We start from the raw sequence: 63,357 nt of genomic DNA, 5'->3' as shown, positions 1-63,357 counted from the left end.
GTCAGTGTTACAGTTCCCGGACCATGTAATACACCTTAAGGTAATTTCATTCATCAAAAAGTTTATCCAAGGAAATAAAATAGCAAGCTCCTCATAACATGTCTGAAAGACTGGTACTGATTCACTTAAATGATTGAGAGCGAGAGGACAGGAGACCAGTTTATTTTAACTTGCCTTGGGTCTCGTTCAGAAACTCTTCGTTAAGTTTCACTGGTGAGTATTTTGACACTTCTTTCATATAAAATATGTCAAAATTTTCTCTTTCGATAACGAATTTTTAGTTCTTGAACGAGCTCTTGGGGTACTTGTCAAAATATCTTCTTCTTTTTCATCATAACACTCTATACAGCAATGAGAGTGATAACAAAATATATATGTCATCCGGGCCGACGGCCTACATTAGACCAAATCTGTTTTATACTTCATTAAGTTTCCAAGTGTGAGTGTGTGTGTGTTTAAGTGTGAGTAACATTGTGAACTAATTTCTATTCATGGATGCTATAAAATGCAATTATCCACGTCAAATATTTACTAATACTCACTATCATATTGAAAGGGTAACAACAAGTACTTCTGAAAACAAAGTTGGTACTAACTTAGTACTTCTAAGCACTATCTCCATGAACACATTGCAGAATAATACGCATGCTGGAACTTTAGACACCCTGGAAAGTAGTAAAGGAGTCGAGGGTTACCTCCAAATAAAATTTTAAAATCTAAAATTTAATTTTTGGAGGATATTTCTCGTACCTTTACCTTTCCATGGTGCCTAAGTCGACAAGTCACAGTAAACTGGCAAAGTGTTAATACAATATTTCAAAATTATACAAATAAATATTTTAGAGCGATTATGAACATGTACAAATGATATATTAACCGTGTTGTAAGAAGAATAATATTTGGATACATTAATTCATAATTTTTAATTAATGGTATATATATAGGAACCCAGTTTTTACAAACGCTTTCATGCCCGAAAGTTGGAGACTATAAATGTAGAAAGCACTAATATTCATATTCAAGAAGAACTATAACCTAGGAGATCTAAGCAATAGGCGAGATATTGTGAATTATATTGCATAGTCACTCGAAGTTACACGAAGCGTTAATAAACAAACGTTCTGATTTCAATATCCATGAAGCCTTCAATCCTTAGAGATAGAGATGAATAGTCACAAGTTACCGTTACAACCAAACAAGAATACATCAACTGCAAATCCGATGTCATCACAGGCGACGGCTTTTCGAGATTATTGCCAACTCACATGCAATGATTTTAAGACAACTCGACATGACTATGCGAACAAACTATAGAAATAAAACAGGTGCTACACATGCCACAGGGAATAGGAAATTTGCATACTTTTGCCTTAAATTGTTGGAATAAAAAAGCAAACAATGTTTTCGATCTGGAATATTTTCAGCATGAGAAGAGCAGTAGTATTCATAGCATGATAACAAAATCAGATTATATAAGACATACATTATTACTTACTTAAGAAACTATAATAATAGATCAAGTAGAATTTGACCACTATGACGCTAGTTGCAATCGAAATGCACCTCTGTACATTTCACAACCGAAACATTTCCATTGAGAAAAATCGTAGATGACAATTTAATTTAACAAATATGATTTATTTTTACTAATCGAGGCAGATGACATCTAAGAACTCTTAGTATCGCTCACTCGTGNACACATTCTTTCTGTCGCTGGGGTCAGTGTACCAGTCTCCGGACATGTATGACACCTAAGGTACTTTCATTCATCAAAACGTTTATCAAGGAAATAACAATAGCAGTCCTCATACATGTCTGAAGACTGGTACTCTCACTCTAAATGATTTTTGTTTAGTCGTTAGCGGCTCGCTATTTGAACTTTGAAAGGCATGTCTCCAGCGCCGAACTAGTCCGAAAAAGCTCTTCGCTACATTTGAAAAAGTTCTAAAATTAAAAACTCATATAAAAATCCAACGCCCTTCGGGAATTGCCCATATTCACGGTATTGTCAGTCCGCGTCTGCGTGTCGCTGTGCTTAAACTGTAAATTTATGGGAGTCTGAATATTTTTATAGTTTCTCTTTGTGAGGTGAATTTTATTTGGTGAAATTGGTTCGTCCTCCGGCTTGTCGGACATGGCCATGTTTGTCGTGGTTTTAGTGTTATCCTCAAATAGATCTTAACACATTGGCACTACCAACTTTCTCATTTAAATGCACTATCACGCCATCTTAAGACGATATTGAATTGATTTTCCAAAAACCTGAATTTTTCACCAGTTCTAAGCCTTAACCAAATATATAACGATCAGTCGTATACATAATATAAATAATATATTTCAGTTATAACTGTTTGCAATATTTATTTTCTTTTTATTTTTAAATTTGTTCATTGTACTGGAAGGGTATTTACGGCAGTATGTGCATAACATTCCGTACTATTTTTGTTTCTACTTAGTCTAGGTTATTTTATGCATTGACACAAGTACATGAAACTAATGACCTAAACTAAATAAGAACTTTATACCAATAAAACTTACCAAAAAAATTTACAGAAACATTTTTTTTTGTCTTTTATTGTTTTTATTTTACAGGACAGGAATCGTTAAGATCCAACAATTTCAATCCAAATAAAATTCATTTCATTCCACATCCGATACCACATCGATATCGCTTGTGGAATCAACAGTAAGAATTGGATTAAAATTGCTGGATGTTACAATTCCACGGCTGTATCGATAAATTTTACTTTGACTCTACTGTAGGCAAAAGATTAGGTGGACAATTTACACTAAACTAAAAAATTATAGATAACGTTTCGGTGCATGTTGTAGAACAATTTAGTTTATAATTCATTGCAGTACTTTTGATATTACAGCTGACACTATACACAATCAGTTATACGAACTTTATAGAGTATAATAACAGAGTTTCTTTGCTTTAATAACAATTTATGCTAGTAGAATCGTAAAACATTATCTCATGTGGAGACTGGAGACCTAGTTTACCACACCGAGATCTCAGATATCATTTTACAATTCATGTAAAGTAAATAGTTACTGATTACTGTGAAGCGCGTTTTATAGACGAGAAGTTTTAGAATGACATTTTGTATTTTATTACTAAGTTATAGCAAAGTTTTAATCAATAGTAGCAATTTCGGCTCGTAGTAGCCGATTTACTCTGAGAATTTACAAACTTTTGAATACTTCTAAAAACCCGTCGGGAAGACATGTTCATAATGTTATTACATTGCCAATGGTGAATTAAATTTGTTAAGCTATTTTACTTTCGACTAGCATCAAAAGCCTCCTTGGAGCATGTGTACGTGGGATGAGTACGAAATTAATTCCAAACGGAAGGCAGTACCACCAGTATAAGAAAAATGTAATGACATTCCACTATCGGTTTAACTGAAAACATGAAAGATGGAAATGTTGTTGAGTGTGTCATTGAGGAAGAAAAGCAACCAGAAGTTACTTCTACTAATTACTTTCGCTTGAATTGTCTTTTTGTGCTAGACCACAACATGGTGGAGAAAAAACACATCCTCCGGAGACACCGTCTGCAAGAAGAAAATATATATTTCGTGGGCAGTAAAGTCGGAATATTTTAGGAAATTGATCTGCCAGGCACATGATCAAGTAACATGATGAATATGACATTGACCGATGGGGCTATGATGTGCCAAAAACTTTGTATGATATCAGTCTTAGTTTCAATTTCGGTTTTACATCGTGTTTGTCAATACAGATCGGGTTTGAAGTATGTGATTCACAATTGTCGAATAAAATTCTCTGATCCACACTCCTCCAGTTCAATATACTTTCATACAAAATCATGTCGCTAAGTAACTCATGTAGAGGCCTAAGTGTTTTTTCCAGCTTAATATATCAAAGAGAACATTGAAACGCTTATGCAGAGGTAGCTGTAGATGTCACTTAATTGTCTAGAAAAGCTGTATCTAGATTAATAATTTACGCCTATGCCTTTGCCAATACGCATATGAAAAGCTTAAAATGATATTAGAAACCTGAATCCAGCATAAAGTTGGTTGTTGTTGATCTTTGCCAGTTGAAATTATTTCGCTATTTTTAGTGGTAGAAATGTTATGGCAACTTGATTTTTATGAATGATAACAACCAACTCGATCAAGAAGATTCAACACTAAAAAGAAATTTTTTTTATTTGCATGTATGTTTCAGCATGAATCCGAACCAATTGAATAGCATGGTAGAGTTACAGAGCTTAATTTATTCACATTGCCTGACTAATCGGTTAAGTTATTTTTTTTCTTTCAACTATAACAAATAAAAAACAAACAAAAAATTTCCTCTTTCCGCTGCACTCATTTGAAAAGGACTTAAATGAAAGTTTAAATTGAATTAAATTTCCAATTGGTCGAATACTGAGATTTATCCAAAGAAATTTAATAATTCAAAATTTAATTAAAGCAAAGAAAAAATGTTTGTAGAGATGGAAGTTAAATTAATGTCAATGAATTTACTAATTATTAAATGTGAAAAGTTTTAATTATTTTATTATTTTGAGTTGCATTTTTTTAATAGATCATGTAACACTCTGCACCAACTTATTATTCTTGATTCGATGAAACAAAAAAAAAAACAAACGAAAATTCTGCAACCATATTAATTTTGTCACTTACCACCCCCAATACTAACGCAAATTCATAACGAACCGCAACATACTCCGTGTCGAACATTTTTTTTTAACAAAACATTTGAAGCCGGAACAAAAACGCTTTTATACTCAAAGTCGTTTCACACGAGCACATTGAAAAACATTTGTTTAGTAGAAATATTGAGACAAAACTTAGCGGAGCTTACCAACCATTTCTAAATTAGAAGGTAATTCGTAATTACAAATCCCTTACGGGTTGTCCTTTTAAACTCAATTTGTAATATCTGTTTCGTTCTTATGACCTCCTAGATAAATGTGCAGGTAAGTTCTAGTTAATCTGGTTGTCATCTAATTATGATCAGTCGAATGACACTGTCTGTTATTGGAAATAGGAAATTACATCCGTTGGTCCAAATTCTTATTTTGACGAGTGGGCACGATCTAGCCCGACCCGAAAGAGAGGCCAGTATTCCATCTCATCAAAATAAAAATTTGGACTCACGTACGTACTGTGCTTTACGTGATTAGGCAGTGTAAATGGATATTTCATATGAAGCACCATTTAAATTGCCGTAACACGTAAAATCTATTTCCGGAACTTAGATGAGTACCGAAAGAGTTAAGTTTCATTGCTCTCGACTGCACCTTAAGAAGGAACAAGAAAGAGCCTATACGACTCTTGGAAGTGCTTATTGAATTGAAATTATTTTCTTTATTGTCACCACATAAATACATCCTCATTCCATACTTTTGCCTCTGGCGGCACAGTAAGTATTACCGTCATTGATCAAAAAATGTCTAAATGATTAAGTTAAAAAATAATAATTTATAAAGTTACAAGAAGTTCCGACTTTCTGTATTCTCTTCCGCTTTATCTGCACAATTTCATTGTCTAATTATTTCCACTTGAAAGTCTGAATGCTGCACTATAGCACCATTATTCATTCAGAACCCTTAGTAAAATTAGTTAGTAAAATAACTGTCAACCTACCCGCATATCCGATTATATAAAATAAGTGTGTTAACGTGTAACGGAACAAAATCCCGTGAAGCAAAAATTATGCAAATAGGAAGTAATGACACCTGTTAAGCATAGACATGAATTAAATATTTGAATAAACGGGCTGATACGGTATATTATTTAAGCACAAATGTATTTGGGAAAACTTAGTTTTAGATGTGTTTTAGTGTACCTGTATCGCTGTTGACATGAAATTTTCTAATCCAGAGACACATCTGAAACTAAGCGGGTTTTGTTTTTACAGAATGACTCGTAGATCGTAGAAGATGTGATACCTTGGGAGACGTGTTTCATTAGAAATGAGCTTATAAATTTGAAATTGTAAGTCTTTCTTCTTACAGGACGTAGCAAGACTCATAACTTAATGCTCATAAGTCGACTTTATAATGCATTTACGCAACATTCCTCTTTTCTGTTTATTATGTTCTCGTGACGACCCGTTAAATACGAAAAATCAGTCGAATTTGAAATATCAGAGCAGACAGCTGGACTATCAATGTGTGATAGCCAATTCTATAAAAAGACGAGATTGTATTGTTGATTTGCAAATATTTGACCCCAGACAATAAGAACTGCACAAAAAGTTCCGTAGTATCTGTAAATAAATAATCAATAATACATCGACATTCGTGCAAGCTCTATGCAACTAATATGATCTGAATATCCTTTTTCAATATTGAAATTTATTTCCATAAACTCTTGAAAAATGAAAATCTGGAATTCTGCTTATGGATGTTTTTTTTTTGAAAAATCTTACGTTCGTCCAATGTCTGTATTAATTTATGAACGAAATAAAACATAATATTGATAGCTCTCCAATGCAACGTTTCATGTGAATATAACGTCCGATTGTTTATCGAATGAAATTGGACGAGTTTACATTTTATATAAATTTAGTCACGTCTCGTTGAACCAACATGGAAATCAGGATTATATTTTCCTCGGATGACACTAAATTAATTGGAATATGGCCATTTAAACTGACCCAATTAGGGGACAATCTTCTAAATTAATTTTATGTACATTGTACAACAGTGCGATCAAAACAGTGGGATTTTCATATATCTGCACTAGTGCGTAAAAGTGTTTTTTTTTAGAAACCCCACTACCGAATATAAAATCTTGTTCCCAACTTTTGGGTTAACTGAATGTGTTGTCAACCTCGGCTTCGGTATGCTTTGGCAATTCTTTTCCACACGTTGGGTAAATAACTATTTTGGAAATATCAACTTTTCAAATTTTATTTTGGCTTCAAAATAGATGTTTATTTAACACTAGTGATTTGAAGTGATTTCATGCAACTCAGCTTCATAATGTGCAAGATTTGCAAACTTTAGATACATAAATCGTTGTATGACTCTCGGTGCTTGATAGGACCTTATTAGTCTCACGATGTGTATAATGACATGACTTACGGTCATAATAACCATTATGTGACAACAAAATCTGTTGTTCAACAATTTGACATCTAAGTAGAAAATATCTTGTTGTATCGAAAAAGCCGAGGGGGTACCGACTTCAGAATATCACGAGGTAGTAAATCATAGGAAATCACAATAAATTAATTTATAAATTTTAAATATCTATCGAAAAAGCCGAGGGGGTACCGACTTCAGAATATCACGAGGTAGTAAATCATAGGAAATCACAATAAATTAATTTATAAATTTTAAATATCTCTCTACCGTAGAGAAAGAGATCTTTAAGTCGCTCGATATATAAAACTATTTACACTACTAGAAGTTGACACCGGTATCTCGGTTCTCGATGTAGGAAACAAGGTTCTAGACTTCGTCTCTAACCGTTTAATCCACCTCAGACCGATATATACCTGTTACAGTTCTAGTAGCATAAATATCTATTACCGCAGCTCCCTGGTTTTCTCGAGGTAGGCTGACAGACGCCGAAATATGTCTATATGGTTAATTTAAAGAAAAACGCGTTTTTATAAACTGCACTGCTTTCACCTGCCTCCCAAAAGCTACTGCCCTGATCATTGAAAGATTTGTTTACAGAAAATCTAGAAAAACTGTTTCTGTGGCCTCGTTGAATAGTCAACACTTGTGGCCAATATAATACAGACTCATACTCTAAATTGTAAAGCGTTCGATCTAACTAATACAATTGAATAAAACGAACGGGAACCGCACTTTTCCTTAATATCAACAATTTTAATGGATCATTTTCAACTCTTGACAAAAAATCTAAAATTAACCCGATACAATCAGATAAATTGTAAAACTTAGTCGCACTTGGTATGAAGTTTAATTTTTTTATGATTTGAATTGCAATTTTTCCTTATTTAGAATAGAGATCAAGTCCAAGTATATGTAATACATTAACCGAATATATAATTGATTCCATTCTATAAGTGTGTAGCTACTTGTGAGAAACATCTGTAAATAAATTGAAATTTCAATTTTGTCTATACCAAAACTTTTACTCCGTTTTTTTTTTTTTTTTGTGATAATTGTAGTTACGATATGTGATCTATATGATTTTTGTTGAATTACTTTCCCTACTCCGTAAATTTTTTTATTTGTTGAAAATGACTTGGTCGTTTCCATTATATTTTAGTTGCTCGATCACCGAAATGTACATATTAACACCAACACACACAAAAAAAAAAAAACATTCACTTAGGAACATTAATCTGTACTAAAACACCCATTTTGATTGATTTGGAAGATAATTTTTGTTTAAAAAATGTTTAACCGTTGTTTCACTATTTATGGTAAAGTCTTGCCATAATGTTTCTTTATTTAAAAACTTGAGGTAAAGTTTTGGCTACTTGAAGTAAAGTTAACTTTACCTCACGTTTTTGAATAAAAATTATTATTTTCCCTAATTATAAGTCAACGGGCATTAGAATTCAAAATAATATTTATCGATAGAAAAACAGCCTGTGTTCCAGCATTTACCAATCATTTCCTAATCGACTTACTTTCAGCATTTGCTGCATTCAGTTACTAATTGCCGATATTCTAATCGATATTTACCCATAAAATTCCCTGCATTTACACACATACACAGTTTTCTATTCGCGTTTTCATTATTTACAATGCATTTACCACATTTCCCAAGACGGTCCCTCTACTTTACCAGTTCTAATACATAATAAATGAGTTGATTTCTAAATATGAAAGCTGTGCTAGTTTGACTAAATTGAAACTCACAATCCACTCAATATAATCACCAACATAATGAAATGCGATTTTTATAATCTGATTGTTAATGAGCAGAAAATTTCGTTATTAATTTCCGATCGGAAAATGTTTTTATAAGGGAAGCCGGCTGAACTCCATTTTAATAATTTGAACATAGATTACTCGTTGACAATGGCTTTCTAGTATGAACCATTGATTGAAGGGTTGTGCAGCAATTTTTTTTATCAACATAAAAGTTTCAACTCAATAGGTTAGCTGAAGAAAGGGGAAGGGTTCGTATTTGTTAGAAAACGATGTTGATATTGAAAACTAATTATTATCAATATTTCCAAGGCGGACAGAATCCATATAGTTATATATTACATCTTTTATTCAAGCACAAAATATAATGCGAAATCTATTACTTCAATTGTCCTAACATTTATTTTCCTATATGAGAGATAGCATATACTAAAGCCTGCCGCTTTTCATGAGTCGTTGTCTTTAACAGATGAACTAACCTCGTATAGAAGTGACTTCTTTCAAAATTTTTATATTTTTTATTATTGACGGAAAAATAGGAAAAATTGTATAATCCCTAAAGAAATCCTAAATTTCTAATAACACACTCCATTGTAAATCTGTGACTTTACTAGTGAAACAAAACATTTTTATCTGAAAAATATCTTCCAATTTCAATTTCATTTCAAATCACACTGAACAAAGCAGATCAGACTCATGCTTATTAATCAAAATGTTAAAAGAAACGCTGTACATGGTGTAAATATCAATAAACCTAGCATTTAATAAAATTAAACTCAACTTTGAAGAATAATTGTATTTACAATGAATCCAAATTTTCTGTTTAGGACGAAGCGGTCGAAGGTGCTTTAAAGGATATCGGACTATTGTAGAAATTGAGTTTGAGCGACTCACATCCTGTGTACCTTTCTTTTTATAATGCGCATAATATAACTTCAGGGGTCATTTGTAGACGCGAGATGATTATTTTTTTACAATTATTTTACAACACATCACAACAACAATTATACGTTCCAAAATTGTGCATTTTTCAAGCCTTGTATACAACTACTGTGCAAAATGCATTTGAAATAACTTGACCAGGGATGATACAGCGCTATCTACTTAAAAACTTACTGGAAATTATTTTAATTAGATTATAGTAGCGCTCTCCGCCAATCTGGTTTAGTAAAAATATTTCCATGCAATTTGTAAGCTATTTATATAAGTACATGATGCACTTGTTGCATTCGTGGACTGGCCTCAAGCCAAGTATTGAGATAATCGCGAAAATTATTCCATGACCGGAAGTCACCACAGTTATACGGAAACTATTTGGGCGTTTTAACGTTGGTAAAAATACCGTGCTACCGTAAACGATGGAACATAAGCTTGAATAAATAAGGTTGTTCCAGTGACGGTCGAATTGTTTATGAGGTTAAAATGTAGGCTCATATTTCGGTTCAATATTAGTGACTTGTTGATAGAAGACTGTCTGGCTTTTTCTCTAGAGGGTTATGACTGAAAGGGTGACAGCGCCTGTTATTACGCAAGTACTTAAATTATTGAAAACCAAACAATGAAAATTTAGGAAAATTCGGGAAAATGAAGGAAAATTTAGGAAAATATGGGAAACTGTTTGCCCAAAAATAGTACCTGGAATTTCTGAAAATGGAATTGCGGTTTTATCACAGCGCAAGTGTGAGATGCACAGGGAGGTATTTCTAAGAAAATCTCGGACGTCCGTTATGGGATACCAACTACACTAAAAAATGTGAAATCAACATCAAATCAACCTTCTTCTGTATTAAAAATTCGAAAAACAACCTGTTAATGTTGAAAGTGAAATTATTCTTGCCTAATAATAATTCAAAATGGGTCGGAATGCAGATCCAAAGGCTTGTCGATTGCCCTTTACCACGTTTTTTTGTCACCACGAAACAAGATGCGAATTTCGTATTATCATCATACGGATCAGCTTGATTCAGACAGTTACCGATCTTACTTGCAACAGTGCTTAGTTTATTGTTCTGATCCGTTTAAATCGATGGTTTGTAAACACTGACGACTTACGATAATACTTTGGTTGCGCACACACAACGTTGTACGTTCTGATATTCATTTACAGATTTCACCCGAACCTGATCCGAACCTTAAATTTTCAAGATGTGAAGATTTGTGATTCGTGGTGTAAAAATTTCGGATTACCCTGAAAATTTTCTGATATAACCCGAAAGTAAAAGTCCAGGTTCGGGTTAGACGAAGTTCAGTTCGAAACTGAATATTTAGTTCAGATTCGGGTTGAAATACGGCTAGGGTCAACCTGAATTGAAACAGGTCAACTCGAACCCCATTCGGTATTCCTGTATGGCTGAAAAATATGTCCGCATGTACTGGGGAATTATACAAGTAGCAGAAAAATGTCACAATATGCAGGTAACATTCCCAGGATGTACGAGAAGTTATATGGACAAAGAACAAGTAGGGCAACGCTTCATATTGTATACTTTATTGTTTACGGTGACCGTCTCAATACTTGGCCAGGTCTCCATTCTATGCAATTATCGAATGGCATCTGTTGTCTAATGTAATGACTCCTTTATTATAATAAATTAGTTAAATTTACTATAAATTGAACATAATCGGAACCAATGAAATATTTTTTTTTCTAATTTTATTTTACTTTTTATTGAGAGTTCTTTTTTTGTTTGTTTTTATTTTTAAGGAATTTTATTTTCGTACTTTAAAGTTAAATAATTGTTATTCAAGAGGTTTTTATTTATATATACACAAAACTTTATTCGTTTTTTATATAATATATTTTCAGTGTGTTGTTTCTATGATTTTATATGTATTTCAATTTGAGACGACGGAAGCGGAAATGTGATATAGAATATACAGATACATTCCCAAGCATACAGGCGAATGATAAACGAAGTGAAAGAAATAGAGCAATTAAACAAAATCAATTTTCTAGAACAATTTTGGTGTAAAAAAAAACTTTATTTTCGTTTCTAGTTGACTATTTTCCAAAAATGTTCCAAAACGGCGGCACAAACTGCTATGACCTACTCTCATCTAATTGATAAAAAACGTTTTTAAACCTTATCAACCGTACCTATCCAAAACTACAGCTGTGCTACTTGTACGATGAAGTTCTTCTGTAAAGCATTCGGATCGTATTGTCTTGGTGTACCAAACTTTACGGATGTTTTCTGAACATGTTAATCTTGTTGAGTGACCACATCCATGTAAATAAATTATTCTATAGCTTGATGCGGATGTTATATTAAGCAGGGTATATGGGAAATTGTCAAATTTGGAATAATTGCTAGATAACAAGCACGGAAAATTCTCAGTATGATTTAGGGTGGATAGGAAGATTTTTTTTAATTCACAATTTTGCCTGCGTTTAATTTGTTTGGTTTGAAAACTATCGAAAACCTCCGTTGGCCTGTAGAAGCGCCACAATGTTTTCAGTACTTCATTCTTTGCACTTTATTTTCTGGACCAACTTTACTAGGGTAAACTATCGATGAAATGTTAGTTGGTTCACAAACAAGTAATAGAGCGCTGACATTAGTAATTCTATAACAAAATGAACTCGAAATGTAACATAATTAAACAAAACATTTGAGCTTCAGTTTCTAAACAGCTTTTGACTATAAGGAAAACCTTAAAGATTAAAGGAAAGGTCAGGGAAAATTTGCTGAAATCGAGGCTAAAATTCAATCTCGTGGACCAATAATAACCATGAGATCCATCATTTGTCGTGTCGTACAAAATAACGTATTATTGTGACATTAGAATGCGGCAGCAATAGGTTTTTAAAAGGTGAAAGAGCCTTTAGCCCAACTATAAAATGAGATGTATTATCAATACAACACATGGTGTAGGTATACCTCAAGCATCACTGCCAATTTAACTACCGCTCTAATCTTATAAATTTAATAAACGTCAGTCTCTCATCAAGCTGATTATTTATTACTTATCGTTCCAAAGAAATGACCAACCACAGTCAATTCTTTCGATTGCTACCCTGGCACTAGATTGTTTATTTCATTCCATTTCAGGAAAATGTAAAATCCAATTCAATTTATGGTTGAAATAAATTGTCAGTTGTCGGATATTTTATTTCAACAATGCACTAGAGAGCCAAATATTGAAACAAATTTAATGCAGACGATAAAAGCATTTTTAAATTTTATGTTGGAGAATGGCGGAAGTGTATGTACAAAAATAAACAACACAATGCTACTGGACATTGGGGTTGATCATTTTGAACATGGGTATCGTAATACGCCTGCGCACAAAATCAGCCAACTTTATTATCGTTGACATTATATTAGTACTAAGAGGCATAGTATTGTTATACGCATGTGCAGTAGATTAAATGTAACGGCTCTGAGTATATTGCGTTTTTTGAAGAAAATGTATCTTCTCCTATTTAGGTCATACAAAATATCCGATGCAATATGCAAATTTATTTGCATTATGCATTGTATGTTTTCGTGTTTCCTTCTCCTTCTATATTGAAGGTATTAGAGTGGAAAATCATGTTAAAGTTAAATATTTTATTCGTATACACATTTCGTAAATTAATTCTTAATGCAACTGAATTTAGAGCATTCGTTTAGTTTTGACGTTGCAGCGCAAACGAATTTTTAGTTTGGCTTCCATACACAGTTAAGAAATTTTGCATTTGGTACACTTTTTTGACCTTCATGATCGACATTTCGTACTCGCTCAGCACAGCTACTTATCAAAAGCCTGACAAAACTTTGAAAATGCAAGACAAGTTTGAATTACAGGAAAAATTAGTGAAATGTAGACACGAATTTGCTTCAGCTGTTTACTCATACAAACAAAACAACTCATATGTTATGCTGTTTTACCACGCGCGTGCGTGTAACTATTTCACAGTGAACAGTTTTGTTTGTATGCTTGAACCAGCTGAAAAATAGCTGAAGTAATATCCTGTCAAAACACTGACGTCGACTGTACTAGAATAATAGTTGAAAATCCGAGGAGGAAAGGACTATTCCATTTTTTTAGTATTTTCTTAATTAATGCCGCTGCCAACAACGTACCAGAAACAATAATTTTTCAACGAACCAAACGCATAAAGCCATCGGCTAGGGATAGAAAAGCTATTCAAATGAAGTTTAAAAATTAAATTGGTTGTGTAGGTCTAACTACTAGTGTATAAATATGTGCACTCGGGAATAGGTTGATTTGATAAAAGCAATTGTATTGTGAGACAACCAACAAAAAAGTGGCGAACTGCCACCAATCGCTTTTACATTATAATCCAGTCGCTCAAACAGCTTTCAAACACAAAAACAAATATTTTATCATGAATGTAAAAATGTACACGTAAATTTCATCTTGACTGCTTAATGTAGGGTAAGTTTACCATGTCAAAAACGCTTCGATAATAATATACTGCTTGGTTGTACAATTTTATTTAACAATTATTTTTTTTTTGGTGAAAAGAGATCTATTCAAACATAAATTTATAATTATGCAAACTTAGTGCACGCATTTTTTTGGTGTTAAAGGTAAAAAAATCTTACAATGAGCGACACTCAATTTTGTATCGACGTTTGCCTGAAACAGCTGTAGGTACGAATTCCTACACATTCTTCGTTTCGAGTATATATAGTTGCAGCCGACTCAATCACAATGACCCGGTTCACTTTTAAGCTTTTAGAAACGGCAAACGTAGCGCAACACATTTTCTATTAAGTATTTCTTACAAAATCTGTTACTTCAATATTTTTACTGTACAATTCGCTATGTAAGTGTATCAACGACAAAACACGTCGCTTATTCTTGACATCGTTATTGATAGCGGATGAGAAGCCGTTTCTATTAAGTTATTATGACTCCTACACAATCTATTACGTCAATATTTTTATAATAAATTTCGTTATATATAAGAGAACTTTCGGCAAAACACATCGCTTGTTCTTGACATCGCTATTGATAGTAGATGACTAGCCGTTTCTCTAAAGTTAATATGACTTTTGAGATTGTCTCTATTGTTATTTAGTTGACTGTATCCCATTGAAAACCTTTTTTGTGGTGTAATAGTCATTTACACGTGCGTACCAGCTGGTTTGTTCAACAGAAGTAAACTTCGATACAAAAATGATTGATACCAGCAGTAATAGCGCATTACACATGAATGAAACAAATGATGGAATTGATGCTTCTTCTCTGAACTGTGTTGATACGAGGCAACTGCCGAGGTCAATACTCACAACAGAGGTCATTTCCACCATTTTTCAACATAAATGTGAGGTATTTCGCTCAAAAAACAGGATGTAAAGTGACTTTACCTAATGTTCTTGAGTACTTAGTAGATTACGCCCTTGTTTAAACTTGACAAGTGTGAGAGTTGCAGCCAGAGCTGACGACAAGGGCTGTAACCATTCAATGCAAAATAAAAATAAGTACGAAACAATTACGCAAGTTATTGTGCTCACTAGGCCCTCTGGAAATGGATTCAAACGCTCTTGTCAATGAAGTAATGACTCATTTTCCGGGGGTGTAGCGAGCAAATAATTTTTCTTATTTAAAAAAAATAGTTTTCTTGCAATGAAAATTAAAGCAAGAAACAAATGTAGAAAACCTTGTGATGTTTTTTTTTTCGTTAATGTTTTTCTCGTTTAACATTTACCCAGTTTTCAGTTTTTCGTGTCGTTTGTAATGGATTTGTCGTCGTCGTTTTTTTATTACTACAATCATTTTAACGAACAACTTTTTTTTCCTGAATGAAATAAAAAATTTGTCTCTTTTCTTACAGGACGAAACTCCACAAGGATTTTTCGATGATCACGGTCTCGGTTAAACTTACATTTAGTATTTGCAATGAATTTAATTCCTTTCACTTTGCCCTATATATACATAAATTTAACGGATAAGTCAATGATAAAAAATGATTGTATTTTCATAAAAGTATTAAGATTTTAAAAAGCTACAACAACAACAAAAAAAATATTTAAAAAAGACACATGGTAAAGCGTAGCTTGCAAAGGAGAAAGCAATTAATGTTTAGTATTTCAATAATAAGGATCAAACAAAAAATATCGAACAAAAACGAGAAATTTGTATCAATATTGGAGTTGCCATCAATAGTAGTTTATGTTGACAAATTATTGGTTTTTTACAGCTTTTAAATTTTTTTCCCTTCTTTTGTTTGTTTCGCAAAAAAAAATTGTAAAATAAATAATATTATTGGAGAAATTACCGCTGTTTTCTACGTAGAACACCCTCATTGTTCATTTTCTTCATATATTCAGTTAGAATGGTGCAGGACCTGCATTTCTGTAGACTAAGTTGTTAAAATTAAATAGTTATTCTAGCCAAGACTACTAATTAAAGTTCATTTAAAGTCGCAAAGCAATGAACTAATTGGTGCTCTATCTTTATGTTTAGTCAAAAAGACAGCCAGGAAGGATTCCGAATAATCCCTAGAAGTCCTTGTATGTTAGAAACAATTCGATTTATTCATTACATGCGTGTGCCTTACAGCGAGAAACAGGGTGTGACATACACGAAACGAGTGGACGTCAAAAATTCGAAGAATCACATGAAGGTAGGTTTTGCATCGTCTATTTAGCATTGTCTACAATCTCAGACTCCACTACAAGAAAGATATGCTACTCCTTCCAGTGTCCTATTTTCATATAGATGGGATGATACAACCCACTAGATTTTACTATAAAGAAAAGTTTTCTCGTGATTGAGTAATTAGGGAGATTGCGATTTTCACTCATAAAAATTATGAGATGACGTGAGACTTGAAAATAATAAGTAACTTCTCCATACAAAGTATACGGAGAGTCAAGTTATAATTTCCAAGTTTTACGTTAAGTACTTAGTAAAAATCGAAATCTGTCCTAAATGTCACCGGACATTAAACTTATAAAAGTGCTAGAAAGCGGTTCAACCATTGAGGGTGGATGGATATAGATAAAGATAACTGTCAAAATTGTGACACAATTTCGCTAATGTAACTTTTCTTAGGTTCTAATTCTTTTAGTCAGTGCAGACAAGTTATAACAGTGTTGAATGGTAGCTACGACACTGCTTTATGAAACAATCCGAACTAATAAGTATGTTTCTGTTGTACTAAACCACTTGTAAGTGGAAATATCCATCAGTACTTTATATAGACAAATATTAGCAAAATTTCACGAACAACGCGAACTCTAAGCGAAATTTTCTGTATACTTCAATTTAATGTACCATTGAATAGCTGCAGTTTACCACCCAACAAAAGTCTTTTAGAACGACATTGACTTCAAATTTGAAGTTCACCAATTATTTAAATTATCGGAATTGATGGTCTGAGCGGAATGAGACGACAAAACATGTATATTACAGAAATAGTTCCTTGTGTTCCAAAAATATTTCGATTAAGAGGAATCTATGAAGAGTCGTTCTGCTAATTCAGATTGAAATGTCAGGTTGAAGATGAAGTTCACGTATCCGTATACGGGCCCTTTGAAATCAGAATCATTATAAACGCAAGATGTTTCAATTTATTTTCCAAGATCTGAAATTGACCTGAGCAATATACAGTGTGGGTCTATGTGGAAATCCCGGATAACCGAGAAATGCTCAATAGCGTCAAATTAGGAATGAATATGAAATGTGTCATCGTAATGGTTTGTTGTACGTAGTCAAACTGCTCTCTAACAGCAGTCTATGAGCGTGTTTTTTTACGCATATTTGCATTCGATAGCGAGAGTCCATTCAAAAAATATTTATGAATGAAAACTTTGAAATATGGAAAGGCTCGTGCATACAACTGTAACATCATGTTCATCACGTGGAGCAACTGTCAATTCTCCTTTCATGAATTTGGTCTTGCATCTCTGAAAGGATTTTTTTTCTGAAATATTTTTCAGCTGTCTTAAAAGGTAAGTTCGGTGATACAAAATCTTTTACTTCATTTGTTTTAACCCCGGGCCTGACACTATTCATGCTATTCTTCATTTTTAAATGCACAGAGTGTCCAGCCCGTGGCTTTAACACACATTTTAGTTGAAAAGGAAGTTAGCATGTATCTAAGAGGACCTTAGTTAATGACCTCTACGAAATACTGAAAGAATGTAAGTATATAAGTGAAAGTAAATGAGCACTTTCTAGTGAATATGAATATGCAGCGCTGTCAGGAATTTACTTTAATTTAAGAATGTCACAGTTATCACATTTCGTTAGTTCTATCAAAATCGCCAGTGTAAGACTATTTTTGGGAAAATTAGGGACTATGTGGGAGGACATTTTCCTAAAAATAGTCCGGCCTGAATGCACTTTATTTCACCCGGAATTAGGAAACCGTAATTTCCATCCAGCCTTCAATGTTGATATATTTTCGAAATATGCGAAAATCGTGAAACATTATAAATTGTGAACATCTGTTTGTCTCTATTTGAGTAAATGTGTGTTTCTGATTAACGTTGAAAAATGACCTGCTACAAAAAACAAAAATTGCAATTAGCTTAGCTTCGTTATCGTTACACCCTACAACAAATGTAATAAACAAGTAGATGATTTCTTCAAAAATAAGATTTTCACATTGTTTTTGCAGCGCTATCATACGATTTTTCCTCGTATTACATTTTCCGCTGTAACACAGAAGCTTCCACTATAGGAAAGCTATTCATGAGTCACCAATTAAAATTTATTTGTAATACGCTTCGCAACTGCTACTAACGAACAGTGTATACCAGGTACGTCAACTTGACAAAGACAAAATTTCAATAATAATCATGCTAGCTCGTTAGTAAGCGGGCGTAACGCAAGTCCACTACCAAAAATGTTTAAAACAATTTTTTTGGAGACGGCGGAGCATATTTACAGCAACTTTTTGACTTCCACCTTTACCCCAACGACCCCCAACGAGTTCAATGAGCTATCACAATGAGCTGAGATATTGAATTTCAAAGTTTTGGTTATAGGCTAATAATGGCCCAAAAATATAACCATATAAAAGCCAATTTGTATATGTTTGTGTTTTATATTATGGTTCATGATATTGATGGTAATGTGGTGTAAGGTGTGTGTTGTTTTGGGATGTGTTTGCTGTAGGAAATTATGTGGATCATTAAGTATTATCTTACACTAGTTCGGTTCCTAAATTTTGTGATGACAGATGACTCCTCTAGCACTTCCTAACTTCCATCGGATTTTTCGATGGATTTGGGTTATTTTCGATATAAGTGAGGTGTTCCAAGGTTGGTTCCTAAATTTTGGGATGACAGATGATTCCTTTCGCACTACCTAACTTCCATCGAATTTTTCGATGAATTTGAGTTATTTTTGGCAAGAGTGAATTTTTCCAAGATTAAAGGGTAAACGTGACACAAGTCTTTTATCTTACTTACAAAATAACTGATATCTCCGAGGGTAACGGATTGTGCACCATACGCAAAACGAAAAATTGACCGAAATTTTTTTGAAAAAAAAGTTTTACAGAAAGAAGTTTGCTTCACAAGTGGCAGATGTTGAGGAAACTATTGTTAGAAGAATGGTTAAAAAATGTGCTGAAAGAATTTTCAAGGAAGAAAGCCGAATCATCTGGCACTTGTGACGCAAATTTCTTTTTATAAAACTTTTTTTCAAAAAATTTTTGGATCAATTTTTTGTTAATAAAACTTTTGCGTACAATGCGTCACCCTCAGCGATATCACTTTTTTTGTAAGTAAAATAAAGGACTTGCGTCACATTTACCCTTTAAGAGTTTTTTGACTGATTTGATACACCATGAAAATCATTTTGTACCGGTGGTTTTTCCGATGTTGGTTTTCCTTGTACACTGTTTTGTTACCAGCAGTGGGTTCCTTGCAATGCGATCGGTATTCATATCGGTACAAAAAATGTTAAAACCATTCGCGTATAATATTTTTTTGGAATCGGTAGGAATAAAATCAAAACGGTTTGAGTTGACTTAAAAATTGTAAAATTAAACCAGGAAAAAGTCATGAAGAATTTTGAACGAAATAATTTACTGCTGACTACATTTTGTTGACCATTTTAAAATAAAAACAACAGCAGCAAACATCCATGTTAACCTATCCTGCTGAAATTAGTACGAAATTGTACAATCGAGTAATTATTTTGTGGCTAAATGAATTCAAAATGAACAATTTGAAGTGTCATCCCGGTGCGCATGATTCGAATACATGCGCATTTTCCACTAACGCCCTGGCGACTACTCGTACTGTTTTCGTATGGAAAATTCGCTGAAAATAACAACAACAAAATGCATAGAAATCGGTAGGAATATAGAGAATCGATGTGAGAAATTTTTATCCAAGTACTTGCAAGTTGAACGGCAACGACAGTGGTGTGTAGACTAAGAAGTAGAACACCCGTTAAAAGGTGTGTTGTGCGGAGGTTTTTCCCTACACACAACGGATGTGCTAAAAAAAGTGCTTGTTCATAATAAAAAAAAATTAAGTGGTGTACGATAGTGTCTTTCTTACAGAAAACAATTTTATGTCACTATGATGGATTAAAACGTGAAAAAGTGTAAAAATGGATGATGATGCCGTATCGAGTCACCCGCACTTGAATTGAGTCGCGAGAGTCTCGACGACCGGCTGAATCGTGGAACCATACATAACAATACCAAAATGGCGGATGGTGGACATTCGTTTGGAAAGAAGACATTTCATAAGCCAACTTATTGCCACCACTGTTCCGACTTATTATGGGGGCTGATTGGTCAGGGATATATTTGTGAAGGTAGAAACTGAAACATTTTCCATTAAAAATTTGTGCTCGTATGGCCGTATGAATGATTTCTAAATGCGACAATTTTTCCACACACAAATCCATGCAACAATAAACTCGGTAGAGAAAAGTGCGTGTGACATTGAATGTGTACTGTTAGGCGAAAAATTTTCCCAATAAAAACATTGGAAAATCTATAAACTTGTTCAGTGGATTTATAACATGAATTTTTTGTGTTATTTTTTTTACCACTTAATACGTACAACTTCCAATCCGGATTATTTGATTCGAATTCTGGAAAATGTAAAGAAAAATTTTCTTTTTTTTTGTACACACATATGTATAGCATCTCAACAAATTATTGATACGTGCGCTTAGAATCTAAAAATACAAAAAAAAAATTCCAGCATCAAGTTCTGATAAAATGGTGGAATTTTTTTTTCTGTAATGTCTGCGTGTAGTGTACCAACACCACCCATCCATCAGCGGAAGGTGTTCGATGTAACAACAATATTGTAAATATCAAACCCAGGTGTCTATTTAATTTCATATCGAAATTTAAATGTTTCGAAAAACAATATAAAGTTCGGTCGTTTTGCACCGTATACAACGACGAAATCACGCTTACATACACAAATAGTTTTCTCTTCTCAATTTTTTTTATGTTTCTGTGTCAGGTGTTTTTAGTATCTTTATATATATTCAGAGATTTACAATTATCACACCTATTACACTAACTGAAACATTTACTGTGGTTTATGCATATATTACAAAGTTGAAAATTGAATGATTTTCTTCGGAATGTTTTCGTTTTTTCTTGAAGAATTTTTGTTTTATTAGTTCAGTACTTTAGGAATGGAAATTTTGTTTTGGATGGGTTTTTTTTTCGGTGCGGTTGTATCTATTTTTAATGAAACTGCAATATTAACGAACCTAATTACGCATTCATTTCGTATATATAGCAGACGAAGATAGAGAGGAGAGAAGAAAAACCTTTTTATTTATGATTTTCTCAATCAACAGGCAATAAAATATATTTTTCACCCATTTTTCAAGCCCCATCGTCAATGTACACATTTTCCCTTTCCACAGTTTTGTTTTCCAACAATTTTCTCCTGAAACTGAATTTCGTAAATATTTTTCAAAGATATTGGTGACATTGATACAAACAGATATAAGATGCAGCGAGGAGTCTCAAAAATATTTATTCGGTTAATTTAGAAATCTATGCGAACACTCTCTGGGTGGATTTGATGAAGTTGGTAATTGTATTTCATAAGTGGTTTTTCGGTCGGGTTTCCTCAGTTGTAGATCAAAAGTGGTTTTTGGTACGGGTTTCCCATTTTGGTTTCATTTACCATTTTTACGAAGAATAGTATTTTGATTGTAGATTCATGAAATGTGTATGAATCTTTCACAGACGGTGAGAATATGTGTAGTTTTACTATTGGATCTATTACTATTACCATTTGGTCTAAGTATTTTCAAGCGATTGATTTCAAATCTTTTACTTCAATTTTTTGAACACACATTTAAGATCATTAGTCAGAGCTTGTCATTAATTCCTGAAGTCGTTTTCGATTACAAATTATTGCCGTCGAAAGTCGAAGAAATGTTTCTATTAGTTATATTTGCTTGAAATTAAATTTTAAATGTTGCTGGGGAGGAGCAAATAACTACAGATCCAGGGTCTTCTTTTGAACTTCGACTGATTATTACCCTGCTTTCACTTCTCTTATTTGACTTGATTCTCCGATGATTTGATCAAATATTCAGTTCACATTGATGTAGTGGAAATAAAGTCTTTACGATTTTCCCAGTTTTACAAATTTGTAGCCCCCTCAAATATTATATGCATAGCAATTCAGGCGGTCCTTTTCTTCTACAGCCTCTGAGTTGAAAAAGATCCTCACTTCAAGTAATCTTTAACCGTATTTACCTACTTAACTGATTATCTGAGAGATACTCTAGAGTACGCTAGTTAAATCATTATTAGAAAGCAACTTACTTTGTTGATCCATTCGTTTTAACTAGTTTTAATCTGGTATTTAGTCATTTTTAATGTAGGTGGTCGCACATCAGTTCTTGTTCCTGTTCTCGATGTTCAATTTCGAATTTACTCAAATTACTACGACTAATCCCTCTTTCATTAAAACATACAGCCAACAACACACATTCAGGTGTATTGGGTATGTTAGTGGCAAACATATTGACAACATTTTGTATAGTTATTTCAATAACGGGTCGAGCGACTGATGGTTGATGTTTTACAATGCATTCTTAACTTTAAAAGCGAAAGGGGAAATCTGACGCCAACGCCATGAATTATTATAGAATCTGCCCTGCATTGCTCTGCATATTATCGCGTAGGTTATCACCACATTTTTCTTCATTGATACTGTCAATCACTCCCTCAGAGTATGTGAAACAAATGATTTTGTTTATTTTCAGCTGTTTTTCTTAACCATCTGGCATTTATCACCACATAAAAGTTTATCAAAATGGGAAGCTAGCACATCCGAAATGGTCTCTGTACAAGCTAGGACAAGTACACATTTTCATGGGAGTAGTTGTGTCCACTGTTGGAATAGCCAATAAAACTTATAATAAGACAGTTGCTACAGAAAACTTGATGAGTTACGATTGACTGTGATATCAAATCTTTTACTTCGTTGTCTACTTTCAATATCTTTGTTGAATAATTGGTAATTGAGGGAAGGGAAAGATTTTGTTGGACGAAAATGCAAACGTTAAATTTAGGAATCAGATAGATCTAAGGAGTATCAGGATGTAACTGAGACTGTTTTTTTTGCATACCGTGCTTCTTCTTCCGTTAAAAAAAGGGCCAGCTATCAGAAATGGCTAGAGTTATCTTCCATCGATGATGTTGGTTTCATTATCTAATGATAATAATAAACAAAACTTTCCACCAGACGACAAAGAACATAAAATGAGATTCCATCATGAGTCAGGAGTATAATTAATTCGTCTCATTTCGTTGTCAACTTCATAAAGATTCATCGCTCTGGCAAATATTTTGAATGTCACTCTTAATTCAGAATGGTAATTCGGTTTGTACATTTTAATTTATACCTTTTGCTCGATCTATCAATTATACCAGTAAACATGTAGTTTTAGTTTAAATAGGATCAAAATGATGAGTGTATGTACCGTTTCATTACCCCTTTACTAATTAGCTTACATTAGGTATCACTAATCTCTGTGATAACATGCCACAGTGCCACGATTGCACACATGCACTTAGTGATTATATAATTTAATATATAGTCATCAGACATGTTAAGTATAATTTGAGGATTTACATTCTCATAATTGCAAAATATTTGCTTAGCCAAACAACATTTTAGAAGCTTCAGAATAAGAGTAAATCGTCTCAGAGAATTACACTGGATTGAAGGCTACAAACTGTGCAAAATCAATTTCGGTACTTTTCACCAGACTTAGCTCTAATTAACCTTTCACAAATAGCTAATAGTCTGCTATCGACAGCACCCACAAAAATGAGTGATAATCTCCGGCTGTCTTATATTTCAGAACAATGAATTCCAAAAAAAAATCTTTGAAAAATTAGGCGACTTATAAACAAAAGAAGTAACAGATTCGGAAAATTATCGTGCTACGCTTGTTGTCTCTCAATAATATAGAATATCAGTTGACCTGTGGTCCGTATTTTCGCCGTACACAGGAAACTGTTTCCTTGCAACAAACGTAACGATGACCCACAGGGAACTAAGTTGATTAATTCAGTACCGTCAGTGATAGACCGTATGCGATTTTGAGAAGAAGAAGATTTAACATGAAAACCATTGAAAAAAATATTTAATTTTTTTTATAGAAATTATTGAAAAATATTGTTGCCATCCCGATGCCGTCCCACTTATTAGAATCTTAGTAAGAATCCAATTAGAATGGTTCAAATATCCTTTTAGTCTCATTCAAATTACAGCTTTTAAAGTGAGATATAAAATCAAGTAGACATTTTTCAGATTTTCTGTTTACACTTTTGTTCTACAGAATAATAATTTACATCAATTAAAAATATCGATAAAATCTTCAAGAAGAAACGACAAACTCTGCCTAATGGCTAATGGGGTCTTTATAGCAAAAAAAGAAAGTTTAAATAAAAACGAAGTAAAAGATTTCAAATCAATCTCTTGTAAATATTTAGATCAAATTGAAGTAATAGATCCCGAAGTAAAAGATAAAAGATATTGTGCTGTGATAGTTGATCTGAAATCAGGAACAGTAAAGATTTTATCGGAAAATGTAAAGATGGCGCTGTGAGTGAAAATAGCTCTTTGTCTCATAACTTATAACAAGAAAGAAAGAAAAAAAAGTGTTTCGACAAAGTATGATTCAAATTGTTTAATTGAACATTTAATGCTGAGTGGCACTGTCAGGATCTCGAATCAAAAATTTCACAAATTTAGAGAATTTCGAATTAATTAAAAAAATTAAAATTCTCTTACACTATAGGTCCGCGGAGCAATTATTCATCAATTGCTCAAAGAATATCGGCACAGTGTATAATGGCTTCAAATTAGTTTCAATTCAATTCCTATCCGTTCCGAGTTTATTTATCAATTTTTTTTGAAGTAAATCTCTTATAAACATCATTGTGTGTGAGAGAAATAGATTGTTTGTCATCCAACTGCACCGGTGACACGGTAGAAAAAAAAAACTATCTTTACACTCTCTGAAGGCAACGACTTCTCAACCGAAATTTTGTTATTAAACACATGTTCTATTTTTATAGTAACGCAACGCACTACATTTATAATTGGAGTAGGGCTATTTATGTTCTGAACATGTAAATGCTTCGAAACTTGTCAAAAACCTTGTTTTTCGTTGAATCGTACAACGAGACAAAAGGTATTTGGAATAAAATTCCGTTCAAGAAAAAAAAACAATTTCTTACATTATAAAGGTTCATTGGATTCCTTTACCCAATCTATGAAATTTGTGAATTGATAGAAATTATGCTCTTGAACTGTGTGAAAGATAAAACAGGTAAAAGCAATCGGGTGATAATAGCAGCAAGAAATTCCAACGTAGGCGCGAGTAGTACGACTTTCGCTCATTCGTTTTAACCAAATATCTCTATTCAAATATTTTGAATGGATTATACAATCAAAAGATTTAATGATGTATGTTTAAAGATGAAAACACAACAACAACAACCAAAAACAAAAACAACAAAAAACGAAGTTATAAGAGCTTGCAACACGCAATGACGCACGAGCTGCATGAACTATATATCGGTTTTTATTTGACTCGGAAAAATGCATGACCTAAATGCTTTTCAAACAAAATTATGTTTAATTTATGTTGCAGATTATTATGAGCGAGTATTTAATTTAATTTTTTTTTTGTTTTAGGTACGAAAATAATTTCTAGCGATGTAATTATCATGTCAACGTCCTGTGTGTGACCGTTTATTTTATACATTTATGTATCACAGTCACATTATAATAGTCATAATCAGGTACACGCGTGACAAATTTAAGCATTGAATCCACTTTTTTAAATTTTAATTTAAAGTTCTTCATCAACCATTGATGGAGTAGCACCATTACATTGATGCAAATCTACCTCATTTTACCTCATATTTTTAGTGCACCTTTTTGTTATCATTCAGATAAAACGGGTGTATCCTCCTCACTTTTGTGCTGAACTGATTACATTTTTGAAATTGATTTTTGCAAAATTGTCACGAAAGAGCTCAAATCATATTTTTTTTAAAGCTTATCCTCTTAGTGACAGATAGTAAGTGGCATCAGGTTGTCATAGAATTTTTGTCAAATTACGAAAATACAGAATTGAAGAACCTCTGGTAACAGTCTTTCAAATCTTTTATACTAACTATCGCTAGGGATTCGTAATTCCACATTTTTGTCTCTAATTGAATCTATTTTCGGGATTTGTTTTTTACTTTTTGCCATTCTATAGTTATTAATGTGTAACTGTCTGTTGACGTTTCCTGATCTTACTCTCTATATTTTTATGAGGAAGTAAATAGGTAAAAGTTATCTAAAAACACGTTCTAGTCGAAGTAGCCAGATTATATTGCTTATAGATATAGGAGTGGAAGAAGTGGAAACAGAAATTTTGGTAAAATGTCTAACGGAGATGGTGGCTTTGAAAGTCCAAGTAATAGATTTGTCTCTGCAGATGACTGCTCTAATTTATCACATAAGAGGCAGTAAACTCCTACACTGTTAACCAGGGACAATTTTCGGAGAAACTATTTGCCATTTCTCACAAAATTTTCCTAGATTTTCTCTTCCCTTCCTTAATTTTCCCAAAAAACTATTTTTGGGAAATTTTGGAAAAATGTAAGAAAAGAATGGAAAATGTGGAAAACATTTTCCCAAAAACAGCCCCTGTCCAAAATTGTACTACATGACGACGATTTGATTCTTTCTCAAATATAAGTTACATCGACAAATCGATATGAAATGAAAAACCAAAAACTACGTTAGCTCAGGTCATGCACTAATGGAACAAGTTGTCGAACTCCACCCGTAATTTTCACAAAAAGTTGCCACATTTTTTTGGTTAATTTGTTTGGAATAAGAAGATGGGCGAAGCTAAATATTCATAAGTACGTACACTAACCTGTCACCATACAAGCTAAATCATTTAAATTATAAAACATTATTCTGCAGTCAATCACGCAATCACATCCCTAAAGACTCATTTCTCTTTACAATGAGCTTCGGCGACTCATAATGTGTTACAATACGCGATACAAAAAAAAAAAATTCGTCAAACCATTTTATAACCCATATTCATCCACATCATCGTATGACTCACGTGATACGAAAAAAAACTGACGTAACATATACATGACCTTTGAATGAGCTGGAGTACAGTTCAATCATATGACAACCAATTGAATCATGGCACTATCTATAAACGTTTCTATTTTTGCTTATTCTGTTCAATATTTTAATGCAACTGCACCCTTCACACACAAAAAAAAAATGTTCATGTGCAAATATAGCATTGACACCCATTCATACACGTCACGATTCAACCAATAAAGCAGTGAATATTTTAAGAATTTCAATCAACAAAATAAAAAAATAGAATTTGTTGCAAACATTTATAGAAATTCCAAATAATTTTCTCCGTTCAACATTTTCGCATCTTGAAAGTATGACCGAGTGTTATGTTTGTTTCTGTATACCTATGGTTTTATTGTTACACGTCCTCATTTATTGTTGCAAATTCTGTACGATAAACGAATACCCTGGAGCATTTCAAAAGCAACCAGTATCTGTAACACCTTACATAATGAGAAATATGGCTTTCGCAAAAGAAACGTGTGTAAGATATAATTGCATTCCTCAATGTACGATTGTTTTTTACCTGGTAGTGTATGTATACCGTAGAGTTCTTTTTCGATAAAAAGGGAAAAATGTAATTTTAGCTCATCAATTTATATTAGCTCATCATTCATTTAACTGATCGAGAGAAAATTATTGTAGGATATGCTTTCTGTATACACGTTTCAATCATTTGATTGAACGTTTGACTAAGCATCGAAAATGCAACGTTTTCTTACAACAGTCTGGAAAGGGAAAAACTACTGGTTCCATATGCATATCAAACTCAAGTTCCTTTGAATGATAAGAAACAAATTTCAGGTTCATGTAATGTGCAATTTAAGTTAGGCAAACCTATCATCAATCAGTAGAAAGAAATTTTTCTTATTTCAAATAATCAATGATTGAACAAAACAAAAAAAATCTCAAAAATGATGTTGTTGACTATCGTCACGTAGCTAAGCGAAAAAAAAATCAAAACGTTTAAACTGGCAAGCGATGTGTTCTGCTGTATATTTCACCTCAAATACGAAAACGATGGCAGCAAGTAACCATTATTCATACAAAACGGGAAAAACAGAACAAAAATTTTCTTTCCCATAATCACTGATAACGAAAAACTAATACCACTAAACCGAATCCCGTCAAGACGCACAAAATTTGGCAACATCAAAGTTGAAACAACTCTCTTGCTTATTAAACAAAAAAAATATATCTTTGTATTTACATAAAACGAATTCCAAGGGCCTCAATGACGTAAATGTCCTATATCGGAAATTCGCCTTCCCTATGTTCTATATATGGAACGGATATTTATTACTTTATATTTGGTTGTTATTGTTGCAGCCAGCAGTTTTGCGCCATCAATGAACAGGCCAAAAAGCATTTGGATTTTGTATTTATAACAACAAAAAAAATGTTGGAGAATTTTTCTTTAAATGCTCGACTTTGAGCTAGTAAAATGTATAAAACGACCTGTGAAAATTTCATTCAACTTTTATATTTTTCATTCATTTTCATTTAACATTATCTATCTACACCATGCTAGTGTAGTGCTGCCATGCCATTGAGCTTTTCGAAATATAGGTCATTCATTCATTCATCTCCCTCATAAACGTGTGGTTCTCTTTTTTGGGTGAGAGAATTTGTACCGACGTATACCGATGCTCAGTTACAAGAGAACAAAAAAAAATTCTGCTACAAAGGAAAAAGTCAGGAAACTTCTGTAAAATCTTTGAAAATTATTAAATTTTTCAAGCTTTTGGGTGATTTTTAATCAAAATTTTTATTTAGAAAGAATGATGACTGCATAAAATGCAAATTATAATTTTGGAGTCTGTTTACATTGAGACATTTCTTTTTCTTTTTCATATATATCGGATTCAGCATATCCCATTCATATTTACATAAAATTTCCAGAGCTTAAATGTTGCTTTCAAAATATTCATTCATTTTTATTCAATGTTATACACTGCAAAACATGATCAGAATTCTGTACTGTTGGCTGTGTCGACTGAATTTAGATGAAAATGCCTTGAAAGAACATTTAGTGTGACGTGTCGCGAACTCACTCACAACCAGAGCTATCATTTCAACAAAACCTTAATACTAGTCGACCTCTAGCATTTAGTGGCACAGTTGTATTTCTCTAATTTCTTTGACAAAGGCCATTCAGATATTGAAGTTGATTAAACTAACACAGCTCTCTCTCTCTCTCTGTTCTATAAATGGCAGAAATTCGAGAACTCATGACGAACGTAAGGAACATAATGATTAATTAAAGTCAATGCTGGCATTTGTTGTAGATGTGTAATACGACCAACTCAATACCGTATTGCAACAGATAACCATCTCTCCCTGAACGTCCTGTTTCGATATTTCCGATCAATATCTTTTCTTTTGAAAGAATTCTGCTACACGACCATTTTACGGTGTGTATCCGTTTCGACTGGATACTACACCGTTTTGTATGTAAATACAATTACCTCGTAATGGAAAGTAAACCCGATATACTTTCCCTAGAAACGGAAGATAAAAATGTAATTGAAACTGTTGTTTCGCTGTCATGCGAGCAGCCAAAAATCGTATTCCAAGAATCCGATCCAGGCTGAAGTGTTTGTTGTGCATGTTAGATTTTATTGCACTAATGGGGTTGAATTGCAACTTAAAATTTGTTAGAAATACATGTCTGTTAAAATTTTATTTGGGAATAAAATTGGGTTAACAATAGGGAACCTGAATCTGCAGTTTTCGTTCAGGTCACTTATTGCATTTATCTCTCTGGTAGTTGATAAACTAAATATTCGGTTAAACATAAAACCATAATATGAATCGATACTTAATCGAAATCTGATTCAAATCCAATTTAATAGTGGATACGAAACTTAATATTTCATTATGTGTCTCGGGGTGAACTATTACACACACACAAAAATCAAAACCAAAATTCTCTAAAATAAAATGTCATTAATTTTAGATGCGGTTTGCGGATCTTATATATTCAGTGTTTTGTTTTGTTTTTTTGTACAAACATGAACAAAAATTTATAAATAGATTTTCACATGTGAATTGAATGTAAAAAGAGACGAAACGTAGGAGAGTGTGTGAAGTGTTCAGTCGGTTACCTTGAAATTTTCACAACATCTACTGACGTCATTCCAGTAATTAATTCACTTACTGAGACTGCACGTATCAAAATATTTTTCCATTTCAATTACAGTAAATGTTTCTCGATTTTTGTTTTAAATAAACAATCACCAATACTCATATCGGTAGAAAACCCAAAATGGACAAAGGGAATATTAACTTCGACACCCTTTTCCGGTTTAATTTTTATGAAAATTTATTTAGACGAAAAAAAAAATTGAATGAAAACGAAATCTAGGTTATCAACCAGCGTTACAATAGTACCACTCTTTTAGTTCCACTTTTTTCGTAAAAGGAAAAAGTGGAACTATCTTCACGCCGCATATATGCAGCGTTACAATAGTTTCACTTTTTTAGTTCCACTTTCCTTATACAAGTGGAACTATTGTAACGTTGCATATATGCAGCGTTACAATAGTTCCAATTTTTCCCTTTTACGGAAAAAAGTGGAACTAAAAGAGTGGTACTATTGTAACGCTGGTAGGTTATCATATGTTGAATGACTAAAACTTGATATAAAAGACCTTCGTAATTTTCATTCATGTTCTGATGCGTTGTATACGAACTGTGTGGCAACACAGCCTGATATACAATACCATTGACTTTCACGGCTACGATATTGCGTATAAGAAAAACGGAAACACCGATTCGACAGCCATACTGTCGACGTCCCAATTTGACAGTAAATTTTTGTTTTGTTTTTTCTTCCTCTGAATTTTGCTTTTTACATTAGAATTTACTGCATCTGCGATATATTCCAATATTATTTTGTGTGCTTGGACTAGCCAACGTAACGTTCAGCCATTCGCAATGTTCATTTTCATTCTGAAATTTCCAAACTACAACGACAACAAAAACTGTGTCATGCTGCTCTAGATATCGCAGCGATGCTGTTCATCGTTCATTCGGTCTGTCATGTCATAACAAATTGGACCAAATTCTGTTTGTTAAGCTCGTTTTTCGTCACAATATCCGATTGCAGGATTTACATACGAAAATGTTAGCATTTTCCAAGTAGAATTTTTCGCGATAATTTTTTCTAGGTCCTTTCTTAATGAAAATCAACAAATATTTATGTAGAGTAACTGTGGAGATAATGTTCTGTTACGTACGAAATTGTAAACCTCACCTACTTATTTTCAGTGCTCTTTTATGCAAGAGCAGAGAAATTTTCAGTTACATCAATTCAGTATTGAGCGTGTATTTATATGTATGATACACAAACGAGCAAAAGTGGTGTGCATTTTCGGAAAATGTTTTTCCATTGGTGAGAGAGAAAAACAGATAAAATCTTGTGTTCATTTTCATTTATATAGATCGACTCTCTTTATATTCGCTGTATAAATAACCAACTAAAGGATTTTTTTTTTTGGGTGGTTTGAATTTCATTTTCAAGTTACCGAAAAATTCTGTTAATGTTTTGCGCGAAGACAATGGGATAAAACACATTAAATCGGTTAACATTTTTTACTGTACATTTTATATGAAGAAAACTACAGACTCCACATTTATTAAGAGAAGTGTTCATTTCCGTATATATATATATATATATATAGGTTCTCTACGGCAAAATGTATATATAAATTCAACATGATTTTCTCCGAATGACGTCACGGGCATCGGGTCATCGTCCTACTTTTTGTGTAGAAAAACTTTTTTTTCCCACTTGCATTCGAATTAAATGCACGGGGTTCTCGTTCTCTGCATACATAAGTGTACAAACAATAATTTATTTTTAATGATTTGTCAACAACATTCAGCATATAATGTAGCTACTTATACACGTACTTCAGTGTATTGCTTCTCGAATAGTTTACACAAATATTTGCACCTCTTTCATCAAAATGCAAAAATTTTATGAATGAAAATTATTTGAGCCTAGGTGGAATACACAACAATACATGACTGGTTATTCGCTGTATAAATAGCAGTTGTTGGTAACCGAATGAGTTTCATTTGGATAAGGATTCGTCAATTTTAATAGAATCTTAATTGTTTTTCCTAATAAAAAATAAATAATAAATAAATTAGCTCGTAATTTGTTAAGAAAAAATGTAATTTAATTAATTGATTCGCAATCATAATTGTTAGTGATTGCATGTTATTTGATAAATTATTCGTGTCGAGATTGTGTTGATTTTGCTAAGTTGACACAATGTTTTTGCAAACTTTGCAATGCAAAGTAGATGAAAGGATTTATTTTTTGTATAAATAAATCGTACATTTTAATCAATGCGATTATGGTTGTGCCCATTTCTTGTTCAAATAACTGATGAAATCGACTACATTTTATACCATTTTTAGATGAAACAAATGTCTTTTTAAACGAATAACCTGTAGGCAATAAAAATTTCGCTCTGGAATAGTAAAGTACTTGAACATCAACCATTTATGGTGTACGTATTGAATGCAAGGTAGCAACATGTGGCGAGAAAATTGTAGTTTTCGAAATAAATTCCTTTAAATTTAAATTTCAATAAAATATCCATTGCATTGGAACCATTAATCAGAACGTTCATTTTGGAAATTCATAAATTGTATTCGGTAAAGTAAGTATATTCGCTGATCCGAAAATAGAAAAAGTGTTCGTGTATCTTAAATGTTGATAGATTGTGAGCTCAAATTATGGCAATTCGTTAAAAAGTTTACTCTGACACAGAAACACACCTGGACGTTGAACCTTTTCTAGTATTTGCAATCTTTTTTTGCAACTCTTTATGCGGATCAATGCATTTTGAAGTAGTTGCGAAAGTTACGGCGAAAGACATTTTTCATTTACAAATTTGTAAACAACTTCGGGCGGGTTTACAGGTGTCACCTGGGATTAATATTCCAGACTATTTTTAAACATTCCTATGTTTCCTTGAATAATCCAACATTTTCCTAGATTTTCCTATATTTTCCCAATTTCGAAAAATGTGGAAAAATTCGTGAAAATTTAGGAAAATGTTTTCCCAAAATTGTTCCTTCGTTTCTCCCTTAAATTAAAATAATTAACTACCTCGCCAGAGGTCCCATTATGTGTGAATGTTGATAACTATGATAAACATGCTCTATTACTTAGAATATCAAACTGTGTTTCAAAATAACTGTAAACTAACTAACAATATTTTTCTCCATATTTTCAGTTTGTAATTTCATTGTACACGAAAGATGTGTTACAAACGTCATAACACCTTGTTCCGGAATAGCCCCCTGTATAATCAAAAATCCTGTAGCACACTGTTGGTCGGAACCGACTCATCATAAAAGAAAATTTTGCACAGTTTGTCGTAAGCGATTAGATGAAACACCAGCAGTGCATTGCATGAGTGAGTATTGTTTCGATCGATCGTTATGTTTTTATATGTTTTTCCTCATCGAGAAGACAATCAAAATTGAAATCGATTTCTATTTACAGTATGTGAGTATTTTGCTCATGTTGAGTGTCAAGATTTTGCGGTTCCAGATTGTAAAGAGAATGCCACGTACGTACCGGGGAAAGAGTTGTCATCCGTAAAACATCAAGTAAGTATGGGTTGGGGTATATGTAATTTTAGTCTGCAACATATTTTAAATTCTATTCGGAACCTCCCTTTCGAAGGGTATAATTTTTGAGAGACTGGTTGGCATTTAGAAAATTAAAAACAAATTGGCGAAAGAATCTGGTCTGATGAAACTTCATCAGAACTGAAACTAAAATAATTATAACTGACAATGGTCCCGGCGTATCTCGCCGAATAAAATGCACCCTCTGCAACTCTGCAAGGTACAACAAACTAATTATATCTGACTGCGAGGATATTGGGATTCCGGCCATACAAAAATTCACCCGAAAATGAATTCTCTGCAGTTCATTCACCCGAAAATGAATTCTCTGCAGTGGAATCCCTGTACATCTGTTGCTTAAAAATTGTTTATTTCACACAATCTAATGAGTGTATTTCATTCCGACAAGTGTTCCATTGAAATTACACGACCATACCAGTATCTGATAGAGAATGCCCTACCTAGTTTCCGTGTACCTCCCATATATGATCCAAAGAATTCTTTTTATTGCTTTTGGTATAGTGTCAGTTATATATTGGGAAAACAATTTTCCGGCAGCGAGATTTCTGGATTTCATTCAAAATCAGTGAATAACCCATCGTTTATATAATCCAAGTTTTAACTCGGAAAAGGTTGTCCTGGTTCCTTATGCATCACAGGGCTCGATTAATTTTTATCATTTTGATTATTTAAATAATTTCATATTTTCAGCATCATTGGCGAGAAGGAAATCTACCGCAAACGTCAAAGTGTGCAGCTTGCAAGAAAACATGTTGGTCATCAGAATGTTTAACAGGTAAGTTAAGACTATCGAATATTTTTTGTAAAATAGGAACTGAAACCGAACAAATGGTTTAACTACAACAATGGACAACTGCTCGTTTATACGCTTTCGAATGTCACATCGTTCTGTAGATTAAGAAACACGCGATTTAGATTCAGTGCTTCCTATGCCTATTGAAATTACAGCTAGCAGCAGTTCTGAGATTTTCGCTCGATGTTAAGGGTGCTTAACTGAAGGTCAAATCGCATTTTAAAAAAATCGTTTCAAAATCATCCAAGTACTAAAACAGAGGTTTGTGATAGGTCATTTATCTTATCTGCACAAAGTTCTCGCGACTGGCAGTAGGGTTAACATTCGTGAAAATGTAGAATTGGATACGAATGGTATTGTAGGCTGTAACTAAGGGTTATTCCAAATTGTACCAGACAGAAGTTGAATTTTCTTGCGAAAATATAATTCCATTAGAATGTGATGCCAGGCGATTTGTAATGGCTTATATTACCATCTGGTTTCTAAATTATTGTTGTCGATGTTAAGCAACAATTGGGGACTATAGATTGTGGATTTGAGCACTACTTCACAGGACCGGCAATGATTGACACTGTCGGCAATTTGGTCTTCTATCCTTCACACGAACAATATTTTCATGGACAATGTTTTGATCGACAATTTAAATTTCCTAACAAACAATTTTGATTTTTAAAATTTCGTAACTCAAAAGACCGACACGAAGTGCCATCGCTGATGTTTGCGGAAGTGACTAGAGCAATTTCCACAATCTATGGTTGGAAAATTTTTTCCCCGCTTTTTCTTAAATTGTCCCATAATTCTAGGAAAATTTAAGAAAATATGCGACCAATCTCAGCATCATGACCTGCGATGTGACACTTTTTCTTCACATAATTTATAAATTTAAGGAAAATTAAGGAAAATCTAGGAAAATGTGGAAAATTAAAAAATACCCACTGAGCGAGAAGCAGCTCTACGTGAATCAGCTAAATAGAAAATAGAAAAATCGGAGTAATAAGGACTCCCGATCCGAAGCTCCAAATTTCTTTTTTAAATAAAATTTTGAGAAAAAATAGAAAAATCAGACTAATAAAGAGACTTCGGATCGGTGTATGAACTTCCTATGATGCCCTGAAAATATTTTAAGTTTTTCTATCGTCGCCGCAACGTGAGCCATTAAAATAATTAAAGGAAGCCAACCCATAACAGCACGTTCACAATCTATTTTCGTTTTTGTAGGATATCGTTGCGAATGGTGTGGAATGACAACGCATGGAGGATGTCGTGCCTACATTACAAACGAATGCACATTCGGTGTATTGCAACCTATATACTTACCACCGCACGCTGTATCAATTCCACGAACCGAAGTACCGATGGAAGCCATAATTGGTGTACAAATAAAAGCGAAAAGCACACCGTTACAGCGCGACTACTCTTGCCGTAAGTATTTCACGTTCGACATGACCGAACACTAATTTCACCAATTTTTAATTTTCAATAACCTCACACATACACACACACGTATACCCTTTCCTCTTGGAACAATTCAATGTTGTATTTTTTTACACCAAAAAAATTAAATTAAATTAAAATTCTCAGTGTCGTGATCCATAATTCCATTAACTTTACTCGGATTTTTAATTTTTACTTTTTTTTTCTTTAATTTCTTATTAAAATTATTAGCGGAATTACGGACCATAGGTCTGTGTGATGCAACTGATAGTGAATTGTCTATACGTCATCTGGCTTATACATCACCGGACGCCCGTGATTGGTTTTTATCACCATACGAACGACGTAAACCTAGAAGAAAAAATTTATCAAACGATGAATCTTTGTTACTCGAACCACCCAACCGTGATATAGTTTTAGATAAAATTGTTTATAAAATTAGGGTAACAAATTTAGATGCTGACTCTCCACAGCATTGGTCCGAAAATATTTCTCGGAAAAATGAGCGACAAAAGTACCATTCGGCCGTGAACCGGTTCAAAAGTGATTCGGTTGCGCGGAGTAAGTCCTTTCAAGAGCAAGGCGTCAAACCGTTAATGCGAAATTCACGATTCTTTGTTAATCGGCACAATCACTTCAGTGATTATAGCATCGATACGATGTCGCAAAATATTGAAATAACCATACAGGATGTGGACGGGACACCGGTCGATATTAACCGAGCTGCGTCATCGTCAAATTGTTCGACATTTAAGTGTAGCCAAGAACGTGTTAAAAGTGGCCATATCTTAGGTCGGATATTTCGACGAATGAGAAAAATATCTTTGGGTTGGCGAAAATCACGATGTAAAATTCGAAGAGGTGAATGAGTTTTCATTTAGTTCTTTGAATGTCGTTTACGATTATTTATTATAAATATAAATATATTTTTTTTTTTGATTTGTGTGTTAGTGTGTGACCTAATTCATCTAACCGTCGATGTAGTTTTAAAAACTTTTTCTTTTCGATTTGACTAAATGTTGCGCATTTCTTTCTGGATCAAGAATGATTGAAAAGCGAAATAAAATAACATTCTTTTGCTTCAGATTTACATTTCTAACTTCTTATATTAACCATTAAAAATACAAATTTTGCTTGTGGTATGTCGATTGGCTTTATATATATGGTTGCATATGATGCACACAAAAGTGCATATAACACTCATAGCGTCACAATAAACTGAGTTTATATTTCTCAGACTGTGAACTAAATTCATTTACGTCATTACGTCCCAACAGTGTTACTCTCGTACCGATCTGACTTGTGCTTCTCGCAGCAGAATCATGTTTGAGGAAAATTGAACCTTTGTATACCATTCAGCGATTCGTATTTAATATATAGTGGCTTACAGGCCAGTAGAATTATTTAAATGTTCGCTCAGTGGAGAAAAGAGTTTTTAGAATGAGAAAAGTTTTAGTTGTACACTTTATCCGAACAGTCGCGTTCAATCACCATTCTAGTTATGTTACACCAGAAAAACTGCGACCCGAATTAAGGTACACGCATTGGTACATTTTTTTAAATTTTATTTCGAAATAGCAACTGTTGGTTTCATCTGTATAATAGCCCGTACTATTAACACATTTCAAATTTACTTCGATCAATTTCTCACATAAAAAAAATTTGCAAATACAAGGAAACGTTAACAGGAATGTTGCCGCTCGTATCATTAATGAATTTGATTATAAATATGAGAAGATGACTTTCAACTTATTTCATTTTTCGAAACGAAAACCAAAGAAGCGTCGTCGTCATACTTGAGAAATTCTTTAGTTCTTCGTGGAATATTTTTGGGAATTTAATTTCAAAATTTAAACGTATGAAAGTTCGGAGCAAAAATAATTTGTAAACTACAAATAAAGTTTGCTACACACTCAAATTTCATTGCATCGCGGAAGATTTTTAACTGAAATTTTTTTGCCGTTCAATTTTTGCACTGGTTAGTCAATTAGGTTACGTATTTTCGTCTGCAACTATGGTCGAAATGCAACGACCGTAACGAACTATAACAATTTTAGTTTGAGTAGCTTTCAACCAATAATAATTTTTTTTTTGCTCAGGTCAGGTTTATGAGTATGCAAAAAACTACAAGCAAATTCAATTTAGTACTTGGGAATTCCAAACATTCGGAGAAATTTTTTTTTAATTGACGATGTGGAATTACCCAAGGGTAATAAACTGACTGAGTTTATGGTTCTGATAGGCGAAATGTTTTGTTTTAGGTTCTCATATTCCATTTGGAAGCAATATCAATTATTTAGGAACAATATTGCAGCAATATCAGCAATTTTTCCACTTACAAACGTAACTCTTTATTGTACATATGTTGGCCTGACTGCCACCGACCCATATAAAAACTCGTCACCATAAAACCAAATTTAATTTCCAATGGAAAACATGTTCCAATTGGATGTTTTGTTCGTGTGATCGTCACACTATTACCCTGAGCAGATCATGTAGTGTGGAGAGAATAAATATGTTCACATTTTTGTCAGTCTTTTTTAGCGTGATTCTTACTTGTATGGAAAATTTTTTTTGTCGATATTTGGAAATTACATACGATACAAAATATTGTGTAGGTATATGGAACATTTTTCTCTATGGACGCGATTTTTTAAAAAAATTTTTAGTGGTCACGAAAAATCACCGAAGTTTGTATGGCCTACTATGGGGGAAAAAATTTTCCATACAAACTTCGACGATTTTTCGTGACCACTAGAAATTTTTTTAAAAAATCGCGTCCATAGAGAAAAATGTTCCATATACCAACACAATATTTTGTATCGTATGTAATTTCCAAATATCGACAAAAAATTTTTTTCCATACAAGTAAGAATCACGCTAGTCTTTTTTAAATCAAAAATTTCATTTTGTTTATTTAAAAGTAGTCGGTGTCGGATTATGCATCGTTCAGTGAAACGTAGCATGCACACATGTACAATGACCCTTTTTCAGTAATTTCGCCCTTATTGTTCCAATCTTGACCTGGACCTTTTAACTTTACTCTTTAAAATGGTAGTACCCGCATCGCGGTAAACCCACCCCTTAAACACAAAATGCTGCCACCTTATTCGACTGAGTTGAGTACGGATATAAAGAAAAGTTTTTGGTGAGGAAGGCGCTAGTTTCTATGTGCTACAACGGCGAAAGAGAAAACTAAGTAATTCAATTACTGAACAGGTATTGTAGCTTTACAATTGCCCTTACAATGTCCTAAGACATCATGCCAAGGTTATCCAAATCTGTTTTGATAATCAGATTCGACCTGGTGTACAAACAATGAAACTTTAAGCCCAAAAGTACGTTTATCTTTGAAAGTTTTAAATCTTGTATCAAATGGTGTATGGACGAAAAATAAAAAATGTCGGTAAAAGTACCGTTGACTAAGGACAAAGCCTCTGAAAACTCTATTAGGTGACACCTGGTCAAAAGGTATTTTTTCATTTTTAAGTGACTTAATATTGTTGGCTACGGATTTAACTTGAATTATTCAACGTTTATGATCTGAAAGCAACTTACTATAGGTAAATTTTTAATTTGTAGCAAACTTTCGTAGAAAACTGACTTCAGAATCATTAACAACACATTCGAATAGAGCATCAGACAATCAGACTCTTTCTTTCACTGTCTCTCGTTATGCGTAAAACAATGTTTGTCCATGTCATCCATGACTATCTATCACTTATAACGACTGTTACTGTTTCGAACCATATTGATTGTATGATTAACTATTTTCAGCTCGAAGTATATCGGAAGAATTTAGCAGTGGTGATACAGGACGCCTTCGCGATGAAGAGTATGGTTCCAAAGCAGAGTGTAGTAGTTCACATTCAAGAGGTGAATCGTCACACAAATCTGATAGCGTCAAAGATAGCAAAAAGGAAAAAGAAAAAGAAGAAAGGGACGAAGGTATGCCAACATTTCCGTAACGTAGCTGGTCAAGCTCATTTTCACACCAAAAATTTTCTTTAGAAACAATTAAAGTGTTCGATGGAAATTATTCGTTGAGAAGGAGAATATTTCGACCCGTAACCGTTCCGCGAACATGTACCGTAGACCAATTATTAAGTGCATCTTTACGATCTCTTCACATAACGAAAGATCCCAATAAGTTCTATGTAACCGACCTGTATGCTCCAGGTGGTGAGGAAGTTCGATGTCAAGATCCACAACCAGTTCTGAATTTACATCGCATTGAAGGAAAACGCCCAGCGATTTATTTAAGGTTTCGGTAAGTGCTTGTCGTTGAGACAATTTTAGTCTTGTTCCTGAAACACTTGTGATTAACGGTTCATCATGATCGATTTTAGTGATAAGGAAAACGACAAAGGTTTCGTTCGTGTATATCCTGGTAAGCTGCAGCTTCAAATTGACGAGCCTTTTGTCAATGTTGGCGTTGACAACGATACCACTGTTAGTGACTTAGTACGTGATGCGCTGGACAAATTCGGTCTTAAAGATAACAAAGTTGAGGATTATAGGTAAGTGTGTGCGCGCCGGTGTTTCGGTGTGCCGGTGACATTGCAATTCTTCTCTGAGAATCTAACTGAAATCGTTCGATTTTTTAGATGTTCCGAAGTACTTCTTGATCGCGGTGTTACAGAACGTATACTATCATGGAACGAACGGCCATGGGAAATAATGAAACAATTAGGAAAGGACTCCATTAGGCAAATGGAATTAATGAGATTTTATTTGCAACATAAGCAAGATCCTCATGGACCAAACATTGCTTTATTTATTGGAAATTTGCCACAGGCACTGTCTCAGAGAAATTATGAAACGATAATAACCAAATACATAACCGAAGAGAACAAATATTCCAGCATCGGACCTATTTACTACGAATATGGGTCGGTGATAATAACGTTCGAAAATGCGTCGAAAGCGGTAAGTGGTTCATACTAGGTCGAGTGAAAGTTTGTTAGATGGAAGTGGCTGAGATATTCCTTCCACAATTGGCACTGTCTTCAGAAATCACAAATTTCTTTTCCATCGTTGCAGGTTCGAGCATTTTATAGCCTGAGAGAAACTTTAGTCGAAGAAAAGAAGTTGCAAGTTTTACTTTTGCCAAATATCGAACCAAGTATGGTACCCACTGGTGTTCAACCACTATTAGTGTTTGTAAATGTAAAGTCCGGTGGATGCCAAGGTTTAGAGCTGATATCTAGTTTTCGAAAATTGTTAAACCCTTATCAAGTGTTTGACTTGGACAATGGTGGACCGCTACCAGGGTATGGAAATTACATTATGCGACTCCGTTCGCCCATTTTTAACGCTCAAAATATTTTGTCCAGGTTGTACGTGTTCCGGCACATTCAGGATTATAAAATTCTGGTATGTGGTGGCGATGGAACAATCGGATGGGTGCTACAATGTTTGGATAATGTTGGTCAGGATTCGGAATGTTCCAGTCCACCATGTGCGATTGTACCGCTTGGAACCGGTAAGAATACATTTTCAATGTCTTCACCAGGTTTCGGAAACTGACCCAACTTTTGAAACAGGAAACGATCTGGCACGTGTTCTTCGCTGGGGTCCTGGTTATACCGGCGGCGAAGATCCACTGAATTTACTTAGAGATGTCATTGATGCTGAAGAAATTCGTCTGGACCGGTGGACGGTTGTATTCCATCCGGAGGATAAGCCAGACGATTCAGCGCAAAAAGCGCCTTCAAATGCTACTGGTAAGAAGAAGAAGGTCCATCAAGCACAGACAACACAACAGAACCAACATCAAACAGCTGCAATCACATCTAACCCTCAAGGTCATTTGGTGTCGAATCTTAAATCGAAGTCTACTAGTTTCTAATTTAAACAAACAATCAAAAAAAAATGAACGAACAGCTCTTGCCATTTGAACTTATTGATTGATATAACTGCATGTACAAACAATAATTCCCGTTATTCCATTCATACACTTGCTTAGGATCTATACATAACACACCAAGAACTTGTATATAGAATTTGCAGAGGTATGATTCCTTGGTATCCTTGTTTAGTATCAAGTACTATCTATCACCATCAAAATGCCTTAAAAAAAGTTTTTGCAAAAATAATACGCAGAAGGTAAGCACTCCTTCTAAACTCTATCACACTATTCTGTCAACTACGAGAGAAAAAAAAATCTTTAAAAAAAACTCCCTCAAAAGCATGTCGGTTTTGCTCGCACAACCAACCGAAACAATATCAAACAAAGTTTAGTCCCCCACAACAATCCATTCTACTACTTCTTCTTATTCTATTGACCGTACTCGTAGCCAAAGTATACACAGGTGTCATAGCAAAGAGTAATTTATCTGTAATTTATGGATCTTGAGAGCAACTGAATCGTGTAGTTTGTAATGTTGACAAGTGGTTTTGAATCCAAAATGCCTGGAACTGTAGTAGAATCTATTTAGTTCATTGTGACTCTAAGAAAATTTGGTAACGAAATTCGCTACAGTTACATTTCAATGATGTAACGGACACTGCAACTGTTGATATAAGTTCACAGTGTTTAGGGACCGTTTCACTAAGGTGATAGCGACCGCATTTTTCAACCAATCGATACGATATTCTTGTTAGTAAAATTTCATCGTTACGATTTAATAAAGTGTGCACACACTTACCGTACAATGTATGGTCCAATACTGTACAACGAATTATCGTAGCTGTAGCTGTCCGTTACAGTTTTGGTTCTACTTTCAAACGAATGATGCAAGTCAATGTGGTTATATTTCCACCGTATCAATTCTCATGTGTGCTATTCCGTTCCATGATCGAAACGTTGCATTGTTGAAATAAATTTGCTGCAAATGGTACGTAAACATGTTGATCAGACCTTCATCAAAATTTCACAATTAAATCAAGCGCTTTCAATGCATTTTATTCAGCGTCTAACATTTGAGAATGAATTACCTAACACTGATCCACTGATAAATCTGACAAACTTAACGAAATTTATTCTCAAATATTAAGGCTATGATACGGAATGTACAGTGTACATAAATGTTACCTGAATACCCGGGTAAAAAAAAAGTGGTTGTGAGACGTCTCTTCGAGACAGCTATTTTGTATGGAGGCGAGACGTCTCTTTTTTGACCTTTGAGACTGGATTAGTTCTCATAATTCATCCAAAATTCATCCGAATTCATCTGAAACTGTTGAGAAGTCTTGTTTTAAATGTCTTTCGGAGATGTTTGAGACTGGATGAGTAGTCTCTTTTCAAACTTTTACGAGACTTTATGAGAATGTCAGAGTGGTCTCATTTTGTATATTCTTCGAGAATGTTTGAGACTGAACGAGAATACTTTTTGTTGGACTTCAAGAGACTGGTGAGAAGTCTCATTTCGACCTGATTATACATTGTGAGACTGAAGGAGTGGTCTCATTTCGGCTTTTCGAGACGCTGTGAGACTGAAGGAGTGGTCTCATTTCGGCTTTTCGAGACGGTGTGAGACTGTAGGAGTGGTCTCATTTCGTCTTTTCGAGACGCTGTGAGACTGAAGGAGTGGTCTCATTTCGTCTTTTCGAGACGCTGTGAGACTGAAGGAGTGGTCTCATTTCGGCTTTTCGAGACGCTGTGAGACTGAAGGAGTGGTCTCATTTTGACTTTTTGAGACGATGTGAGACTGAAGGAGTGGTCTCATTAAGGATTTGTTAGACGTTATGAGAATGGATGAGTGGTCTCATTATGGATTTGTTAGACGTTATGAGAATGGATGAGTGGTCTCATTTTGATAAGAAGAAATAGGATAAAAAAGACTGTTTGAGTTTTTCCGATACCCTGTGAGACTTCTCATTTTTGAGTTTTTCCGAGACCCTTTGAGACTTCTCATTTTTGAGTTTTTCCGATACCCTGTGAGACTTCTCATTTTTGAGTTTTTCCGAGACCCTTTGAGACTTCTCATTTTTGAGTTTTTCCGAGACCCTATGAGACTTCTCATTTTTGAGTTTTTCCGAGACCCTTTGAGACTTCTAATCTTTGAGTTTTTCCGAGACCCTTTGAGACTTTTTATTCTTGAGTTTTTCCGAGACCCTTTGAGACTTCTCATTTTTGAGTTTTTCCGAGACCCTTCGAGACTCCTCATTTTTGAGTTTTTCCGATACCGTTTGAGACTACTCATATTTCATTGCTTTGGCCATGCTGTTAGACTATTTTCTTCTTTCGATATTATTTATCGGACGATTTGTTTATGTGAATATCTGTACTTCTATGTTGAGTTCATAGATGGCCACTGCCCTTTACTTTTCTTATAATTCGCTAGATCAAATTGACTGAAATTATGTAGAATCGTTAGTAATATTTTTTTTTACCTTTTTGTAATGTTTTTTCCGGTCACCCATCCAAGTACTAACCGCGACGAATGATGCTTAACTTTCAATCTGGACGGCCATCGACGTTACTCATGTTGCTAAATCAGATATATGTATTTGTGGATCTAATTTTGAACCGTTGTTGCAATTTCCGAGACCAGATGAGTAGTCTCATTTCTAAAGTTTTTTCTACTTTTGAGACCCGTTGAATGGTCTCATTTGAAGAAAATATTTCCTTTGATTTGTGAGACCCGTTGAGTGGTCTCATTTGAAGAAAATATTTTCTTCGCTTTGTGAGACCCGTTGAGTGGTCTCATTTGAAGAAAATATTTTATTCCATTTTTGAGAACGGAAAAGTGGTCTCATTTCGAAAAAAAAAATTTTCTCCCAATTTTGAGAACGGAAAAGTGTTCTCATTTCGAGAAAATATTTAGTTCCATTTTTGAGAACGGAAAAGTGGTCTCATTTCGAGAAAATATTTTCTTCCAATTTTGAGAACGGAAAAGTGGTCTCATTTCGAGAAAATATTTTATTCCATTTTTGAGAACGGAAAAGTGGTCTCATTTCGAGAAAATATTTTCTTCCAATTTTGAGAACGGAAAAGTGGTCTCATTTCGAGAAAATATTTTATTCCATTTTTGAGAACGGAAAAGTGGTCTCATTTCGAGAAAATATTTTACTCCAATTTTGAGAACGGAAAAGAGTTCTCATTTCGAGAAAATATTTTATTGGAATTTTGAGAACGGAAAAGTGGTCTCATTTCGAGAAAATATTTTCTTCCAATTTTGAGAACGGAAAAGTGGTCTCATTTCGAGAAAATATTTTACTCCAATTTTGAGAACGGAAAAGAGTTCTCATTTCGAGAAAATATTTTATTCCATTTTTGAGAACGGAAAAGTGGTCTCATTTCGAGAAAATATTTTATTCCATTTTTGAGAACGGAAAAGTGGTCTCATTTCGAGAAAATATTTTCTTCCAATTTTGAGAACGGAAAAGTGGTCTCATTTCGAGAAAATATTTTCTTCCAATTTTGAGAACGGAAAAGTGGTCTCATTTCGAGAAAATATTTTCTTCCAATTTTGAGAACGGAAAAGTGGTCTCATTTCGAGAATAAAATATTTTCTCGAAATGAGACCACTTTTCTGTTCTCAAAATTCGAATAAAATATTTTCTCGAAATGAGACCACTTTTCCGTTCTCAAAATTCGAATAAAATATTTTCTCGAAATGAGACCACTTTTCCGTTCTCAAAATTCGAATAAAATATTTTCTCAAAATGAGAACACTTTTCTGTTCTCAAAATTCGAATAAAATATTTTCTCGAAATGAGACCACTTTTCCGTTCTCAAAATTCGAATAAAATATTTTCTCGAAATGAGACCACTTTTCCGTTCTCAAAATTCGAATAAAATATTTTCTCAAAATGAGAACACTTTTCTGTTCTCAAAATTCGAATAAAATATTTTCTCGAAATGAGACCACTTTTCCGTTCTCAAAATTCGAATAAAATATTTTCTCGAAATGAGACCACTTTTCCGTTCTCAAAATTCGAATAAAATATTTTCTCAAAATGAGACCACTTTTCCGTTCTCAAAATTCGAATAAAATATTTTCTCGAAATGAGACCACTTTTCCGTTCTCAAAATTCGAATAAAATATTTTCTCAAAATGAGAACACTTTTCTGTTCTCAAAATTCGAATAAAATATTTTCTCGAAATGAGACCACTTTTCCGTTCTCAAAATTCGAATAAAATATTTTCTCGAAATGAGACCACTTTTCCGTTCTCAAAATTCGAATAAAATATTTTCTCGAAATGAGACCACTTTTCCGTTCTCAAAATTCGAATAAAATATTTTCTCAAAATGAGAACACTTTTCTGTTCTCAAAATTCGAATAAAATATTTTCTCGAAATGAGACCACTTTTCTGTTCTCAAAATTCGAATAAAATATTTTCTCGAAATGAGACCACTTTTCCGTTCTCAAAATTCGAATAAAATATTTTCTCGAAATGAGACCACTTTTCCGTTCTCAAAATTCGAATAAAATATTTTCTCAAAATGAGAACACTTTTCTGTTCTCAAAATTCGAATAAAATATTTTCTCGAAATGAGACCACTTTTCCGTTCTCAAAATTCGAACAAAATATTTTCTCGAAATGAGACCACTTTTCCGTTCTCAAAATTCGAATAAAATATTTTCTCAAAATGAGAACACTTTTCTGTTCTCAAAATTCGAATAAAATATTTTCTCGAAATGAGACCACTTTTCTGTTCTCAAAATTCGAATAAAATATTTTCTCGAAATGAGACCACTTTTCCGTTCTCAAAATTCGAATAAAATATTTTCTCGAAATGAGACCACTTTTCCGTTCTCAAAATTCGAATAAAATATTTTCTCAAAATGAGAACACTTTTCTGTTCTCAAAATTCGAATAAAATATTTTCTCGAAATGAGACCACTTTTCCGTTCTCAAAATTTGAATAATTTTTTTTTTTTAATGAGACTACTCGTTCAGTCTCGGAAAGTATTAAATCCGAGACCACTCGGACAGTCTCATCGCGTCTAACAAATGAAAGTCTAAAAAGACTACTCATTCATCCTCAAACATTCTCGAGAAGTAGTCGAAACGAGACCACTCGGTCAGTCTCGGAAAGTGTAAGGAAAAATTATTCGAAAAGAGACCACTTGTCCAGTCTCGGAAAGTATTAAATCCGAGACCACTCGGACAGTCTCATCACGCCTAACAAATAAAAGTCAAAAAAGACTACTCATTCATCCTCAAACATTCTCGAAAAGTAGTCGAAACGAGACCACTCAGCTTCTCTCGTTCATTCTTGTTCATTTACATAAAATAAATTAAAATTGAGACTTCTCGTAAACTGAAAAAGTCAATGAGACCGAAATGAGACCCTTGAGACTACGTATTTTTAGGTCTCACTGAGACTGAAATTTTTACCCGGGTAGAAGATAGCTTAGCGAAATTTTCGGCCAATTTTCTTTTATTAAGTCGAAACTGAGCGAAATATCAGCGCCGGCCAGGGGCTTGACATATGAAACAAAAATTATGTAAATAGCATAACTATATACGTTGTTGGGCATAAAAACACATTTTTTTAATCTTTCATTTTAAATAAGCGTCTCGTGTTGCGTGTACTGTAAAAATATGTAGATGGTTTTGTTGATGTTACGTCCAGCGATCACTTATTAATTGAAGCAAAAAAGGTACAATGTGGCTGTTGTTAAACAAAAAAAGATTAATTCAAAAACCAAAAAAAAAAAAATAATTCAAATCTTCACATGCGTACCCTGTACAGTCGCTTTAATTGAAATCACCCGAAAATGTAATTAACAACATCGACATTATTACACAAGAAAATTCTGCTTTTGATTGGATTTTCAAGTGGTCGCATTGAAAAATAAAAATAATTGAAATCTAAAATTCAATCACACCGCGAAGAGTGCCAGCATCTATTTTCAATTTTTCTTTTTTTTCTCTCTCTTTTCTCCGTTACGCTAACAGTCACTGGTGCCACCCAGAGCGAAGACAATTCCCAAATGTTGGTGATGAACAATTATTTTGGTATTGGTATCGATGCAGATTTATGCTTAGATTTTCATAATGCTCGCGAAGAAAATCCAAACAAATTCAATTCGAGACTTCACAATAAGGGAGTCTATGTGAAAATGGGCCTTAGAAAAATGGTGGGCAGAAAAACGGTTAAAGAACTACACAAGGAATTAAGACTTGAAGTGGACGGAAAAGTTGTGGACCTTCCACCCGTTGAAGGGATAATAATATTAAATATTTTAAGGTAATATTTTAACAATGTTTTACTCGGAATGTTTTTCGATTGCAATTGACCGAAATTTAATCAATTCAGTTGGGGATCCGGAGCCAATCCATGGGGTCCAGACAAAGAGGATCAATTTTCAACACCTAATCATTGGGATGGTATGTTGGAGGTTGTTGGAGTATCGGGTGTTGTACATTTAGGACAAATTCAATCTGGTCTCCGACAGGCAACGAGAATTGCTCAGGTGAGTTGAAAATTGAAAAGATCTTTTCAGCAACGGGAACGAGATGGAAAGATTTATTTTTTCAATTGATTTAATTAAGATATTATTTTGGGATGGTCGTCTTGCTTCCAGTAGTACTGGAATCCAGTACTCGTCTTGCTTCCAGTACTTGTTCCCTTTTATCATATTTTTTTTTTAAATCATTTATTGACCCTAGGTGGCAGCAATGCTACTTTTAATAATGAATTGGATGATATTTAATTTCTGATCTTATTCATAGGGTGGTCACATTAAAATCCATTCTCATTCCGATATACCTGTACAAGTTGATGGCGAACCGTGGATACAACCACCCGGCGATGTCGTCGTTTTCAATTCTGCACTAAAGGTCAGTATCAGGCAACCGTTTCAGATTGTTTTAATTTTTTAGTTTTGTCTTTCTAAATTTTTTATTTTAACGAAAGAAACAACGAAAGAAAATGCCTAATTGACACGTGAACAACCGTTTTCTTAGACAATTCAATTTTCATTTTCTTTAACTGACTGATTTCTGGTAATTGCGGAATTCCATTAAAAAAACATTTTGTTCGAGTCAATTCGGCGTTTGGCTGTAAAAACTATATGACAAAGCAATTTTCTGTTAATTGAGTTTATTTGAAAATTAAAAACGATTTTTTGCATGCATTTCAATTGTAGCGGCATGTTCTGATTTTTCTTTTTATTGGTTGATTTTCATCCTATGCACAATGCCCCTTAAACCGTTTAGAGAACTTAACAAAAAAAATATAAAAAAATATTTTCGGTTGCTCCATTCAAACGATGGAACATTATTTGCTCTTATCGATTAAACTGAATAATTGAATATTGTTGGTTTGCCAGACGTTAAATTTCCTTGAATTTCTCTTTTTCCAATGAACATTTCTAATTCGATTGGCAGATTTAGTTAATTTTTCAGTTGCCATCTGACAATTATATCTTAAAACGTTGAATCGTTTATCGTAGGTGAATAGAGAACTTAAAATGCACCTGAAGTTTTTCCGTAAATATTTAACTTTACTGACAGAATGTTTCTTCTCAAAAGAGGAAAGAGCGGTCGAAAAGGAGAAAGCTATGTGACGGGACTGATAGGACTGAAGAAAAGTTGAAGTCTTCGTTAAAATGAAGTATTCAGTTCTGACCAATTGATGAAACGACGATGTACACTGCCATAACACAAAGCCCATCTGTAAAATCTAGCAGGGGTACTCTATATTGGTCTTTGTGAAATTTTATTGCAATTTCTACTAGACAATCACAAATGTCATTTTAATATTTTTTCCATTTTTTTCTTAAAATTTTGGTAATTATTTCAGACACCGATCTACATTTTACCTTACCTTACCTTACAAACATAATTTATACGAGAAATTTTCCTCCTCTTGAAAATTATATGCTCGTGCTTCGTTCAGTGCTATGCTAAGACCAAATGCTCTTGTCTGCTTGGGATACCTTAACACTTAAACAGTGAACATTTTGTATTCCGGCACATTCAGCTCAGTATTAACGCCGTAAATAGTATTTACTAAATACCCTGAAAATTCAAAATGGAAAGTGCCAATATCTAACTAACGCATCACTAAAATCGTCCCACTCTCATTTAAGGAAGCGTTGACTGAGGCGGACTTACGGCAAAAATTTGAATTTTTGATTCGAAGTTAGCCTTCAGAAGAAACAAATGTTGAATTACAATCAATTATAACCCGACTATTCATAACTTCGATTGTTGATAAAGCTTTTTGAACGCCCGGACAAAATTACCTTATAGATAATGACCATGATATGTGAGCCTTCCACAATTATATTCATAAACAGAATTATTAAAACAAAGGAAAAAAGATTTTACACCCGTCGAGAACGGGAAGATCAAGGGGAAGTACCAGATTTGCAGATTCGATAATGGAAACATTTCATATGAAAGCGTAACTTTCTCTGTAATTTTTAATTGTTAGTTTCCATCCACCAACATATCTCATTAAAATATTGTATCGCTCACTTTGAAATAAATTTAAAAAAAAATCCAACCTTTGTCAAGTTGATATGACTATAAATATCAAGTTTCTTTTGTGTGAAAGCGTGTGACGTCATTGATGTGTGTTCACATATCGATTTTTAAAAATACTTCCAAATGAAAAATGATAGAAATAACTTCGATTCTTGTTGTTTGATGGGATAAATTATTATTGAACTAAAAATTATTCATGCCAAGTGCAAATGTTAGTTATAATGATTGCCGCCGTATCGTCATTATAATTCTGTCGTCCGGAAAAGTTAATTTTCTTTAGGCTGAACCAACAATACGATATTATCGTTTACAAGAGCTCGCATAAAAACAATATTGAAAGATAAAAAACCGCATTCTATCAAACTTAATTGATGTTAAATTCAAGTTTTACACACAACAATAAAATAATGTTAATTGTTTTAAGTTAAAAGAACAAAAAAGATAAACAATAAAAAGAAATCGCTAAATTTATTAAAAAAATACCAACCACACACAAAAAATAATTTAAATTGAAAATTAATTATAATTCATAAATATGTGTATAGGCAACAATGTTGAAGAAAATAAAAAGTCGGCGAAGACTTACGGAACCGCACATTTCACCGGCTGTTGTGGGATCGTCATCTCATGGGGGGCAACCAGAAAATGGGGACCGTGATAAGGAGTCCCTTGGCACATAGAGAACCCGTCCGTCCGGTCCCAGTTTTCTATTTTCCTGTTTTCTTTGAAATCCAATTAAAATACCCATACAATTTTCAAAAAAAAACCTTTTTTTGTTCTTTTATATTTGTTATTTGTTTTTTACTTTGATGTTTTTTTATTATTATTTTTATCTTAGTTTCTTTCTTCCATTTAAAGTTGAAAAGAAAAATGTTTCGTTTTAATTTAATTTTGTTGAAATTATCATTTTTGGAGAATATAAAAAAAACGTAAACTGTCAAATATATCACCACTCTAAAACCAATTGCATTCGTCATGTTATACACAAAAATCATATACTGAAACGAAAAATGCATTTTGAAAAACCACCCTACACATTACAAGCATATACTACTCACGGTAACTTTAAACCCCCCAAAATAAATGATAACCCTAAAAAAAATTGTAAACTTGTCTTAAAAACTGTGCAATCTTTTTTGAACATACGCGAACATTATCTCAAATAACCATCCGTACAAGATCAAATCGCGCGTTCGAGCAGTAGTTTTAATTTTAACTCTCACCATTTCAACTTAAGATTTTGCCAATTATTTTTTTCTCTCTTATTAGCACGAAAAGTATACACACCTACCGAGTAATTTCTCTTATTTTTTATATTATTTTCTTTGTTCACCGGACCTGAATAACTTCATATCAATTTGGAGTGAATTACGTTGGCATGTCTTGACTGTAATAGTTCAAATCTTGAGAATCATAAAACGAGCTAAAATACGTGCGAGATCAACAACGAGCTGATTCGTTTTCCTTCAGCTAAATGAGTTGAACACTCATACCATTGAAGAAAACTAAATAGCCTCAATACTAACAAAAACATTTACCACTCAAAATTGCTTAATCTTCGAAATCGTTCCTGCCTACATAAAACTCTAAAAAATTGTGCTATATGGGCAGAGGTGATATTTTTTGATTACGAATAATTCTTTCATGCATACTGTCCTCTGACAGAATGTCATTTGCATCTAGCTCCTTTTATAATCAGTTTTTAAGAACCAGTCTAAATAAATTCAAGAGTCACAATGTCAAAAATAGATTTTGAATGAGATGTCTAAGACATTATCTGAGTGTCACTACCACACATCCAATCTAAAAAAGTACGTAGCCGGCGGTACCCATAGACAACCATTTCACTAGTATTTCTTCCTAGCCAGACCGTTACTTAAAAATTCCGAGTCCAAACAATCTCCCGATACCTTAAGTTTTCATACCGTTTTTTTTCTTTGTTAAATTGTTCGATTCGTTGGTTTAAGTAGCCATCATTTTTATAGTCTCTATGTAGTTGTAGTTTTCATTTCTCTTCTCGAGATTTAAAAGAAATTTTAAAACAGTGAGGTAGTAGATTGGCGATTCTTTTGATTTGATTGCAAATTGTTTGAATTAACATATTTCCTAGGATAATGTAAAGAATTGATCACATGAACAAACGTTTTTAGTTAAACGGAATAAAGCGGAAAGGACCTTTCAATAGATCAAATGATGTCCGAGAATTTATGTTTCGTTTAATTCATTTTTTTGTTAACTTTTCGTTTGAAATTATTTATCAATTCTGTCGTTTAAACGCATTGGTTGTCTTTAGTTCGAACGATTTTTTTTTCGTAATGATTCACTCAAAGTCTACTCCTATCAAAATTGCTATTTTATTTTAATTAGCTCTAAATTTTCGTTATTTGAAATAATTTTCCAATTACTTTGTATGGGTATTACATTTGGTAATGCAAAGCCGGACATGCCAAAGACATAATTTCGCAGCCCAAATTGTTTGTTTTCAACTTGCAACTTTTTTTGATTAGAAAATTTTCTCTATTCTGTAATACCTTCCTGCAAAACAATATATTTTTAGGCAGATATCCTATATTCTCTATTTAAATACAAAAATAAAAAATAAAAACTTGCAAACGTTTCCAATCTTAACATTTATCTTTGACATTTTTTTCTTATATATTTATAGACATTAGTTGCGACTTGTACATTTGTAATGCTTTCTGAATTTCATTTTTGAAGAGAGTTTTTGAATAATTTTGTTTTTTCAAATCGTTTCTAAAAACAACAAAAGCCAGTGTGAATATTTTATTGTTTTTTCTGTTTCTTTTATGACCTCAGTTTACAAAAAGTTTCCTTTCGATTTTTTTTTATTAGATTTTTCTTTTTCAATTAGCTTTATTTGTAATTCATTAAAAATGGGTTGAAAAAAAAATTACTTTTCGTCACAATTTTTTATTTTCGTGAATTTTTAAAAATTTTTATTTAAAAAAAAATCCACAAAAACCACTTACACTAACAAAATGAAAAAAAAAAATAAAAAAAAAATATTTTATCCAAAAAAACCTCCTCTTTTTGGGACCGGGACGGCAGGCCACAATGTTAAAAAAATTAAAAGGCAAAATGAAGCGACGAAATACGGAGCCAACAATGAACGTTGTCGCATCTGGACCGCACATGTCTTTAGCTGTAGCTCCAACGCACGAAAATGATGAGATCGACAGCAACAACACGGATTTCTGAATTTGGTATAACGAGCGATTGATTTAACGTGTTTGTTTTATAAGACTATGATTGATATTTTGACAACAAGAAAAAAACCAGTGGGAAGTAACAAAACAATAGAAATTTAATGACAAAAGTTTTTAAAGAAAAATGTCACACTAGTTAGTTTTTGGTTTACGTATATTCAAATTGAATAAAACGCTAGAACGACATTACATTTCGGAAAAATGAGAAAAAAATCGACAAATTTTGGTTCATTTTTCAAAAAAACAAATTAGATTTTTACACTCGAAAATTACAATTTAATTAAAAGCTTTCAATTGAAGTAGTCTGCACTGCAAAAAGTGATGAGTTATGTGTGACTGTAGAATGATTTGACCTGTAGTCGGTAATATATAAAATACTTGTGACACGTATATGTTTCACAAGAAAAACGCACACAATTACGGCAAACAAGGACTTATACTGAGCCACACAAATTAATAACAGAAAAATATGTTGCAACAACTTAAATTAATCCATCATGCCCTCTAAAAATGATAATGTGACCGCAAAACATTTTTTAAACGAACGTGTATACCTAACATAAATCCATTGATTGTAAATTCGAACCGTACCGTTCCCTTCTTTATCCACTTATGCCGCAATAATCCAATTGATCGATTAAACTTGAAAAAATGCAGCATTTCTTTGCAGACACACATAACTTGTCACTGGACGTTCAAAATGTCCTGCGCTCGATAAATATTATCCTAAGAAAATATCAATCTCGGTAGCATTTTATGTTGTGTTTTTTTTTCGTTTCGTATGCATACTTGAAAGGATTATAAAACGTTAGACGTGACGAACAGAAGAGTTTAGTTGTACACAGTAGCGAACGTGCTCTATATATCTACCGTTTCGATATTCCTAAACTTGTGGTTAAATTTCAAGGTCATACGTACATCAAAATAAAAAAATGTGAAAAAACAGATTTCTCTTCTTTTAAACATATTCTGTCACTTAATGACACGTTTCAACCCCAAGGAAAAACCAAACAACAAAAAATTGACTTTCGTATCTTCGTAAACTTGGGTGGATCCTTTCATTATAAACCAAGCACGTTTTATAGTTGCTCTACATTTAAATATTTGATCAAAAAAGATTCATGCAATGAATCTTTTTCAATATTGAATGTAAAAAAATAAACGAAATAAATAAATTAAAACAAAAATATGATAACATCAATTAAATGAAAAAGAAAAAGAATGAAGTGAAAATGAAAGTAAAATAAAGGAAATTATGGAAAAGAACATTAAATATAAAAAATTGAATTAAAGAAAAAAAACCGAATCCTTCAAAGAAAAAGGTTAGATCTTCCTCAAAACAAAATAAAAAACTAAATAAATTAAAAAAAAGAGAAAAGTAAAGAGAAAACTGCATTTTATTACAGTTCATTTATAAAAAAATTCAGAGTAAAAAGAAAAAGTACTTAAATATAGCAAAAAAAGAGTTAAGCAAGAAATAAAATTTACTATATTTATTGTTACATGTATGAATATTATATTTGTTGTATTTATAATATTTAATAGAATTCTTTTTTAATTTTGGTTATTTTTATGAATGCAATGTTCCGCATTTGATCACATTCATTAAATTTATTTATTTTTCATTAAAAAAAAACCAAAGCAGAAATACAAACAGAAAGTTATTATAAATAGCATGCACACACTTACAGAAAATTACAGAGAAATAAAACTATTATGCCATTCTTCGGTAAAATAAATATTTAAAAAAAATTAAATTAATATTTGGTTGTATTTACTATAATATCTTACCGTACAATTTTTTGTTTTGTTTTGTTAATTTACAGTAAAAAATAATAAGAAAATTAATTAATTTTTCGTAATTTAATGAACAAATCCAATATTATAAAAAGTGTACGCTTAAAAACTTATTTAATGTTTATAAATTAAATTTAATGAAAAAAAAACTTTTATTTTAAAACAAATTATTCAAAAGTAAAAAAAAACAGTCATTTTAATTATATGACAAAGAGTATATAAAACAAGATATGAAGAAAAGTATATATTTAAATGAAAAGTAATCAGTCTCATTCGCGCAATGTTTTATTAATTATTAAATGAAAAAAAAAACCAAACAAAAAGTGATTTATGTTGAAAAACAAAATTATAAAAAAAATAATTTTTAATGAAAATGAAAAAATTTAAAGTTTTTAATAAAGAATTGTTTAGAGTATTCTGTGAAATTAATATTTGATATTTCAATAATTTTATGTTTGAATTTATCCGATTTTTCAGTTAATAAAAATAGTGGACCTCATCTGTATACATACAACCATTTTAAGTGCTCCAAAAAATTAATAACCAACAACGACATTTCGTAGATGTCATGTTAATTGAATTTAAATTTTTAGCGCACTTATAGTGACATATTGACACATCATGCAAAGAATAATAACATCACAACATCTACAGAATTGATAACTAACAACCAACATCTCTGTAATCGATGATATTTTCGTATACCATTGCCTAATACTTTTCAAAATGAACCGTACTTTTTCGAGGCCAAGAAATTTCATCCACTGAAATCGTTCCTTCAGAAACGAACTGTACGTTCCATAAAACTAAATGACATCGATGACTACATCAGAAGTTTGTTCCATACCTAAAGCGAATCGTCATAATTTCTGACGATAATTTCACAATATTTTCCATATTATATACGTACGGCAGTTAATGACGTCTCATTCGTATTTTTGTAGGAAATCGAAATTGTCGTCAGAAATGTTGCACTTTTTGCTGAAGACAGAACAGACAGAACCATTTCTCATCAATTCTATATTTTAGGGAACAGGATGAATGTGTAGAATCAACAACCGGGTTGAGATGGACCAGGCTGATGTTGGGTCTGTTGTACTCTATCATCTATTAGTTTCTTAATTGAATTTTTCGTTTATCACTATCGCATCCCTCTTTCTTCTGTATTTACGATGTACATAAATTTCTTTTGTTGGAGGAAAAAAAGAAAGAAAACTTTAACCAAAAATTGTCTGTTTAATCTGTTTTTATGACTGAAAAATTGTTTAATATCAAATATTTACGCAGTCAAACAGTAATATAAATAAATCGCAGAGGAAGAAAAGAAAATGATAACACAAAAAATACTGATTAATATTTGTATGTAGATGGTTTTGAGGTTATGGACAGAGTTAACTTTTTATACTTTCAACTTCATAAATCAAAAGAGAGAACAAAAATGAAAGAAAAAAATGGGAAATAAAAGATTTTTAACTTAAATTACAACATATATTTAACTATTGTATTTTTTATTTTAGAGACAAAAACAAAAATTAATTTCTATCTTTTTTATTTTTCTATAAATGTATGATTGTAAACTGTAATGCTAATATTACGTTTTGTATGGTATTTTACCAAATAATGTTTTAATAAAAATAAAGAAAATAAAAAAACCAAAGAAGAAAATTATTTAACAAAAAATAAAATGAAAGAAAAATTATGAAAACAATAAAGAAAAACGAATTAAAAAGAAACCAAAGAAATTTGTGAAAAGACTACAAAAAAAAAATACGAGGACAAAAAGAGAAAACCTTATACAAAACAATTAGCGAGAACAAAAAAGAACAAAGGAACGAAAATTGGAGAAATCATTTGTCATGAAACTATTCATTTTCGAAGAGAGAATAATAATAAAGAAGAAAACAAGCTAACCGAACAATTTATGCATGAAGGATAACTTGATAAATTAAATGATAAAAAAATTGTAATAAAAAAAAAACAAAAATGGCAAGATAAGTAAATATTGCAAAAAAGTAGAGTTGAAAAGCACTCAAAAAAAACATAACCTTTTTAGTACCAACCACAGAACATAAGATATTTTTATCAGAAATAAGTTGGAAATAAATTTATTAAAAAAATGATATGACAAAACGGGAATACATTACAAAAAAAAACTTGAAGGGAAATAAAATGAAGGAAAAAAAACATAGGCCAAAATAGAATATTCGTATATTTTTTTGATTTTATTTGTGAGAGGAAGATGAAATAAAAAAAATAACAAGAAAAACAAGTAAAAACATGAGAATATAATAAAAAAAGTAATATTTTTTTGACAAATTTTTATCATTACAACTCTACCTTAAAATATACACAATACTGAAAATAAAAATAAAGAACAAAAAAAACGTAAGAGAAATTGTAAATAACACTGATGAAATAAAAAAAGAAATATTATTTGTTAGACAACAATGGATTCAATTCCGAATTCTCTCGCATATATTGTAACCGATTCCTTAAACTAAATGAAAAAAAAAAAAAACATGAAACAACTTCACTACGTAAATGATATTATTAGCAATATAATCAAATTTCAACACACATACACACACACAGGCTCAGAATATTTGTTTTTAAAGAATTTTATTTCAATTTTTTTTGATCACACTAAAAAATCAGCAAAAGAAAGAAAATAAAAGTTTTTCCCACTTTTACTAAAAAAAAAACATAAATGACCAACATTTCTACTGCATAGGATATTAACCTTCATCATAATATCTTTTCAAAAAGGAGAAAAAAACCACACAAAATTAAGTAAAAATATTTTTTTTATTGAGTTATAACCATCAAAACGAGGCAAAAAAGCGTATATATGACAGAATATAGATTCTTTCTATATCTGTCCGCTGCTCGTTTCTTTCATAGATAAGGAACCTTTTAGAAGTGACTTTGGAAATTTAAAACGAAAGAAAAGAAGAAGAGCGTTAGAGCGAAATAGATCGATAGAAAGGAATGAAGAAAAGACAAAGAAACATTTCTTTCAGATCGAATTTGACTATCTTATCATTTTTTTTGTGAAAGAAAAATGAAAATATAATCTAAACTCCTTCCTTAAAACAACTAAAAAAAAACTTAACCCAGGTGAAATAACTGTGATAACGTTGCAGATACAAGCGTTATTAAATTTAAAGAAAAAAAAAATCAAGAACTAAATTTTAGAAAATTTAACGTGTAACTGCAACGTTTTCCCATTTTATACCTAAAATTTAAAAAAAAAATGAGAAAAACAAAAGAAAAAAATATTTATTATGTAAGTGTAATTATAACTCATTGTGTTATTGATATTTCAATGATTTTAATTATGTTTTAAATTAACAACTAGAAAATGGAAACATAATTGAAATTTAAGTAAATATATGGAATATATATGCGTTTATATATTTAAAAAAAGAAGAAAACATTGCATTATAAATATTTAAACCCAAAAAAAAATGAGAAAAGAATAATTTCAAATTTGTTTTAAATTTTTTCTTTTCGTTTTTTTTTGTTAAATGAAATTTTAAAATCCAAAATGACTTGTAGTTATTCCCACATTGGAACGAAGTAAAAAAGAACTAAAAACTCGATTTTTTTTACTTTGATTTGATATAGTCTGATCTGACAGACCATCCAATTTGACTATCGTCATTTCGAACATTTTAAAATAAAAATCAATTTTCAAATGAAATGATATTACTCTCAATATTTCTCACCGGAAGTGATAAAATATGAACATTTTTGTTTTCGTTTTGTTTTATTTGTTTCCATTTCGAATAAAGTATGCGTCAAAAATAGTACAAACACTTTATTCGGGACGAACAAATATATATATAGCCGACAGTAATATCATTTCTCACATTTGCCATCCGTAATGGCGTAGGGGCTCAACAGTATAGGTCACATCACTTCCATTTCATATTTATATTACTCTAAGAATATTGTGGTGATTTATATTGTTTTACACCTTAACGGATGGTGAACCCAAGATACGCTTTACATTTACTTTTTAAACTCATATTAAGTAAATAAAAAAGAAATTAAAATAAAAAATAAATGATTCAAATTACAACATTATACCCTAAAAAAAATAATGGAAAAAAGCATAGGCATTGATGTAGGTGTCAATATTAAGAGAACTTACAACAAAAAAAAATCATATTTCTTTTACTGTTTCACCTTCATTCGACGAAATGATCATCCAGCGAAGGAATAATAAGAAAAAAAAATCTTTTCGGATGTACAAGGTTAAACAACAATACATCATTACAAAAAAACTAAAGTAACAACAACCAACACAAAATATAACAAAAACAATTCTCATTTCGATCGTTGGCCTAATTTTTAAATTCATTTTTACATGTATTTACTAACATAGACTCTAAAATCTCTTCAAAAATTTGGCATCGATCGAAACAAAAATTAACAATTATACACAATACAATAAAAAAAATTCTGATAAAAAAAAATTGAAATATGAAAATAAAAATATGTGTGTGAATAAAAACAAAAAAGAAAATGAAAATCATTTGTATATGATTTTGAGAACTATATATAAATAATTATTAAAAAAATGAAGGAAAACTTAAACAAAAAATTATTTAAGACTTGCTGTTAGGCATTGTCTCTCATAAATTTAAATTATTATAAACATATAAATGTAAAATTAATTTAATTAGGTTTAAATAATATGTCAAAAAAAAAACTAGAAGATACATGTAACTAATTGAATCAATATTTGTTTTTTCTTCATCTTTCCTGTTCATTGTGAGTACTTCTTCGGCCGATCAACACAAGAGAAATTTAACAAACCTTTGTGACCCATTAAATTTCTTTATTTTTTCCTCGAAATTTAACATTTTAAGCATTAAGTTCCTTAATAGTGACCGTTTTTATCTGTGAAAACATTCAAAATATAACCATTACAGCGCTAATAACTGTCATTTAAAGTAAGTATACTTACTAACAGATCTATGATATGGAACGTAAGAACGGACTTGTCGAAATATTTTATTCAAATTATTGTTGGCTGAACTAACTACTTTTGGGATGTGTTCCTTGAATGACTATTTGTATTTTAGAATACATATGATCTACCACAGACCAAAAAACATTTTTTGAACCGCCAAGAGTACAGAGTTTCCACAAATCATACATTTACTGAGAGCCTCTAAAGTAACAAAAATTTTAAATTTTAAGTTCAGTTTAAAATGTAGACAGTCATTTCAAACAGATGTATAGACTGTTATGATCAGAGCGAGAGATCCGAAGACTAGTTAATTTAACTTGCCTTGGGGTACTTGTCAAAATATTGCTTTCTCTTTCAACGTGTTACGTTGAGAGCGAGAGGACCGAAGACCAGTTTATTATAAGTTGCCTTGGGGTACTTGTCAAAATATTTCTATCTCTTTCATCATAACACTCTATAGAAATTCGCAAAAATAATTGTCAGATGTCATGGCGCATTCGCTCTGAAATTGGAGTGCGATAATAATTGCGCCATAAGAAATACATGGCGCAATAGGGGTGTGCGATGGGTAAGGGACCGAGACTGGCGTAGTCCACAAAAAATTTTTGTCATCCCTAAATGTCAAATATCGATTTTAAAATTTTTTTAAAAATTGATTTACAACCTACGTAAAATCAAAGAAGCTAAATTTTCGAGTTTTCGGTTGTCCACATATTTTGACCTCTACCAAACACTTACTTTGAGATTTTTGTTAGCTGTAATAGTCTTATTCAACTAAGTGGGGTCCAATTTAACTGGAAAAAATAAAAACCGAAAGAAGTTTGACGAAAAACTAAGTTTAATGAGTCGTCAAAGTTCGCCGACTATGAACAATTCAGTGGAACTTGAAAATTCGTAAATTCATAAGGAACATAATTCAATTTTTGCTCAAGTGGGCTTAAATTCTTGGGAATGTTGTAGGCTATCCAGAACAGAAAAGTTTTTGAAAATATTCTGAGAAACGTTTGTGTCGTGAGTGTTTGTTTGGCCTTAAATTTTGAAATATGCATGAAAAACATTATTTTTGATTCATTTAATTGAATTTAATATCTGTGGTCACTTTTCGATCAAACAATTTAAAATCGAAGATTTTGTACACTTTTTCAAAAATTCGATTCGACAAGATAACGTTCGATGATGATGAAATGGAGCTGAATGGACAGATTTTGTCATTGCGGATGAAGTACAAGAAAATATTGCCATAATAACAGGAAAACTTAAGGATTTGATGGAATTTCCATCATTCTTGAAAGTGATGGAATTTTTGAAAAGAATGAACGGTCATGTGAGAAGCATGATGGGGAAATGCAATACGAGAACATCGGCAAATAAAATTAATCATTTTGAGGCAGCTGGTATGCTTCAATATGGTTGGAAGTATTTCGTTCAAGAAAACAAGAAAATTGTCCTCAAAACTTCATCGGAGGATTTGAATGAAGATTTCCATGATTATCGGGAAGATGATTTATTTTTGTCAGCAGATGTGGCAGCAATCGAACCATTTTTGACAATGAATACGGCAGCAAATGAATCACTTTTGGATGAAGTTACGGATAAAGGATCATTCCTGGACGGGATTTTTGAATGGAAATACAGACAACGGATCATTTTTGGATGAATAGACGGGTTTTTTGGTCAGTGATTACGACTCTGGTTTCATAGACTCAGAGGAGCTTAGTTTCGTAGAGGAAGCGGAAACGGGAATGGTTTTGGACGAAAAGACCGGATTTTTGTTGAACCAAATGATTGGAACTAAATCGTCTGACGAGATGATTAAAACGGAGTTTTCCGGCGAGACGATTGAAACGTTTTTAGATGAGAAAACTGGAACGTTTGTAACGGGCAATAAAGATGGATTGACTCCAGTTGTTACTTTGTCATCTTTGATGGAATTGAAAGTGGAATGTCCATCTGATGGATACAATGATACTTTCGGTATCATAATATACTATTATTGAAGATAAAACATTTTTCATTGTGGAACGAGTGAAACAAACAAAACCAACACAAAGTAAAAACTTATCTTCAATTTAGTTTACGACCAACTGGAATACATCATGCCCGCACGTTAGTAAGCGGGGGTGACGCAAGTCCACTACCAAAAATGTTTTAACAAAAATTTTTTGAGGACGGCGGAGCATATTTACAGCAATTTTTTTATCGATAGTATACAAATGAATTGGTTACAATCTCCAATTTTATTGAAACGAAACAAGCAGCGGAACGGTAAGACATATACTTTTCGGGAAAAGTTCAGCGTTTTTGTTCGGAAAATGTAATCGTTTTTTAGCGCCAAGGCCATTAGAATAAAAATGCCCTTCCCTCCATAGGTTTGTGCGTAATCTACGAAAGACACCTTGAAACACTACCACAACATTGTAGCAGATATGTTTCGTGCTACTAAATTTGCGAAGTGAGTTTTAAGAGTGATATCGCCAAATCTTCAGGTGATTGGGAAACAAGCGGTCTCCGATTTTAATGAGTGATAGCTCGTTGGATTCGTCTTTCAATTCTAGGAAACACGTGTCTTTCACTTTTTCTTTAAAAAAATTGTTTTCTTTGAA

General features: G+C 32.6%; 1 protein-coding gene and 1 long non-coding RNA gene across 8 annotated transcripts; both read left to right on the top strand.

The window, feature by feature from the left end:
• Positions 1-3,697: 3,697 nt before the first annotated feature.
• LOC119085727 lies at positions 3,698-16,101 on the top strand. The gene is made up of 2 exons (XR_005089340.1): positions 3,698-4,275; positions 15,639-16,101. It is a non-coding gene; the product is annotated as an uncharacterized LOC119085727 (long non-coding RNA).
• Positions 16,102-19,743: 3,642 nt separating this feature from the next.
• Positions 19,744-58,276, top strand: LOC119085649 (diacylglycerol kinase theta). Of its 7 annotated transcripts, none has more exons than XM_037196089.1 (17): positions 19,744-20,590; positions 33,705-33,887; positions 33,977-34,083; positions 34,816-34,900; positions 36,137-36,340; positions 36,584-37,213; positions 40,130-40,300; positions 40,364-40,622; positions 40,702-40,872; positions 40,960-41,281; positions 41,396-41,625; positions 41,689-41,837; positions 41,899-42,159; positions 48,212-48,503; positions 48,573-48,729; positions 48,989-49,096; positions 53,819-53,968. In XM_037196089.1, the coding sequence occupies exons 1-17, from the start codon at positions 20,479-20,481 to the stop codon at positions 53,966-53,968; spliced, it is 3,591 nt and encodes a 1,196-aa protein (XP_037051984.1). In that variant the 5' UTR covers positions 19,744-20,478. The 7 variants fall into 7 exon arrangements, with proteins under 7 accessions (XP_037051984.1, XP_037051987.1, XP_037051985.1 ...); XM_037196092.1 differs by lacking the exon at positions 53,819-53,968 and adding an exon at positions 51,295-52,151 and having other exon boundaries at positions 41,899-42,078; XM_037196090.1 differs by lacking the exon at positions 53,819-53,968 and adding an exon at positions 51,295-52,151.
• Positions 58,277-63,357: the final 5,081 nt, after the last annotated feature.

This window comes from Bradysia coprophila, chromosome X (assembly GCF_014529535.1).
Source record: "Bradysia coprophila strain Holo2 chromosome X, BU_Bcop_v1, whole genome shotgun sequence".
Classification (NCBI taxonomy): Eukaryota; Metazoa; Arthropoda; class Insecta; order Diptera; family Sciaridae; genus Bradysia; species Bradysia coprophila.
This window is presented reverse-complemented; position numbering and strand designations above follow the sequence as displayed.

Bases quoted from the DNA above. Each gene is read 5' to 3' on its own strand.
- LOC119085649 (XM_037196088.1), top strand. From the start codon at position 20,479: ATGGCGGATGGTGGACATTCGTTTGGAAAGAAGACATTTCATAAGCCA. The intron at 40,301-40,363 runs GTATGCCAACAT...AATTTTCTTTAG, and splicing joins AAAAGAAGAAAGGGACGAAG to AAACAATTAAAGTGTTCGAT. The intron at 49,097-53,818 runs GTCAGTATCAGG...CCGGGACGGCAG, and splicing joins TTTTCAATTCTGCACTAAAG to GCCACAATGTTAAAAAAATT.